We start from the raw sequence: 72,089 nt of genomic DNA, 5'->3' as shown, positions 1-72,089 counted from the left end.
CTTATTGTTGTTTTATTTGAATTATAATTCGTCCGATACCGAGTATTCATTTTGATTTTTTTTTTTTTTTTTAATAGTGAGTCTATAAAAAATGAAAATACTCTGCCGCACGATATGATATCTCATCAAATCGGTCTCTATTGGGGCTAAATATTTTATATGTTATACTCCATGTGTTTGAAAATTTTATTGCAAATATCCAAAGTATTTTATTTTTTAGAAATAAAATAAGATTGTTGTAGGAGATTCTTAGATTTACCTATTTCTTTCTGGTACGTTTGTTGCACAAATCTTATATTTGTAAAATCCTTATTTTATAATCTCTCTTGTACATATATTATTTACAATTTTTGAATGTACAATTTGTAATATATGAATTTTTAAAGCTTTGATGAATTAGAATTCAAATAAAATAATAATAAAGATATCCACTCTTTTATTTTGCCCTAAATCTAATAATAGTACGTTCAAATAAACAAAAGGAATTCGAATCAGTCATAATATTTCACGGATCTTTGGATTTGTATATAAATGAAAAGTTAGTTTATGATGTTTCAAGACTCACTAGAATCATTGCCTAATAATGTTCACAAACTCCCAACAGACTCAATTTATGTCTTTTAAGCTTGCACATTTTCTTCTTTGAATGTCTGATGGTTCCAAACAGGTGCTTTCTTTACGTTAAGTGCTGAGGTGTTGGGATCCTTGTGCTACACGGATCCCAATTCACACACACATATATTTAATCACACGTGCACGAATTAGGTTCGTCTAATTTCCATTCACGCATATACGTACGCACTGCAAGTATTGGAATCCATCCGATACAATGTGTTATACTATTAAAGATCAGTACTATGAATGAAAATCCCCTCCAACTAGTTTTGATATCACTTGTTGAGAATTAAATTCCCATCCATCCAATAACTAGAGAAGCATGTTATCATCAATCACACAATCATATGGAGATACATTCATATATCAATCAAGCACAGCACAATATTTACAGTAGCCAATCTCTTTACCCTCTTCCTTCACAATTATTTACCAAGTCTTCAGCACATTCCTCCTTAAACGAGGATTCTCATACTTTCCCTAACAAGAAGTTACCGCACCGTTCAAAATTTTAAAATAGATGCCTAATGATGTATAACTTTCCTTGCTCCACTAAGTCTTCAGCTCATAAGAAACAATATCTTCTAATTAGTGGGGGCGAATGCCCCACTGAACCCACAATATATTCGTGCCTACCTCTAATTAAGAAAATAAATCTCATAACTCATCAGGCAAGTATGACCGATCTAACTTAAGTCTGGTGCAACTCAACATCGGACAAAACCAAGTTGGATTGATAACCATTTTGTAATCTTCAAAAAGTTGAGACACAAACCCGACATCTACCTTTCAAAATGTTGCAACGTTGGTGATGTTGGAAACGGGGGCATTAAAAACATAAACTTTGGATAAGATTTGAAATAGATTCCGCTAATAATTTTTTACGGATATCTAGACAAGCGCGTTTCTCTCCGCAAGGAGATGAACGTGGTATATTTACTTTCCGTTTCCAGATGAATGAGAAATTAGCTCCAAAGTGTGGTGTTTTGATAAGCCTAAATGGGTATACAAAATGTGAGAAGTGTTTGTCCCATATAGAAAAAATGTTGAAATAAATTGAAATTTAAATAAGCTGAGTTTAGGATTTAGGCTTGGGCTTGGACTTAATTGTAAAGTTCAGATTATTCTTTTTTGGAATTTTGGATTAGGCCTAATTTTGGGCTGGGCTTATTTAAATGGGTTTCACAAATGAGTGGGTTTTTTGGGTGGTTGGTTTTTTGAATTAAAAAAAAAAACTACTTTTTAGTTTTTCTAAAAGGTTACACCTTTTAAATTAAAAAACCATATTTTAGTTTTTCTAAAGGGTTACACCTTTTAAATTAAAAAACCACTTTTTAGTTTTTTCACAGGGTTACACCTTTTTTCGAACCATCATAACCCATGGTTGCACCCACTCGAAAAGGCACATTGCAACCTATTGGAATGGATGTGTCTATTGGTGAACAGACACCATGTAAACCATTGCAACTTATTGGAATAGATGTGTCTAGTGGTGAATAGACACCATGTGAAGCATTGTAACCTATTGCAATGGTTGTGTCCAATAATGAAGAGATACACCCAATCTGAAAAGGCATTTCTGTTTCTATAAATACCCCCCTTTGGATCATTTGCAAGTGGTTCAATTTTCATTTTCTTCTTTCTCCCTCTCTAGACTTGAACCCAACCCAAGTGGATTCAAACCATATGTTAAGTGGTCCGAACCACTTAGACCCTAATCCAATTTTATCGAACCATATTAAGATTAGTCCGAATCATTTGGTTCGGATTGCACCAAATTCAGTATTTATATAGTATAGATGCATTTTTGAGTCAGAGAGAGTATTACACGGAGAAAGTTCGCCATATCCACGAGTTTGTAGTGCTACTACTGGTGGATGTAGACCGTTGTATCCTGGGAGATAGACGTCACTGAGTCCGTTAGCACCATAGCGGGGCGAATCTGTCTTAAGGACATAGTATCCAATACTAGCCTCAGTCCAAGTTCTTTATTTATTATTATTATTTTATTAATTTATCTTGTATATTTAATTAAATATAGAGTTGCATATTTAATTAATGATTTCTTAGCATATTGTTAATTATCTAATGACATATTAGTATAAGATTTGTTATATCTTAAATGTCACATGAAGCATATATTTTACCAACAGGTGATTCATTTATTTATTTTTCTTTATATATAAATATATATACACACTTTTATGATATGTTTGGTTGGAAAGAAAGAATGAGGAGGGATGGATGAGACGGGAGATTAAAAAAAAATAAAAAATGTATAAAAAATAAATATCGTGTTTGGTTAAAAGGAAGGTAAAAGAGGAAAGAAGCAAAGAATGATAGAGATAAAAGAGAAGAAGAATTAATTATCACAAATATGTAATTTTCATTTTAAACCTTAAATTTTTATAATTTTATATAATGAGAGTATATTGGTAAAAATAATATAAATACCTTCTTTCACTTCCTTCCAAAAAAAAAAAACCACCCATTCATTCTTCCTAACATTCATTTAAATCCAATCAAACAAAAGTGAGGGAGACACATTCACTTCTCTTTCCTTCCATAGGAGGTTTTAATTCATTCTTTCCCCTTTCCCTTTCATTCATTTTTTTTTTTTTTTTTCATCTGAGCCTCCAACCAAAAGAAGCATTAATTTTTTATTATATCATAACTTTTATTTTATTAAATGCACCAAGTCAAGACGAAGGATTGCTATTTTATGCCAACATGGTTGCAGGAAAATATGAAATAAAAATTTTGCTAGTTCCAACAAGAAGCAAGTGGGCTCTGCCCTGATAACTTTTCGTTGTAAATCCAGTAATTTTTGTTACATACATAAAAAAATTTATGTCATCATCATATATTATCGTCCTTCCTTTGCTTGATCTCAATTGAATAAGATCAGCCATATAAATTATCTCCTTTGATTATTTTTAATCGAAATTTGTGTCTGTTATTTTTTAAATTTATTAATTCAAATTATCACAATTACTTTATCATATTTAGCTTTGGTTTATCTTTTTCGTCTATTGCCTTCTATAAATATACATACACCTGTTCTTTATATTGTTTATATATATCACCAAACTTTCTTCTATCATTTTTCATTAATAGGGTGCGACATCTGATATCTTCAATAATTAATCCTATTTTCTTAATTAATTCTATAATTCATCTCAACATTTCAAGATTTTTCATTTTTTGTTTTTTTTTTTTTTGGCTAGTGATTTTAAGATATTTCAACCCTTCATGATAATTTATGTCAAAAAGAAATTATACATAATTTTTACTCAGAAAAACACTAAAAATACAACTCAATGTTAATAAGATGCACTGGATATTAGTTTTTAAATATTTTGATAATTTCGGGACATATTATGTATAGATGTGATACTTATGTAATACACTTATTTTCTAATAAAAAAAGACAAGATTATCAATAAAAAGTAGAAGGGAAGAACATTTTTCGAAACCATGGTATATTGTGCTGAATCAAAATTTCTTCATCTTTACACCGTTTATGTTGCAATTCACATCATTTATATAATAATTTTACCTCTTTTATACAACGTCATTTACATCATTATTTTATGATATTACACTTTATCACGAGCCTTTACAATGAAATTTTGTGCATTACACTAGCGCAGCACGAGGATTTGGATTCAGAGTGTGCCTACTTACAAAGAAAAATTGTATCATTTCCTTTTTAAGGAAATGAAATTGAAATGTATATCATTTCTAAGATTTTTTTTTTTTTTTTTTTTTTTCCTTTATAGTGTAAAAGTATTGATAAAAAAATCCATTATATGTACCAGCAAAGGCCTAAAAATTCATATTGACGCATTCAAGAAAACTAAAAGAAGTATTACTTACGGAAAATAATACTAATAATAATAATAATAAAAGAAAACTAAAACAATGAGCTAAAATGTGTTGGTTCTTGCTTGTGAATTTCATTTCTATCTTATTTTGCACTCTTTTAAGTTTAAAAAATAAATCTACACAAATTATGTCGAAAAATATGTCGGTGTTGAAAAATGAAGGCAATTATTATGTCTGGGACGACATTTTGTTTCTTGGGACACTTAAAAATCATTATTATTAGGTATGGAAGCTTGAGATTTTTCTCAGGCGGAGGTTTCTTTTGGGTCCCTTCTCGATTGTTTGTCTGTTGGTAAAAATTTAGAAATTTTAGTGCATCATGTTGGACCCAAACTGGTAATGAGTCATCACTGCCATGTAGGCTTCCATGTTTGAAATTTTTTTAGTATAAAATTGTATATATATATATATATACACACACAGAGACTATGTAACTAAAAACTTATTACTTGATCAATGGTAAAACTTCATAAGATTGATAAATGTTCTGATGAAATTCTGAGGTTTTTTTTTTTTTTTTTTTTTTTTTTTTAAATTAAAAGTTAAGGATTCAAGTCTCCAAAGACTCCAATGATACAAATGTGTTGCTTGTCAAAAATAAAAATAAAAAAGTCAAAAATAAAAAAAGCAATGAGTGTATAAAGAAAATTATATTTGACAAGTTAAAACTTAATAACATGGGTTAGGTGCAAAAAACATTTTAATTTGGTGCAAATAGGTCTCCCTGACAAATTTAAAGTTTAAATGTTGACTAAATTATTCTTGCTGAACTATTTTATAAAACATATAAAAATAAATAATTTTGTAAAATAACCGAAAAGGATATTATTGTAGGACGTCCCTCTCGTGCAAAAAACACCCCTAAAATTTTAATCTAGTACAAATAGGTCCCTCTGACAAATTTAAACTCTAAGTTGGCTAAATTACCCTTACTGAACTATTTTATAAAATATATAAAAATAAATAATTTTATAAAATGACCAAAAATGATATCATTGGGGGATATGGGCAATGGACAAGTAAAGATAAAAATATAAAATAAAAAGAAAAGTAAAGATAAAAATAGAAAATAAGAAACAAAAATAAAGTGCAAACTAAAAAAAACAAAATTTTTTCAAACTCCGAAAATCAATGCACCCTGATATTGAGATTTTTTTTTTTTTTTTTAACAGTGTTGGTACAAAAAATAAAATAAAATAAAGTGTAAAAAAAAAAATTAGTAGAAAAGAGTAAATAAAATCTCAAAAAATTCAAATCCTAATTCTACAAATTTTCAAAGTTTAAAAAAAAATGTTTAGAGATATATATAAAGAAAAAAGTTTTAAAAAAATTATATATATAAGGTAATGTGCACATAACACCCCTAAACTATGAGAGATATACCCCCTTGTGTATTTTAGAAAAAGTAAAAGAGCAAAACAAGTGTTTTTTGCACACTTTTTCAAATAGAGATAAAAGTGTTAGGCAAAGTATACTTTACAGGATCTCCCTGTAGGTTCAAATATAACCTTGAAAAGATAAACAAGTGATCCATGTTATTTAGACAATCTATAGGGATGTAAATGTAATTATTTTTAGAAAATAAAATAAAATAAGAAGAATAAAAAGAAAAAAGAAATGAAAAGGTATTAAAGGCGATTGTTTGAAGAGTGATGATAAGATAAGAGTGTGGGAGGGAGAAGATCTCTTCTGATTCAGAGCAGCTTGAAGCTTGACATGTTCTGATCTCAAGTTCACAAGTTTGATCAATTTCTATCAAGTGGTCCTAATACCAGCTGTTGTGGATCACAGACGACAGATTGGGACAAACAACTGCGGCTTATTGCACCACTGTAGCACCAGAAACTCTTAGCTATTTATTCTGTGTATGTGTGTGTGTGTGTGTATATATACAAGCCAAAGTATGTTAGCCAAATACCTCATACAAGACTCAAGAGCCAACCATTTATTAATTACATTTGTCACATACAAAAAAAAAAAAAGGTCAGGTAATGTGTTATAACTGAGTGCTCAAGGGTGAATGGACAGAAATACTCAGATGAAAAGAAAAAAAGTTCTCTGCAGAACCATTGTATTGTGAGTCTATTATAGTCATTTTATCCCATCTGATGACATTTAGGCATGTTTGGGTATGCGGAATTTGAATTCAAGTGCAGAACAGAGACGTTACTTTCGGGCAGATACTGGCCAGCAAGGAGATATATACAGTGATATACATATACATACATATATATATATATATATATAGAAAAAACGCACGCACACACAGAGTAGCTAGTGATAGAAAATAGAAGGATAGATGAATAAAAGTTACAAGTGGGAAGGCCTACAAGTAGGATTTTTCGGTTATGGTTTGCTCAAATTGACGAATAAAGACAGAAAGTGAGTCATTTTCCTGTGAATTCTGGTATCTTAGAAGTGGGTCTCACACAATCATGTAGGTGTACGAGTATTATTATTATTATACTTGTAATCAGAAAGGCAAGAAATAACTCAACCTATGCCTATCTTGTGTGAATGGATGTAACGTCCTTTCTATCAACAACCTTCTTCATATAGGTCAAGTGAGAGACACAGATTCGTTGTCTCAAATGAAAATTGATAACAGAAAAAAGGGGATTTAAAAAGTCAAGATTGTTCTTTTAACTATTGAATTATTTTGATTCTTAATTACTTATCTTTAGGGCCGCAACTTAAACGGATTAATATAAATTCAAAATGATATTTTTTTTTTTTAATGAATTTGGATAAGTGTTTCGTTTTTGATTTGTGGTTGGCTTCGATCTTTGATTAGGTATGTACTAAGCTTAAAATATTTGAAAAATCAAAATTTCACCTGAGGACTACTAGTGGTACCTTTGGGCATTTGAAGTTTGTTCAAATGCATGTGACGTGATTGTTCTTATGAGAATATAAATTTAAGGGAAAAAATACTCAATCACATTATAATTTAGTTTTAACAAATTTGTAACTTTTTATTTTTTTTGTATGAAAAATGATACATCTTTGAATTCGAACTATATTAACAAGGTAAGTATAAGTCCCATCACAGGACATAATGTGAAGGAATTCACATATTTTCTATTTAGTCAAATTCAAAGGATGAATCATATGTATCCATGTATACCTTTTTGAATCTATTCAATTACGCTCAGGAATCTAGAAAAAGTGTAAGTTATTTTTGCAAAATTTAGTGTTATAGTCACCTAATGAGCACTTATACTGTGACCTTAATACGATTGGGTGATAAAAAGATTCACAAATATATGAAGATTTCAAAAATAAATAGATAATTTACACAAACTTTCTATATGGTTTGTTATAATTACCGGCAGTACCCTTCTTGTTTCGAAAATTACTCAAACCTTCTTTACTTTTGAAAATATCCTACACGGACCTCCCTTCTGTTAGATTTAACGGCAGTCAATGACGGAAAATGATGACATCAACTACTATTTTTATGAAATGTCGAAAATAGCCTTGTATATATAATTAGATATTATATTTAAAAGATATATATAATATATACTTGATATTTTATATATATATATCAAGCCTTCATCTGGTTTAGTCAGTCGTGATGGCGGCGAGGATCTGCTCGGAATACTATCATGCCTATTTAGTGAAAAACAAAAGATCCCAAAAGATCACATGCCCTCTCTCTTCAGTTTTCCGGATTCAATTTCCCGCCAAAAATGAAAATCTCAGAGCTATAGTCGCCGGATTTCCGTCCGAGCATCCACGAACCCCAATCTCACGTACTCTCACAAATCGAGTCCTCGATCAGAGAACTCGAAAGCCACTCGCCGGGAGCTCCCTTGCCGGAGGCTCTCCTCCGACCTCCAACTCAGACTGACTAAGCTGAGTTCACTCTCTTCATTCCTGAACTCGATCAAGCTCTAGATATGGAAACTCAGCTACCGCCTCTGGAACTCTTGCGTCGACCTCAACAACGCCGCTAGCGTCCGATCCTCCAGTCAAAAGGTCAACGAAGAGCACGCCACTCTCCGTCAAGTATCCGCCTATTTGCTCTTCCTCACCGGTGACTTGACCGGAATCCCCTCACCAGCGTTCAAGTCGGCCTCGTTCTATTACAAAATCGGCCTGATCTAGCACGACCTTCGCAAATTCGATTTCGCCAGCAATTGCTTCGAGAAAGCCACTGATCTCACCTCAAACATCGAGATTAGCGCCATATCCGATCACGAAGAGCGAAAACTTCTCTTGGATCTGAATATAGCGAGATCGAGAACGGCTTGGGAGATATCGAACCGAAATTTAGCAATTAGAGCGAAAACTTCACTAAATAGGAATGATAGATTTTCATTCCTCTCTGCCTTCTGCTCGAAAACGCATTTCCCATGCACACAGCCAGTTAGAGCAAAAAAATCCATTCCTGTCTTTCTCTACCTCACTCTCACACATAAATCATAATAGTTGCCCTGGATTGAATTTCATGGATGAGAATTTGGTGCCAAATCAAGGTCTCTGTAACTATTTTTAGCCACCTGTAATACTCAGACTGGATCAAAAGCTTACCGGAGTTAGGGTTATATTCCATTAGAAACAATGGTTAGGGTACACAAGTAAATTCATCTCATTTATATATATATATATATATATATATATATATATATATGGGTATTTTAGTCATTTATCATAGAAAATTGAGGGTATTTCAGTAAATTTGGCGTGTCCGTTAGTGCATTTGATGATCAGTTACACATAAGGGAGGTCTGTGTAGGATATTTTTAAAAGTAGACGAGGTCCGCATAATTTTCAAAATAAAAAAGTACTGTCTGTAAATATAACAAATCATAAAAGAGGTATGTGTAAATTATCCAAATTATGCACCTTAATTAATATACTCCTTTGAAAGATTTTTTTTTAAAATAAAAAGTAGTATATAGCAACTGTCCTGAATTTCCATATCAGAATATGAAGTATTAAAGTCAAATCATAAAGAAGATCCATTAAATATTTGCAGGAAATTCGTACCAAGGTGGTGGAAATTTTGTTTTTATCCTTGTGCTGGACCCGTTGAAGCAGATTTTCCCAGAAAATTTCCCAAATTTTCCAAACAAACCAAAAAATGTTACAGTACCATAACATTCCAAAAACTTTCACAAGATTTATTTATTTATTTCGTTTATTCTTTCCCCATTCGCCAAGTATTCAACGCACATAACAAACAATCATGGCCGTACACGTACGTCCCATCATTTCTTTCCTGCAGTGGCACCTAGAACAGTCGTTGGTCCCCAAAACATCCCAAAAACCCAATCACTTCCCACCTCTCTCTAACTAAAATCCAGCCCAGCCACTCCTGTACACTACTGCTACTGCAAGAGCCTAACTTGCGCCGGGGTCGTCACGAACACACCTAAAAGTAATTCAAATTAGGCTCGTACTTTTAAGGAAAGGGGAAGTTGCACAACTATGTCCTTTCCTACTTTGTAAAGACAACTAGGACTAGGCCTCATTTCATATACCACTATTGTAAACCATCCATATATCATATCATTTCATATCATATCAGATGGTCCCATTTATCTGTATCCTTGGATGCTGCTGCGATATGCACCACCCCTTTTGGATGACAACCTAAATAATATGACAATTCAAATAATTATTTCATTGTTTAGGTCAATCATGTCATTATGCTGATCCTATATATACCACCAATTCAGAAATTAAATTGCAACCAAAATAATTCATCTTCCCCATCATTCTAGTCACAAGAATTCTCGTTTTTTTTTATTTATTTATTATACTTTATTATACAATGTGTCTTATTTTAAATTTAATTTTTTGAAATCATTTTCATTTTACTTAAACTTTTCTCGGCCTCCTTATTATTTATCTTTTAGTCCAATAGCACTACCTATGTATTAGCAAGTGCATCATCAGACTACGTTAAATATGGTCATACAACCTAAATCTTTTTCTTTCTTTTTTTTTTTCTCTTCAATTTTATCATTTATAGGTAATATATATACCAAATGTTCCTCTCACTCATTCATTATTTATCTTATCTCTTCTATTTACTCTTATCATACACCCAACATTGCGCTCCATATAATATTGTCGTCTATATAAAAAATAAATCTTTTAATTTATTTGGCATATATTCATTTGTCACTAAGAATACTACTCTCTTAACCAAAATAATTAAATCTTCTTTAATTATATTGACGGCAAAACAAATATATAGAATTATATCACTTGGATGCATGTCAAAGGTAGTTCTGGGGATCTCATGGACTGAGTATGTAATCCATGAACTACTTGGTATTTTCCTTCCAATATTGAGGATGTCACGTGAAATATGTATGGGATACATGGGCACTTAGTATGTTTCCTTTTATCCTTGTTTGGTTTCCCATTTGGGGTCATCAAGTCCACATCCCATGGTGCATTTATATTAATAACATATTAATTTTTATAATACGAGTATATATATATATTATGTGGACATGTATATGTATACATGTAATCATGTGTATACATATATATTTGTATGAACAGCAGCATAGACATGTAAGTGACGGGTGGAGCAGTGCTAGGCAAGTAGGACCCTAGTGGTCACTCTCACCTACCGACAGGAGAGTGATGGGGGAGGAATGTGAGAGATCTCTTGGGGGGTGATATCTCTGAATGGTCTATTTGCATGCATGTTTTATAAATGCTGGTCATGATATATATCATGGATGGTGTTGGAAGTATTAAATGTGCTCACACCCTCCTTGCTCTTCTTTATTAATTAATTCTGAAATTTATTGCACGGAAATGTACTCATGTCTCTTCTATTTTATGTTTCTTGCAATCTTTTCTTTTCTTTTCTTTTTTTTTTTTTTTTTCTTGTTTTTTCAATTATCACATTTGATATTTTGCATGCATGTACGTATGTGCTTAGGTTGGGTTGGTGATAATTAAATTCTGTGAATGAACTTGTTACTTGTGAGGTAACATCAATTAAGGCAAAGTTTGACTTTCTTGTCCATTTAAAATAATATCTATATATATATATATTAAGCATATTGTGTGTGTCATTTGAAGGATTTACCAGTGACGTTCAAAAGCTACTTTGATTTTTAAACAAGCAAAATTTTAATATGTTAGTTAGCTCACTTATATTACAATCATTTTGCTGACCTCCCACTTGTGTTATTACACAACACATAGCATGACAGTTGTCGAATGATTTAAAGAAAAATTACAGGCCTGACACTTACACGGGCCTGTGAGTAGTCAGTTGTCCAGACTTTCGTAACTAATATAAACTCTCTTTACAAAAAGAAACATACAAAAGAAAAAGTTGTTTTATAACAAGAAAACAAATTTTTACATGCTATAAATCACATACATTTGCATTACGCTGTATAAGTTTTGACATTACAAGTAGCTCACAGTGGAAAGTTGGGGTTGAATTTATTTATTTTTGTATCATTTTGAATAAAGTGCTGCTCCGTGACTCATACTTTGTTCCTAACAAAGTAACAGCATGAGCTTTTACCATATATATTTCTATAGAAAATGACTAAACTCTTTAATTTATTTTCATCTCTTTTTCATTTTTGGTTAAGATTATGACGGGTAGTAGTAATTAGGGGTGACAATTCGTATTTGCGGATCGTAACCATGTCGTGTTGATCTTAGGGTATATTACTAAACAGCTCAACCTGAACATGACCCGTTTAATAATCATGTCAGGAATCCTCAACATTAATCCGACCTGTTTATTAAATTTAAACGCGTTACATGTGTGACCCGTTTAATGATAAGTTTAATAAAATTAAATATTTTATTATTTAAATTAATAATAAAACTCGATCAAACATTAAATACTAGAAAAATGTAAGTTTCAGTCCAACCATATTACTAAATAATCTTTAATTTACAAAAAAATAAATTATAAGATACAAGTTTAGATAGTTATTTTGGAACTTTAATAAAAATTTGTTTATGACACGTATAGCTAAACGGGTTACACGGGTTGAACTCTTCAACCAAACACGACACGATTAACTAAACGGGTTAATCATGTCGACTTATTTACGACCTAAACTCATTTAAGGTCAATTCAAATTTGTTTAACTCGTGTCGTGTTCGAGTTGTGTTGGCAGGACATATTTGAGGTTGGGCCAATGAGCAGGTACAACATTTGTTTCATGGATGGGCTTTGATTGGGCATTCTAGCACAATGCCCTAAACCAACAATGGGCCCAAAGTGTATTGTAGACTTGTAGTTGGAAATTTTACTCAAGTGGCCCATTGGACAACCCAAGTTTAGTTGGACATATTTTGGCCCCTTCAATCACAAGCCCAAAATATGGTTTCGGTTTGATATGGTAAAGCCTGCAATATTAATATATTAGTATAAACTTTTATTGTGAACCCAATCGAATATTAAATATAACGATAATTTTGCAATTTGCATAGTTTCCACAGTACTCTGAATCCATCACAAATTCTGATCACCAGTTTTATTTCATTTAGATGTACGATTAGGTAGAGCCGTGACACCAAACACCTAACATCCCACACTAGGTCATGACTGATCGAGATTGCGGAGAAGTCTATTTTTTCTTTACTTTTCTTTAAGCCCTCCTTTGTTTTGATGTAAAATATGTTGAAAAATATTTTTCTTAAAGTAAAATATTTTTTTTTTTGGGTACTTGGCAAAGATTTAGATCCAAGTCGAAGTCGAGATCGAGGTCAAGGTCAGGTCTATCCACGGGTGTAAAATAATTTATTGAAAATTGATGAATAAATTATTTTTTTATTAAATTTTAATATATTTTTTAAATAAATCATTTACCATAATCAAACACCAAAAAATAAAAATAATATATTTTTTAAAAATATTTACATCCAAACAAACTTAGCCTAATTAATTGATTAAAAACAAAGTATAAGAGTCAAATAAATGTGGGGGGTACGAGTTCTTGTACACCAATTACATGTTTTTATACAAAAAGGTTAATACAAACTCTGCAACGGAACAAAAGTATTTTGTAAGTAAGAACTTCCTAAATAATCAATCCCACCTCTCTCTAACTTTCTCTCCTCTGCCCCAAGCTCGTCTTCTTCCCTCTAGTTCCTTCCTTTCATGGGAGGGGAGAGGTGATAGCTGTCATCCACAGTTATAATAAGCTCGATATGTTTTAATAAGTGTGTTCCGTGGGTATTTTTTTACGTTGCTCATATTTAGTTCGTTTTTGGCTCACATGGACGGATCTGTTATTTTTCTCCTGTTAGATCTCCGATCTAAGTTAGTTTTGGTTTCGTCCCGCCTAGATTTGATCTTTTTTTCCTTGATTTAATCTTCTGCGGGGTTTTGGGTGTCGGAGTGCCTTGTGGCTGTAATTTTGGAGTTGTTGCCTCAATGATGGCCAGACCTTTGGGTCACTCCTGTTTATTGCGTTTTTCCTATGGTGGTTCCATTGCAAAGTTTTGGCACTTTTTTCTTCACAAATTTGGAGCCCATGTTCTTCATTTTATTATTTTGCTTCAAGATTAATTTGTATGCCTTTTCTAGTTTGACTTTTTGCCTCTGTACCCTCCAAGGACATGATTTTATTTCAGAGGGGGCACAATGCACTTGCTAAAATTTTTTTTAAAATAAATATGACAATATAATTTTTTTTAAATCAAAAAGCAAATAAGAAAAAAACAGTTGTAAAATAATATGCTAAATAAATATCGTAAAATAAATATAGTTACAAATATAAGAATCAAAATATTAATTAATAATATTTTAATTAAATACAATCACATATGTCATCGATAAAAAGAAATAAATTTTAAAAAATAGAAAAATACATAATTATACATAAGTGAAAAAAGAAATTTTTTGAAAAAGGAAAGAAAAATTAGAAAAAGAAAAATATATTGTATACTTGAAGAAGGGATATATTAGAAAAAAAAAAAATTCAAAAAGAAATTAAAAGAATTTGAAAATTTAAGGGGATACTATTTAAAATTATCATGTAAGTATATATATATATACCAAAAATATGTACCTATGTATAGTAGGTTGGAGCAAAATAAGGGGGGGCACATGCTCCATCTGGGCCTTAATTGGCTCCGCCCCTGGTACCACCATTATGCGTTAGCCTTTGTGCCTTTGGGGAAAAAATATGATAATAATAAGATCTTCCTATATATAATAGGGAATTTATAAGTCCATTCCGTCCTACTTTTGAGTAAATATAAATTATTTCTTTCTTTTACTTGAACTATTATGTTACATCTGATCCCGCAAGTAAAAATTGGATGAAAATTGAATATAATATAATGGTCATTTTTATTCTATTATTTGGTTACAAATATAAAATGACGTTAGAATAAAATAATCACCATTATAATATTTAGTTGAACCAACTTAAAATAAATTTCAAATTGAATTCTCTAAAATGCACCTGTCATTGACAAATAAATTAAACTAACAAATAATGTTCTTTTATGATTTTTTTTTTTTTTTAAAGAAACCATGGTGAAAGGCAGCGGTGAGAGGCAGCAGTGGGAGCGGTGTGACAGGGGATGTGGTAGCGGTGAAAAGCGATAATAGTGATGGCGACAATGGTGATTTTTGGACTCGAACTTGAAAATGTTTTGAGAACGTAACTTAAAAAAATAATAATAATAAATAAAAATTACCTAAGGGGCAAAATGATCTGTCCATAAGTTGAGATGCGAAATGAATTTTTTATTTTTTATTTTTTTTATGAAAATGACATTTTATATATTTTTTAATTTCAAACAATATATAATGGATATTTAACTATATTCCATTCCTACATGCATAATTAACACCTAATTACTTGAAACACTCATGTGTAAAGAAAATATTTATTGGACATCTATGAAGTCCCATAAAATTTAATGTACTACAATCTGATTAGAATATCTACTTTATGTATTGTATCTTTATTCCAAGACGTAACAATACTAAAGTTGAAGATAAAAAAAAATTGCATTCTCAATTTTATAATATTGTAATGTTGTGTATTCTTGTAATATATTGCATTATTATTACATAATCAATTTAAAGGGTTTTTTTTTTTTTTTTTTTCTGAATTTATCAATTTAAAGGGATCATAATTTTTTTTTAGTCAATTACCATTAAATCAGTGGGCGGCACGGAGACTTCCAGCCGCCGTCTAGCAAAGGAGAGGCTCAAAGACACAAGATTTTCCATAGAGCCAAACAGTCCACACCGAAATTTCCAATTTCAGTGCTCCATTTTGCACCGCCTTGTTCCTATTTCTACATATAGCGACCGTAAACCCCTAACCCTAACCCTAAATTGTATTACTTCTATCACTGAACGAAGACATGGACGATGCAGGACCCTCTCAGCCCGTATGCGCACAAGAGGCGCTTCAACTGCTCAACTGTGTCACAGAGTCCCCTTTCGATCAAGACAAATGCCTCCGTCTCTTGCAATCATTGCGTCATTGCGTCCAAACCAAGGTGCGTTTTTATGTATGTACGTGTGTGTATATGGGTTTACATGTGTGTGTGATTTATGTAACAGTTCAATCTTCTATTAGTGTAGTTCATATCTTTTTCCTGTATTAATCATTCGTGGATTTACATTGTGTTGAATTTTTAGGGTTTGAAATTGCAATTAAAGTCAGATTCTGCTAGACCTGATCACGGTTTTTCTGTTTCTTTATTTAATTTGCATTACTAAAATTGTGTCTGTTGCGTATGCTGGGAACATTGTTAGAAGTGTTTGATCAGAGCATTAATAGAACTGTGTCTGTATGTGTGTATATAAGTTTACATGTGCGTGTGATTAGAACTTAGAGAGAAGCTCTAGAATGAGTTTTGTTTAATAAAACTGAGCATAGGAATCAAATTTCAACAAAACTTCAAATATACTAAGTAGAAATACACCGAAGATTGAGAATCAAGAGGTATAAAGAGTGAATAATTTTGCTATCTACACTTGATTATTAATAGTCAGAGATTGGAGATGATGTTGCTCATAAAATTAGAGGAGGATGGGTTTGATGGAGGAGTATTTTTGCTATATTATGTGTTTAATATATACTTGGATTAGAACTTTCGTATGTATCCAAATGAATGAGACCAAATGTTGGACAGGTAAGAAGCAACAAGTTTACAAATAGAGTGTGATCGAAATGCAAAAGTTGATATAGATGCATTGTAAGATATTAATAAACAAAAGAAAAAAATAAAAATAAAATAAAGAAGATAAAACTAAAAAAGGTTACATCCACAAGATGGTTGAAGTAGCACCTATTGAAGATAAACAAAAGAGAAATGATGAAAATGGTTTGGCCATGTGCAGTGAAAACCTAGACTAGTGAGAAGAGTGGTGTGGTCCATATTGAGATAGGAAAGGCATAATTATAGTCAATATGGATAGAGATAATAAGTTATGATAGTTTATTTCTTAGAAGCTTGGTTATAGAAGTAGAATGCTAAAATAGGATTAATCTAGCTGACTCCAAATAATTGGGACAATATTTTGTTGAGTTATCTTTTGGCAGTAAATACACATCATGTTTTCATGGATCAACTTTGCTTTACCTTCTTGCCTTTGCTTCTCTCTAATATCAGCCATCCCTCTACCATAACAATGAACTGCTCATCATTTTGCCTTGTTTTAAAAGTTCAATTTTGTGATCGTTTTATCTAGCCACTGGTATAGTATTATTGAATGCTAAAATGATAGTAGAAATATTATTATATATAACATTGAATGAAAGCTATTGGGTTGTACCTTAGTGATTACTAATATTAGAATATAACAATAAATACAAATGATTTTTCATAATGAGAGTACAAAAAAGGTCTCCCCAAGGCTCACACTTATTTTTCATATATACAATTTATAGATATGTGTGTGTATATATATATATATATATATAAAAGAACCGAACCAAACTGACAGTTCAGTACAATATGGTTCAGTTCGTACCGGTTTACTGGTTGCAACAGTTTTTCTCAAATTCCCTAAGAAAAGCCACACGCATGATGCCTTGACTGTCACACCCCCCATGAATCTTAGCCCTTGATCCTCCAACTAAACGTAGTTTGAATATCTCCACCATTGCCGATTAAAGCCCTAATTAGTTATTTTACCACAATCACAGTGAAGCTCAGCTCAGCTCATATCCTTTTGATTTCTTCTCTTATCTTTCTTTCTTTTTTTTTTCTTCAAATTCTCAATTTTGTCCAGTCCCATTATTGTTGTCCTATTTTTAAAAAAAATGTTATGAACTATGAAATTACAAAACCATCAAATCATAATAATGCGAGTTAGGTCTAAAACTTAAAGCACACACTATTTTTTATTTTTTATTATATATATATATTTTGAAGTGCTCCCACTAAAATTATTTAAAAAATCCCAATATATAAATATATTTGGATATGACCTAATTGACTCTCTCAAATTTTTATTTGCTTTTCGTACATATTTAAAAAAAATTAAAACTTGCCCAAAATTTTTAAGAAAACAGAGGATGACGATGGAGATATAGAGTGTTCAATGATCATCGAAAGAGATTAAATTTGAGACTAAAAACTAGAAGTGTGGGACAATTTTAGAATTTATATAATTCTATATGTACAAAATAAAAATATAAAAATTTTGTAGAGTGAAAGTTTTAAAATTTTAAATTATATGTACAAAACTCAAATATAAAATGAGAGAGTCAATTAGGTCATATCCAAATAGATTTATATATTGAGAATTTTTTCATAATTTTAGTGGGACCAATTTCAAAATTTATAGATATATAATACAATTTTTTTTTTAAAAAAAAAAAAAAAAAAATCATTGGGGGCAGCTCCATGCCTGAATACATACAAGTTTTAGACCCAACTCATATTGAGCACTATTATGGTTTTGATGTTTATGTAATTTCATACTGCGTAACATTTTTTTAAAAGATATGAAAACAATAATGGGACTGGGAAAAATTGAGAATCTGAAAAAATAAAAATTAAACAATAGCAGATAAGAGAAGAAATCAACATGATATGATCCGAGCTTCATTGTGACTGAGGTGAAAGAACTAATTAGGGTTTTAATTGACAATGGTGGAGATTCGCAAACGAAGTTCAGTTGTTGGACAATCAAGGGCTATGCTTCGTGGGGGGTGTGACAGTCATGGCATCATGTGTGTGGCTTTTCTTAGAGGAGTTAAAAAATGCCGTTGCAACCCGTAAACAAGTACAAACCATACTGTCAGTTTGGTTCGGTGGTTCTACCATTCGGTTCCGGTTCAAAAAATAAGGAACTGTTAGTTTATGGTTTGGTTTTGGTTCTAGTAGGTCCACGAGGACCGAATCGAACTATATATATATATATATATATATATATATATATATATTCATATCTATAAATTGTATATATGGAAAATAATTGTGAGCCTTGGGGAGACCTTTTTTTGTACTCAATTGTGAAAAATTATATGGATTCATTGTTATATGCTAATATTAGCGGTCCATAAGATACAATCCAATAGCTTTCATTCAATGTTATGTATTCTAATTTCATTTTTGCATTCGATATTATATTCTAATATTAGCACCAAGTTTCCTGAAAAAGGTTGAGTGGTTTTCCTTGGCACTCGATAAGGTGCCTTGCATCTGGCCACTTGCATTGTCCACCGGACCATAGATTTTCTACACATCATCCTCGTCAATCAAAACTCTTCAATAAGTTTCCTGGAAAAGGTCGAGTGTTTTTGCTTGGCACTCGATAAGGTGCCTTACATCTGGCCACTTGTTATGTCCACCGGACCATAGATTTTCTATACATCATCCTCGTCAATCAAAACTCTTCAATAAGTTTCCTGGAAAAGGTCGAGTGTTTTTGCTTGGCACTCGATAAGGTGCCTTACATCTGGCCACTTGTTATGTCCACCGGACCATAGATTTTCTATACATCATCCTCGTCAATCAAAACTCTTCAATGCACCACCCACATGTGAACTTGTCTGTGGAGGTGATCCACGAAAAAGCATTCTTGTTGAGACATTGGAATTAGGATTGCTGCAACATAATCATTGTGCAAGGTACTCTGATACTTTACACTTGCCTCAAGTAGAAGAAGTGCACGGGGAGCCCTTAGGGCTCACTGCTTGTCAGCAAGATGGCTCTGTTCCGTGCTGCAGTTCTAGAATGCTCGGGTATAATGGGTATTAGTCGTGATGGCTAGAGTAGGGGGGCAAGCTGAAGTGACTTGGAGGTGGCTGCATACATGGAAAGCAAACACTCTCCAGGCATGTGGCTTGCAGCATGCCTCTCACTGTAAAAGCTGTTTTCCTTTGATGGTCCTTGACTGCAGCCTATTGACATAGGTACTGCAGGCTAGTTGCACTAGCTGTGTTGTGATTGGCCCTCATGCTGTAAGCCCAGTTGAACTCCACATCGTGAGAGCATTACTTAAGGGCAAATAGACCATTCTTTGAACGGTTGAGAATCTTTGGGCTGAATCTCACTCTGTTGGTGCGTGTGTGTGTGGATTGCCTTGCTCCAACTTGAGCATGGTCCTCCATGTCTACTGTTACAAAATATATCACATTCCAGGTTGAAGAAACCAACCTACAAACAAGCATCATGTGAGATTGTGTGGCCTTGGGAATGTTCATTCAAAAGAGCAACTGCATGAATATCAACACAACAATCAAACAAATGTTCTGTTTTGTCGACTTTGGATGAAGTTACCTTGAAGTTTTTGTATATATTTTGGCTGTGAGAATAGAAGAATGCAGGTGTGACACCATCATGATGCTAGATATGATTTTTTAGAGTATGGAAGTAGAAGATGCAGATGCTACAACAACCCTTAAGTTTGCTGACTTCTACATGTCACAAGCTGAACCTTTAAATTAATGTGAGCAATGCTTGAATGGAGTTGCCTTGTTAAATTTAATAAGGTGATCCTCGTTATGAGGATTTGTGTCTTCAAAACTGTATGATAAAGTGGACCTGAAGATTATGCATTCAATTGGGTGTGAGACGATAAAATTGGGGAGGAAAAATAATAATAGTACAAACAAGAGCTTTGACTTGAATTTAATACAAATAAAGAGCTTTGGCTTGAATTTCTCTAGCAATTGCCAAATTCTATGGTGTGTTTTGGTTTATCAGTCCTCTTACTCTTTGTGTGCAGAAAGTGAAGAAGTTCTCTCTGGCAGAACAAAACCAAGGGAAGGCTGATCCGATCAAGAAGCATGATTAAACTACGTTGGTTGGTGACTTCTGATACGATGAGGAATTTGTTTCTTTCATTTCCTGTTAATTTTGATGGGCAACTATGGTTGAGATTGTATTTCTGAAATACTTGCATTGGTACTCAACCTAAGGATACATGTAGAATTTTGAGTATAAAAGGGTTTCCTGTCTTATAATTTCTGACAGAATTTGCAACCAAGTGAAATTGAAATGATAAGGGATCCCTCTGGTAGGTTCGTGGAGATGTGAAATGTTTGTGGTTTACAGTTATGGTAGTGCTGCCAATTGCAATTTTGTTTGCCGCTGTTTTTGATACATGATTTGAATTTGTACTTAATATCTGCTTATTTGAAAATATTTAGTTTCTAAAACTCAGTGGTTCAGTATTGTCGGGTTCCCCCTATTGTAGAGGGCGTGACCCTGGTTTGAATCTGCTTTTATTATCCAAATTTACAGGGTAGCATGCTTGCAAACCCCCTTCAATTTTGATACAAATTCATTTACTGGTAAAGGAGAGGTAGATGAGGGGACATAATGGAAGAATTTAAACCCTAATCCTATTCGGCCCTTTTAGGAAGTAGAGAAAAAAAGGTTCTAATCATTAAAACCAAGCATGAGCCATGGCAAGCTCTTTTGCCGTACTCTTGTATTTATGATCACTCGGTTTTTAGGCCCTGCGACGGCAGGAGCTAGGCAATGCCTGCTTAATGTGAAACAGATGATTCAAAATCAAATGATTTTGAAGGCATCAAATTAAAATACAGGTACAAAACATGTTTCTCGGGAAGGGAAGGGAAAAAAAATTAGAGATATGAAGGTGAGTCAAACCAACAAAAATATGATCCACACATAAACAATAACCACAAAATTCCAACAATATGTCAAGTTAGAACACTACTGTCCATTACATGGCCGAGGCACACCACCCGTCTAGTCTGCTCAAAACAAAACTTATCCGAGAGACACCTTCCCAATCCCATCCTTGTATATAATAATAATATCTCTTTCGTCAATCAACGCCTCGGAAGTTAAAATGGAGCATCCAAGGTATGAATGAGGTATGTGAGGACCAGAGCCAGCAACATCAGCACATATGCAATCCCCTGGTCAATCGCTGTCCCTGATACACACACAATATACTCCCATCATTTACACTCAAATGCAGCTACAATTACCATTCAAACAAGCACCAGTTCAAAAGAAAGATCTGAAGATTTACTGCATAATCAGATTTTGTCATTTTGTGTGTGTGACAGTGAGTGAGTGAGAGAGAGATAGAGGGAGCGGGAGCGGGGGAGAGAATGGCGATGTATAATATAGCTGGTACATTTCATAACATAAATTGTGTGTGTGTGTGTGGGTGTGATTTACTGCATAATCAGAATTCATATAGTAGTATTATATATACATTTCATCAATTTTTAAAAATTGATGAAAGCACTTGTTGCAGATCCATTAATTGAAACAGAAATACGGCCGTTTCATAGCTGATAGAATGCAGAAAAGTAGCTCTATATATATATATATAGCAACTTGATTTCTTAATTTTGGAAAAAGAAATTAAAAAAAAAAGTGCAATGTCATAAGCTATTGCACTTTTTTTTCTTCTATACTTTCTCAGCAAACAAATGAATAAGAAAGCGACAACTCACCGTCACTGGTTGGCGCCGGCGCCGGCGCCGGAGAAGGAGATTGAGCTCGAACGCCGGGCAAAACAATAGCGAAAATGAGTGTTAAGCTGGCAATGACACCAACACAAACCCTAGAAACTGCCATTTCTTTTTCGATAGTTAATTTCTCTCTTTGTTAGCGACCTAACAAAATGCTCGATCTCTCTCTGCGATGTCTCTTAGACAACTCCGAGAATTGTCTGCAGTGGCTCAAGAGAGCCGCGCAGAGAGAGAGATTGTTTTAGAGAGAGAAAAGGCCGAACGATTCGAAACAGTGCCCCTGAGACGTTGATGGACGCCAATGGAATTGGCCTCGTGACGCTTATATATATACATATATATTTAAATACTTACAGTATATTTTACCGAATTCCCTTTTTATTTTAGCATTTGTGTTTTGACGAAGAGGAGTGGATGTTGGAGAGAAAAAACCGGTAAAGCCGGTAATCAGGTGAAAGGTAGGTGGGGGCCCACCCGCGTGTATCGGCACCTGCCATTCTCATGTGCGTGTGACCTTCCGGCGGGAATCAACACCAGTCTGTCTGCCCCACCTGAGCTGGCGCCATATGCTACGGTTCAGATCCTTCCACGTGGCCACATGTTTCTGCAAAAAGTTTGTTTGATTCAACTTCTTCTCTAAAATGTCCCTACTGTTTGTTTTATCTGCTAATCTGCCCTCTCGTCCCACTTGGTTTGTTTGGGTCCATGGAAATTCATTTTCCAAGTCATTCAATCCAATGCAGGGATGATAACATAACCCATAGGATGGAATCATTGGTCAAAAACCCCTCTACGAATGAGATGCTGAATTCTATTCATCTGAGACCAGCCACACAAGGATTTTTTCTTAAATTAAAATTGGAGTAAATTACTTTCGTTCAAGCGGAATAAAAGTCAGAACAAAATTTACGAAGTAATTAAAAATAATTTTTAAAAAATAAACATGGTGTATAATAAGAAATAAGACGATGAAAAAAAGAAAATTTATACAAGATTACACTGATACGAAATTCACAACGGATTTTTCTTGTATAAACCAAATTAAACAAAACATGATACATTGAAAGACATCATCGTTTATAGTTCTCTTTTAGTTCTCTTTTTTCTTATTTCTCTTTTGAGTTCTCCGCCCTCCTATGACGGAGGCAGCCACCACTGAAGCTACCGGCACAAGACTACCCCACCGATCTTTCGTTTCTATCTTGAGGTTCTGCTTTGTCTAAAGGTGATTGAAAGCTGGAAAATAAGTACTGTGATGTGCACTGACGAAAAGAAAACCGAAAACATATAATACAATACCGTTCAGTTAATTTATGACTTTCATGGAGAATGATGAAACAAGATTCTTAGCTCAAGAGGGCTTTACAAGCAAAAATTTTATACATTCACAATGGAAAAAATAAAAAATACAATAGCTGATCCTAGTTTAGAATGATAATATAGGCACTTTTATGCTTCATAATTTGTCTGTAAAGGGGCTTTCTATGAATATATCTAGGTGTTCAAAGCCTGCAAGTTGTCTCATTTACACAAACACCTTGAACGTTAATGTTGCTATTTAAACAAACTACTCAGTAACAAATGCAGTTCCTTCATTTAAAACTTGCAACCTTGTCCAAATGACTTGGGAGGAACTTTGCCGAAACCAGATCCACGGACCCACCAAAATACAATGATCTCGAGTTTCAATCGAAGAGTTGCTTCTTACTGCTCAACAATTCAAGTTTTATCCCTGCCATACCGGACCAAGAATGACGATGGTGATGCCTGCCTTGATGTTCATATTGATCTGGATTGCATCCTTCCAAACTCCAAGCAGGCAGCTATTGAGGCATCTTTTAACTAAAGCAATTTGATCTTGCACTTTTCAAGCAAGTAATTTCCTGTGACAGTGTCGTGTTATCAAGTCTATGATCTAGAGTTACTTCTCACAGGTACTGCTGGCTTCATTTCGGATGTAGATCTGGAATGAGTCTCACAGCTACTGCTGGCTTCCGTCAGACCCAAACCCACTATTCAGCGCCAAAAAGCTGCACCATATGAAATCCAGGAGCTTGAGCCCTTTCATCATCTCTCACATTGGTTAAAACTTGAGATCTCCTCAAAATTTGAGAGTTCTTTTTGTTTCTTTTTTCTTTTGGATAGAAACTTACAGCCCTGATTGAAGAATGCGGCCTGAAGAAAAACTCTCTGGGACCGTCAAGCTGGAGAAGTCATCACACAAGACAGCAACACCGGATTGATCTCACAGGATTACCTTTATCTTAAACCATTCGCAACACTTTTATACACCCACTGGAATTGGCAGCAACAGCCATTCTTGACTTCTGCCTCCAGCAGACACTTGAAACAAACTGCCCATTGTCATTATCAGTCTCCCTACCAGACATAGGATCGATGGAGCCAAATTTGTAGGAAGTTATTGGCATAGGCAGAGATTTATAATAAGCATACACCTGAAGTGAAACAGACCAATGCAAAAAAGTAAGTTTCAAAAAAGAAAAGAAAGAAAAAATACAATATAGTAAAAAATGTGGACGAATTGTAATTCCCAGAAATCAAGAATTAATCCAACTCTGCAATGCAGAATATCCACATTACACACCCATATTTATTCATTGAGAAAGTATTGTTCTTCTTTCTTCCCTGTTCAGTTATGATCTATGTTATTCATGGTTATGAGATTCATTTCACACCAGTGAAAAGTTTGTCCATTTTAAAAGTAAATAGAAATTTTTTGCATTTTAAATATAGTATGTATGATATGGCAGCAAGTTGCATTCTTCAATTTCAAACCAAAATCAAACTTAAACCTTGGCCTATTCAAGCATATATCCATCTTCAGCCTGAATCTCTTACCTTATCGATAGTAAACCCTATAATTTAAAGCCCTAGCCCAACTTTAATTGAAGGAATGGTATAGGTACAGGGTCCATCTATGTCAAATGTGTCATAGGCCTGACATGTCACCTGTGAGGTCTTCAATCTCCCAAGAGGGAAGTGTTGATTATTGGGCGAAAACACGGATATTGGCCAAGGAAGGCGTCACATGAGGCCCGGTAAGGGAAGAAACCCCCCTTCTTCGGTTCTCCCGCCCCTAGAAAAAGTTCTTGGCTCCAACACAAGTATTGGCCCATTTTCTCCACATCTGCAAGCTTCCAATACTGGCCAGTACGTATTTATATACTCGAGGAGAGTATAAAAAGGGAATAGTGGAAAATCACTTTCTGGAGTGACAACACATTGGACATATCCCATCTCATTGATTGTCTTTTACATGTGCATGTGTCTCGCATGTATGACTTAGTAACAAATATCATTTCCACTCTCAAAATAAGGAGGTCCACTTTATCTAGGGAAAAGCCCACTCAAAGGCTTTAGATGGCCGCACATACCTTCTCCCCTATCTTTCCTCCACCATCACAGACTCCTTGGGACCTTTCCAGCATGACGTACGGTTGAACCCATCATAGGGCAACCTTAATTCCCTTCCTCAAGGCTCTATTCTACTTCAAAGATTGAAAACTTCTCACAGTTTGACATCTCCGTTATATTCCAGCTTTATATTCTTTCAATGAGGTGGCGGTTATTTAGCTATGCAGATTGTGCGTATAATAGATAATGTGATATCAGAAATAAACCCGTACCTCATTCGTCTCTGAACCACATGCTATGTATCCATCAGCTACAGATAAACCAACGAAGTTCTGAGGGAAAAAGAGCACAAAGTTAAAGCAATAAGAACAGTGAAGACCAGGTAATACTGCATTCAGTAGAAAAATAAATTCTTTCCATTCATAATTAAAATATGATGCAGATTCTAACATGGAAGAGGAGAAACCAACCTTTTCATTGGTATGCCCTCTAAGGGTTGAGATGCAAGCAGATGTTGATAAACCGCTGGAGCTGGTTTTATTGAGGTCCCAAATTTTTAGCGTGTTGTCAGTGGATGCAGAAACAAGAGTTTCAGAGTCCAAAAATTTCACAAAGCTAACAGCTTTTTCATGGCCAGCCAATATACACCAAGGGGTGGAAACATTCCGCAGATCATAGCAATAGGTTTTGTAATCCGCAGATCCAAAGGCTAGCAAATGGCTGGAGTGAGCCGAGAACTGAACACAGCAGACATTTGCAATGTTCCTGATAGTGCATAAACTGTTCTTCTGCATAAAAAGAATAATAAAATAATAAATAAATGGACTTTTTAAATGTCAACATGTAAAACCTCACTGGACTCTAAGCAGTGGCCAGAGACAGAATGAAAAGAGCACTGACATAAAGGCTGAGATGGAGAAAACCTAGGACGCACCGACACCAACACTGGACATGGGTATGACACGATATGGACACGGCAATACCACAAATCTCAAAAAAATAGGACACGGATACAGCAAGGATATGTCAAAAAAATACATAAATAAAAATATATTATTATACATAAAAATTAACTTGTTCCGATTTCTTAATAATTTCATACCCATTCTAGGGGATGTCTCAACTTTTTATTCTATTCTTCTATTTCTCCTCCTTTTCTTCTTCTCACTTTCTCTCTCAATGATTTGGTTTACATTTTGACATGAGAAGTGGGAACAAAGTTTCAAGAAAAGAACAAACAAAATAAATGAATGCGCTTGTTTTGTTGTTGGGATTTTAAGCCTAATTTTTATTTTTTTTTTACATTTTTTCCCCATTATATTTTAAAATTGAAGTTCAGTCCAATGGTGTATGCGGGCTGTGTCCTTGTCGTGTCCGTCTCAAAAGAATAATCATTTAAAAATGTGAACGCTACTAGCCGTGTCGGATACATAACCAGCCATGTCCCAGGCGTTGCGTCAGACGTGTGTCCGACACCGCACAGCACATCAAATAATGTTAGTTGCCACCTATGTGAAAGATTTACAATAAAGTTTTTTAAAAAATAAAAATAAAAGAGAGTAGGAGAGCAAACCACATTTTTACCAAAGTATCAAAATTCTAGTAACGAGTGATGAAGCTGATATAATTTATCTTTTGGGTAAGTGATGAAGTTGATATTTGTGATAACTAACTTATCAAAAAAAGATCTTTACGAAAGAATAAACTAAATAATTAAAGTTCAATTGCAACTCTGGTCTTATAGAAAATCACTTTTTTGAGCCACCAAATTTAAAATATGAAGAGAATGCGAGCATACCTCATTGATGTTCCAGATTTTCACAGAACAATCATCACTTCCACTGGCAAATTTTCTGGGATCCACGTGAGAGAAGTCAACAGACCAAGCCCTTTTCTGATGCTCAATGTATTGAGAAAAACCTTGACCAGTTCCCGCATCCCATAACTGGAAAAACTCAAGAAAATTATATAATGATCACTGAGGGGAAAATTAGTATATATTAATAGCAATAGTTGCTATGTCAAGCACATGACTTATTTGTTGTTGCGTGGGTGGGATTGGAAAGGGGAAGGGGCATCTAGCACAAGTATAATAACTAAGTTACGAACTACATAAAATATATAGGGTAAAGTGCAATAAACCCCCTTCAACTATACCCTAAGTGCAACTAACCCCCCTCAACTACAAATAACCTCCCTCAACTATGGTCTTGGTGTAGTCTTAGGACAGGGAGTGTTCTTCAGGTCATTTCTAGCTACCGGAAATTTGAAAAGTCTAATTTACCCCTCCATAAAACAGTGCCACATCACAGTGAGGAAAATAGAATACATGGAGGACACGTGTCAGCAGCCTATTGGCTGATGACTTTATTATTATTTTTCCTTTTCTTTTCTTTATCCTTAACTAGGTCACTTCTTAATACCCTCTCTCTCTCTAACTGGTCCCTGTCCAAGCCGCCAAATTGAAACGCGATGAACCCCCAAATTGAAAAGGCGACGACGAAACCGGCAATTGACAGAACGGCGGGCAAGGCGGTGACGAGCTTGGCTGTGGCGGCTTGATGGAGACAAGCTGGCTATGATGGCGAGGTGGAGATGGGCTGGCTGTGACAGTGAGGTGGAGACGGCCTGGCTATGACGGCGAGGCAAGTGAAGGGCTCAGCTGACTCAGCCATGAACGACTCGCGGTGGCGACGAGCAAGGAGGCTTTGGACGGTGGAGAGGATGAAGACAGCCTCGGCGGTTTCGGCTTTAGATGATGTCGGCTGTGTGGATGGCGGGTGGTGCAGCGGCGGTGATGGACCGGCGAGGGCTCAGCCTTGAGGAAGAAATGCGGCGGTGGTTGGGTTTTACAAATCAGTTCTTTGCGATTGGGTTTGCTTGTGATTGGGGTTAAAATTTGCGATTGGGTTTGCTTGGGATTGGGGTTGAGAATCAGTTCTGTTATTGTTGAAATCGAATTTCTCATCTTCCAGATGAAAACTTGCCATGAATATGGACGGGCATGCGCACACGACCTATATATATATATATATATATATATATATATATAGAGAGAGAGAGAGAGAAAGAGGTTCCATTAAACAAAATTAAATGATGTAAACTTATATAGACAGCTACAGAGGAACTCATCTCTGTAAAACATACAATATATATATATATAGATGTATACATATATAGGTAGATAGAGATATACTCCACAGATCGATGAGGAAGGAGGACAAAATGTTAGGGCTTGATTGGATACTAGTTGGGTCCAAATGTATTTAAAGGGTATTATGGTCTTTTACATTCCATAAGGGCTCTATGGTCATTTAGATAAATATGGGCTATCATGTGCCAGCCATATGTTAGAAATCCATCAACCGGTTGCTGGATTGGGTAAAGTGCAACCAAACAACATACTTCAAGGGGGTTTTATGCTACTTTAGAAATTTAGGGGGGTTTTTTGCTCATTAGGGTATAGTTAAGGGGGGTTTATTGCACTTTACCCAAATATATATGTATTTTTGGATGTATATAGATGCATCATCCAAATTTGAATATACAAAACCTTAAACTATTCATGTTCAAATTTCTAAGCTATGGACCAATATCTTTAAAAATTTCTGTCAAAAACAAGACTTCTAAAAGGTGAGATGTTCCCTATAATATAACTCTTGATTGTAGTGATTCAATCAGGTATATTCTAACAAATGCTAAGTTGCTTCCATTAACACAACTATGCAAAAAGTTTAAAGGAATAAGGAAACCTCAACTATTCTCTTTGTTTCTAATAAAAATTATAAAGATATCATGACACGTAGGCCAATATCTTTAAAAGTTTCAGTGAAAAAAGAAAGAGCAAATTACACTTGCCTCCCCTGAGTTTTGTCAATATTACAGGGACCTCCCTTCTTGGTTTCAAAATAACACTGACTTCTCCTGTCAGTGATGTCCATGAACTAGACACATCAAAGAAGCTTTTGTAAAAAGACAAATATGCCCTAAATCTATTCCATGCACGAGAAACACATGAACAACTATGACATTATTCTAGTGGCTCACTGATCAGATTTTAAGTTGAAATCTCGCAACAGTCATTGCCGGAGAAGCTGAAACCTCTCGCGTGTCTGTCATCCTCTAACAATGACTATTTTTAATTTTTTAAAAGATTGAAAAAAGAAAGAAAAAATCAAAATTGGAAGGAATTGAAGGCTCAGTTTAATTTGCCCCAATGAAGTCTCTGATGTGTCTGTCTGGCAATAAAATAAAAATACAATAATCCAAATACTGTTGCCACCTCCAAACAAAAATAATTAGACACTGAAACAATTAATCCTATGTGCCTTAAAATCTAATGCAGATGTGTGTTATCCATTCGATTTGTAATAGTTGTGCAAGAATATTTGCATGTATGCCACACAAAGAATGAAGTTGCCCAACCCATCTAGGGGTTGGTCCACTAAATTTCAGGCAATTTTTTTTTTCTTGTTTCCTTTTATGGTAGAATAATTCTATAATGTGCAAAGAATACACACCTTGACCACACCATCATAGTCAGTTGAAGCCAGATAGTTTGCAATATAATTATTCCAGCAAATGCAGCTAAGCTTTGATTTGTTGGGCATCTCAATTACCGGATAATGAATATCAACTGAGTCATTAAGAAGTGCATTGAACTCATATATCTTTATTTTCTTTGATACCCCAGCAGTAGCAAAATAGTCCTCATCCCGGTCAAAACTCAAAGAACAGATTACATTTGTCGAACTATTAAAATCTCCATTCCTCAATATTCCATTCACTTCAAACTTACTATAACGAGCATACTTGCAAAAGCCATTGAAGATGTCTCCTAGGCGATCAGAGGATTTGTGTTTCTCTTCATCCTCCTGTGCCCGAAACCGATTTTGCCGATACGTCAATATATCCTTATTTGTGCAAGATGCCACAGCATTATCAGAAGACTGAATATTGGATCTCATGGAGAAGTAAGCACTTTCAAGCTGACTGATATTCCTCATCAAGCTCAATTCATTGTATGGTACAGGGAATAATTTAGAGTGCACCTCAGAACTTGAATATTCTTTTCCAAAGAATCTGTTTCCCCTTGCACTGAGAGACTCCTTAGATGAGCAAGAAAAAACCAAAGATTTTTTTGTCTGCCGTCTCTCAACCTCTTCAATATCTGCTTCTAAGCATTTAATTTCTTCCACTAACTTTGAGGCATCCTTCTGCTTTTGCTCTTCCAGTGATGTAAGGAAATGCAATAATAATTCTGATTCAGCATCATCTTGGTGAATAGATGATGACAACTCCTCTCCACATGATTCCTTTGCTCCACTTATAACATCAGATAGCAGGATGTCCCTGTTATGGACCAATGATCACAAACCAAGAATATTACATTGCAGTGTAAGTTGATATAGAGGTCTAATATGTAAAAGACCAATGTTCTATTCACAATAAAGAAAAAAAAATTTGATGAATATTTTGATATTAAGATTGAATGGTAGCATGGTATCTTGATATTAATATTGAATGGCGGTACGACAAGATTACAAAACTACCTTTTTATATTACTAACGCGACCCAAGTTGTTTTTTAAAATAAAAAATAAAATAAAAAAATTAATTTGAAAAAAAAAAAAAAAAAAAAGATTTAGAAGAGGATGAAGAGCTTTTTAGTAGAAAACATATTATTTCATTTGCTTAGTGTGTAGTAATAAAAAGATATATCAAGTGAAATCATCTGACGGTCATGAGTTACAAAGCAATAGTTCCAAAATTGGCTAAAAGAGAGTGCACTTAAGTGGTGCCTAAGCAAGGTGCTAGGAGGGAAACACTAGAGACAGATGAGACTCAAACCTGCATCCATACTCTGATGAGCTCAAGCTTTTACCAATGCACTGAGCAATAATCTTTATATTCAAAAGTTAGCTCCATTTGATTAGATTGATTTAGATCAAATATTGGTTCCAATATGTGTAAATATACAAGGCTATCAATAAGCTGGACCTGTTTAATGGTGAGTCCCAAATCTCAAGCTCACATGAAAAAATTACCGAAAACATGATACACTATATGGGGCGCATTACAAGAAGAGGGACTTGAACGTTCATTGGTTTTATTCGACAGTTCAATTATTCCATAAAACAGCCCAATCAGATTATGTTTTTCTTTTAATTCTGGTCTTATTCAATGGTAGACTAGCTTTCTTGAGAATCAAAATCAAGTGTTAAAATAAAAATAAGAAAATGTGTTATAATTTGCAATTATCTCCACTGCCAGTCTGCCACCATAGATACCTTTGTTTTTTTCCTTCATATTTTTCTCTCTCTTTGTTCGTATATGAGAAAAGGAATTTCACAATCCTGAAAATAAAGATCTAGAGTCCTCCCCTCAATGATCTTGAAGAGCTCTACAGGTAATGCTACTACAAGAGAATGTAGATTAAGCTAAGGTATAAAGTAGCGGTGACAAGAAAATCAATTGCCCTACCAGGATAAATACACACCAGAAGAGAAGGTAACATTCGAAAGCACAATAATACAAAGAAGAAGAAAGAACTTTGATGACCACAATGATTGACCTCGATCTCCAGGAATAGCTTTCCCTAAGAAGAATTTAATCAATGGTAAAACCAGAGGTAGGACAGATTGCGGAAATTACCTTGCTGTTGGGCGTGATGACGGTGCAGGATGAAGAAGCCAAAGACAGAATCCAGCTTCCTTGGGATTCTCTGACAAGAAGTTTGGAGGAAGAATCCTGTGATGCAGATCTAACATGGCAGCATCATGCTTCCTTCCATAGTCAAAAGAACCAAATAACTGAAGGAAACAACCACATAAGTCCAAAGAGGCAACCACTGTCAACTCAAAAACTATTGAAGAACCAAAAACTGGAAATAAATAAATAATAATGATAGTAATTCTTTCACAGGTTACAGAAAGTGCAATTAACATTTATCAACAAAATCAAGATAGCTATTTTTTTCTAGCTGTACAGAAATAGGGAATATGAAGGGTGCTTGCATGCATCAAAATTAATCTTAGACAAAAGGTCGATCATAACAAAGCTATTCAAAAGGAAAAAGAAAGCAAGAGAAACATGAATAGAAAGAGAGTGAGATCACAATGACCACGAAATTCCGTTCTTTATCGAAGAGGGATCCTAATAGCTGCTGATAAAAATTTCTTCCCCTTTATTTATTTATTTAATTATTTATCTTGGCAAGAAACTCACACCCCCACTTTGCCTCTATGGGGACTTTAACACTCACCCTTCCACTTTGCCTCCAATGCTTGGTATACAATGATCGTGAATATATATATATATATATATATATATATATATATATATATATATATACCTTGGCAAGAAGTACACTCACCCCCACTTCCCCCTTTATAGTGGAGCAATTTTTACCTATATAGACTTCTGAAATTAAAAAATATATACCTATTTCCCTATATAGGCTGCACAAACCTACATAAACAACCATTCAAAGATTGTCTAGCCCTTGAGCCTAAAAGCTTCAAGGTGCCAGCTGAAGACAGCCTTATCGAAGGAGGAAAAAACCAAAAAGATTCAAAAAGGACCCATGATACTCCAGACTAAAAGGCTAAAAGCAAATGTCGGACCAAATTTCAAAGCCAAACTCAAAATAGATGAACATGTAATCTATTAACAAACTAAATAACAATATAATAAAAACCTGTTGATCATTATTAAAACACCTCCTCCTTTAAGTAGATCAATGGTAAGAATCCATTTCAGAACAGCAGAATAGATGAAGGTAGAAATTTTAGATGGGACAGAAAGGTACCAAATCGCATTTCACGGAAAGGAGCCATCAACAATGCAATGTAAGATTGGGACACATTTAAATATATGTAAATAGATAAATGTATGAGTTTGAGTGTGATTTGACTAACAAACCAACGTATGGTCAGTCAGCCACCTCCTTTTAATCCTATTATTTGTTCAAGTCAATTCATGTTTACCAAGGAGAGATCTCTCAAATGTTTAGGATCCTTCCAAACCAAATTAACCAGGAACCAAAGTAAACAACCACCAAACCATCTCTATCGAGTTCAGCACAAGGAAAAGAAACAAGAGTCCGACAGAGATCAACGGTAGCAGCAGCCTTTAAAGGTGTATAGAAGGCATGCAAAGGAGAGTTCTAAGGTTCAAGCCTTAATTTGGCATATGCTAGATGATGTGGGGTCCACTTGTAGTTTAAGATGCATAGAAGGCATGGAAAGGAGGATCCTAAGGCTCGAGCCTTAATTTGGAATGTGCTAGATGATGTGGGGTCCATTTGGAGTCTTAAATAATTGGGAGTTTTGGTCAAGTTGCATCGTTTATGAGCTTGGTGGGCATATGGATATGATGCAATTAAGCTGGTTATTATTTGCTTTTATTTATGTTATTAAGTTGAGAGTTAAGAATTCGAAAAGTTATGAGTCTTATTTATTAACTCAATTATAAGGTTAGTCTAAAAGTCAAGTTAACCTCCATGTAAGTCTAAGAGGCATGAGTAGAGATCCTATAAAGGGATGGAGTGTAATCTTAGTCGAAAAAGAGAATGAATAAATAATCAAATGTCTTAAGAAATTTCCTTGTGACTTTGTGAGTGATTCAGAAATTACGGGGCTCTAAGACCTTCTTCTTTACCTGTGATCGCTAGGCTCATTGGAGTGACTCCAATAGTTTATTACTATTTAAAAACTTTTCTCCTTGATATTAAATTCTTCATCTCTACTACCAAAACTCAAACTTCAGCCCTGATTATTTGAATTTTCAGTAACTGAACTCTTTAATTTTCAGCATTTGAGGTTCCTCATGCTGATTTGATGGCTGGATAGCAGGGTAAATATCCTGTGTATTCATTGCATGATGGTTCTCTCTTTAAGGGAACTCGACTATGTTTACCTAGCACATCTCTTCATGAACATGTAATGTGGGAATTGCATGCTGGTGTGGAAGCAGGTCATTTTGGAAGGGATAAGACTATTGCAATGGTGGAATATCGCTTTTATTGGCCAAGTTTGAAACAGGATGCGGCCAAAATGTTGCTCCATGCTACGCTTGTCAAATATCTAAGGGAAGAAAGAAAAACACAGGTTTATATACACCGTTTCCTATCCCTCATGAACCATGACAAAACCTAAGCATGGACTTTATTCATGGGTTGTCTAGAACTAGTCGAGCACATAATGTTATATTCATTGTTGTGGGTGGTCGTTTTTCAAAAAATGGTTCATCCCTTGTTCTGAGACTTCTGATGATGTCCACATTGCCACACTTTTTTTAAAAGAGGTTGTCCAGCTTTATTGATTGCCTAACACCAGTTTTTCTTGCATTGTCAGGTTATTAAAAAAATAACATAAATAAACACCAATTTTTCCTGATTTAGATGCGATCATGTGAAGTTTATGAGTTACTTTTGGCACACATTATGAAAGTTGCGAAATACAAGACTTTAATTTTCTTCTTCTTTTCACCCACAAATAGATGGCCAAACGGAAGTTATTAATTGCAGATTGAGCGACTTGCTCTGTTGCCTTGTTGGTACCCTATTATTAGTTGGGACCAGATTCTTTCAATGGCTGAAGTTACATAGAATAGCTCCATAAACAGGACAACTAGAAGTAAACTCTTTGAAATTGTGATAAGTTTACTTCCTAGGAAGCCAATTGATATGGTTCTTTTATCAATTGAGGTATGCCCAGTGCTGAAGCCGATGCTTTTAGTAAGCATATTTGAGATCTTCATGTTGAAGTATGGAGGAAGATTGCAATTACCAATGAAAGTTACAAAACACGAGCTGATTTTCGGAGGAAGTTTGCTGAATTAAATGAAGAAGACATGGTTATGGTGCAAATAAAACCTGGGCGCTATCCTAAAGGTGCTTATGGAGATCTTCAGCCAAGTAGTGTTGGCCCATACAAAGTTCTTAAGAAAATTAACTTCAATGCTTATGTACTTGACCTAGCACAACACATGGGTATAAGTAAAGTCTTCAATGTTGAAGATATCACCTTCCATTTGAAAAATGTCAATGATCCTATCCACCAGCCCCACATTTAAATGAGGAAATACAATATATTGTTGATCACCAACTTGTTTCAACAAGAGGAGTTGGTTATCAACAGTCCCTTATTAAATGCATTTGGACATCCATTTTTCGATTGTACTTGAATTACCAATAGTGAGTTCCAACATTTAGCTCCTTCCTGCCCTTTATGAGCAGTTTCATGCCTTTCCTCATCGAGGTCGAGTGTTTCCAAACCGGGGAGGATTGATGAAGATTGATGGAAGCAACCTTTAAGTGTGTATAAAAGGCATGGAAAGGAGGGTTTTAGGACTCAAGGCTTAATTTGACATATGCAAGATGAAGTGGGGTCCGCTTGGAGTTTTGAATAATTGGGAGCTTTGGTCAAGTTGCAACATTTATGAGCTTGGTGGTTTTTATTTACTTTTATTTATATTACTAAGTCGTGAATTAAAAACTGGAAGAGTTGTGAGTCTAATAATTACCTCAATTACAAGGTAGGTCCAAAAGACATGAGTTGAGCTCCTTGTAAGTCTAAGAGGCATGAGTAGAAATCCTCTAAAGGAATGGAGTGTAATCTCGGTTGAATCAATGAATGAATGAATAAGCAAATGTCTAATGAAATTTCCTTGCAAGTGATACACAAATTATGGATGTGTGAGACCTTTAGGTCTGATGCCAAGGCTTATTGGTGTTACTCCAATAGGTTGCTAGTATCTCAGATCCGTTCTCCTTGATTTTGAATTCTACTATCAAACCTCAAACTCCAGCCCTGGTTATTTGAATTTTCAGCCACTGAACTCTTTAATTTTCAGCCATTTAAGGCTGCTCTTGAAGTCCTAATTCAAAGTTCCTCTAGAAGCCTCCTCACCTTCTTCTTTTTTTCTCCCCCCTTCCTGGAATAAGTACTCTAAAAGCTTCTTCTTGCAGCTGCAGCCAGACTAAATTCTATCATCCCAACCTTTCTACCTCAAAATGATTACTGCTTAAGTCCACTGAAAGCGATAGATATATATATATATATATATATATATATATATATATATATATATATATATAAATAAAATATACCTCAAAATAAGGAGAATTTACCTGAGTTATGAGCCAACCATGAAATAAATGCTGACCATACTTGGCATATAAACCCTCGAAACCGCTTTATATTATTCTATCAAAAAAATGCCAATTTCATTTCCCCAAAAAGGAGTTGACAGAAAGGATTATTGGTCAAGTACCAGTTCAACCACTCATCATCCATCAAGAACAAGCAAACAATGGTCCAGTTTACGTGGGGTGGGGGTGGTTCAATAAAAGTTTCTTATTTCACTTAAACAAACAATAATAATAATAAATAAAAAGTTAGTTTCAGTTAAGACCATGGTAAAATTGATGGCCATGCATTTTAATCTCATGATGCTTCATTAAACAATAATTCTACTGGAACGCCTCATACAAATTATGGTGTGGGCAAAATCATATTTACATTTTTTATCTTATACTAGGGTTTCCATGTTTGAGACCTGTATCCATTTAGTATAAGAAAAAATATAGTAGCCCGCTAAGAAAGTTCTTGTGAAAAAAAAAAAAAAAAAAAAATGAAAAAAAAAAGAAGTTCAAAACAGAATTAGAAAAACATTTTTGTACCTCAAACATAAGAACACCCAGACAGTAGATATTTGAAGAAAAAGTGCAGCTCCTCTCATTGAGCTCCTCCGGACTAGTATACCATTTCTCTTCCAATGGATTACCTACAGAAGTCAAAAGCCGTTGGGATGTATTATATCCATAAGGGCTGCTGGAGTGGCCAAGAACCTTATATTCCGTTTTCAGGTTACAGTCTTCTTTGAATTCATTAGTGGAATCTTGTGGACAAGCAATATTGACATCAGCATCGTTAGCAGTAGCTAATTTGAAGTCAGATCTTGCAGAAAACTGAGGCCACCGTCTTATGTTCTCCCCAAATTTATGCTTCTTTGCATGTTGACTACCAGTGTGGTACATAGCCTGTTCTAAAGGCCTTTTCTCGTTTCCCGGGTGCAAAATCTCTAGATCCCTAACATTTTCCACCATTTCTTTTCCAACGGATGATCCAAGGTATATGACCTGAGTTGATGGCAACAACTTGAAGCGGGATGGACGCAAGTCTTGCAAGGCAACTCCTTGAGAGTGAGAGAAATTCACCAGATCCACAATCTGCCTAAATATATACAAACTCTCAACTTTATTTACTTTGTGGCGAGCTTTTAGCCATTCTCTCAAATTTACCCCATCATGAAAATCATTGAAAAGAAGACCACGTCCAGGCCCAGGAACACCATAGGAAGGAGTCATAACAGTTCTTGCACTTGAACTCAACAGTGCATCAGAAGCTACGACTGCAGAACCAGCAGGCTTTGAATCAGTCTGTCCCCTGAACTCGACAGCAGACCCTTCACGAGCTAGACCTCTGCATATGACCCCCTTACCCTTCAGCGTATTTTTAACAAAATAATTGCAAAACCCAGATTTAGATAGAATTTTAGTCCGGATAATCCCAGGAGACAATAAAGTATTGCTCGCGACAGCTTTGCCTGTGTTATTTGGTGAATCTGTGACTTCATTGAAATCATCTGGTGATTTTTGACCCCAAAAATCAGTAAAATTTGTTTGTCCCGCATTCTCCCAGGCAGTTGACATGGCATGACCATTTTCTTTGTTGGCAGCATCTCCATATGAGCTCCCACTTCCTGATCGACCTGCTATCTGATATAGATGCTGCCACTGGTTCTGCCGAGTCTGCGCCATATCTTTATTATTTGAGGTGCCCACTATAGCTAAGCTGCCATCATCACAATTTCTTAATGTCAACTCTTCAACCATATTACCAGTATCATCCATGTGGCGAGTCCTGGTATGAGGATATTCAAAAGCACCACTTTGGTCAATGTTCTTGCTCTCCAAAATAATTCCAAATACATGGGGTGAGCTCTCTCGACATTCACCCTCACCAGGAGTAATCATCTCATGTGATCCCAACACATTGGCACGGTCTGCTTTCAGTGAGTACTCGCCCCCTTTGATTTCACTGTGTGTGCCATCAATGGCATTGATTGTATTCACTTCGTCATTCATTCCTTCATCCATACCATCTAATCAAACTTCACTCATATGATTAATTTGCACTGCAAATGAATTCAGTCAATTATAAAAAACAAGGACAACAAATAATGAGTAAGAAATTCCAAATCAAATCAACCAAAGGCAGAACATTATGGTCACAATTGTAAGAAGTAACTGTTGTTTGCCAAAATCTATACATCAACTAAAGTTCACAGCTTTAAATCAAAACTACGGAGCCAAGAACAAGCAGGTTGGAAAATATACTTGCCTTAGAAAGATTAACAACAAAAGAGAATCAATAAATAATGATATATAGGGATATACATGTGCATATGTGTGTAAAAAGAATAAAGATTTCAACAAATAGAACAAATTACAAACTACCAGACCCTGAAACATACTTATAAAACAGACCTAGAATCTGAAAATCTCATGAAGTCAATTACCCCTATCGATAACAAATTTCAGCATATAAACACCTAAAAATAGCTCAATCTCGCTGTGAAATTCGATAGTAGTGAGGAAAAGGGGGGAAACGCATTACACACACACACAAAGTCGTGCGGAAAATTTAAACTGTGCTCCTATTTCTACAAGTTTCTGTTTTCTCATGACCGAAAAGACATAAAACCCACGATTCAGACTTTCATTTTCTTTTTCATTCCGACCTTTTCCCAGTAAACAAACAAAGCGAATTAACACTTCAAGTTACCTTATATCGTAGTAACTAATCTGAGTTCGGAACAAAGAAAACCACCACGACAGTATTGATGAAGTCCTTCTGAAATGCAAAGCAAATAGAACCAACTACAAAATTTGGGAAAATTTGGGAAGCATATAAAAACCCTAGACGTAGAGGAGGCAACTGAAAGGGAGGGATAACATTAATGTGTAATAGGAGGAAAAAAATATCGGTGCCAATCTTTTGCAACCTTGGAAAGTAATGTGTTATCAACGAATTGATTTGTTTCTTATTAATGTAGTAATATTTATTATTATTAAATAAAATAAGCTTGATCGAGTGTTTCAAATTGTTGCTGGCTGCCCAATAGCCACAAAATTTTGGGCTGCTCGACTCTCACAAGACACTAGTCCTGTACCGCTTGCATCTATCATTATCCCTTTCGTTCCAAAATGAGGAGGTGGGACCAAATTTTCTTTTTTTTTTTTTTTTTTCTTTCGAGTCTTTTTAAATATTTAATTGGGTTAAGTACAAAAAACTCTTCTGAACTGTGGGCAAACTTCCAACTAACCCCCTGAACTTCAAAAAATGCAAGAAACCCCTTGAATTATGCAAAAAAGTTGCAAATTACCCCATCCGGCCAAGTTCCGGTGAATGTTGACCGTTAAAAATGGTTGACTTATTTTAAAATACCATACTACCCTTGGACGCATGTACTAAAATGCCCTTAATTCCCCATCGCAGCTGAGTCATACGCCCATATACGTAGAGTGTGTGTGTGTGCGTGTGTATACACACAGATCATTGTTCACCATCTGCAAAAAGTCCAATTCTTCTTCGATCATGACTGTAACGAGCACCATACACCCGCGGCGGCACCAGAGGAGGAGAGTTGTCAGATTTCAGCGGAAGTGAGGGTGGTGATGGTGGATTTTTGGGGGTTTCAAGGTGTATGATTTTAGTAGGAGTCGTTTAATTTTTAAAGACCATGGAGAGATGGCCGGATCGTGGTTGGTGAGATAAGTGATGGTGGTGGCGGGAGTGGGGGTGGGGGTGGGGGTGGGGGTGGTGGCAGTGGGTTTCTATACTACATTCTAGATTGATGAACGCCCCCAATTTATACTACACACCGACCCGCTGTCATATTCGGGTTCTCCCCGTACAATCTGATGAACATCATCGACACACTCTGGTTCTCCCCTTGGAACGAAGGTGGCGTAAAACTGCTACTCGGTGGCGTCGGATTCCGATCTGATAGCAGAGCACCAAATATGGGCGGCGGCAGATCCGTACGCGAGCAACGAAGCTTTCAATTGTAGAAATGACGATCTGTTCAAGTGGAAGCCACCGCCGAACCAGCCCGCCGAGCTCACCGACGACGATGATGGGCAAAATTTTAGAGAGATAAACCTAGCAATCATAGATGTAGTACAATATTATTGCTCAAAACCATATTGATTAAAACACCAGATGATTGTGTTTCATGGTCGTCGCCGCTGTGGTTGTGGAACTAGGTTTAAGGAGCGTCATGCCCGCCATTCGTGACCGGAATCATTGTTGTCTCAGGCCTTTCGTGTCCGTTGTTCACTGTGGGTAGGATCAAGACCCGGCTCCATGGTCGTGTCCTCGGGCTTTGCGCCACCGGTCATTGAGTTTGGTGAGGATTAAGAGGTTGGGTGAGTGAGTTTCATATTGGCAACACAATAGCCAGGTTCCCAAGAGACTGAACCTGTAGAATCAGATTGGCGCCCCTTTTGGTCATGAACACTCTTGGTCGACCTTTCTCATCCTCTCTATCTCTGCATGTGATCCCTTTTTTCATCCCTCTCTCTACACATCTTCAGTTTTGTAACGACCCTAGTTGATACCAAAATTTAAAAAAAAAATCGACATAACCTCCCCTAAAAATGGGCCTTCAACAACCTGTCCCAATACACAAAACACATAAAATCATCTAGCATCCCATTCATCCGTTCATTATACCTTAACATAGTTCCGTTCATGGTGGAACATCCACACACCAAATAATCTAAATTATCATAATTACAGTCCCAAAATACAAGATTAATATTTAAAGTCCCTGTCTTACAACGCTACATGATACAATTTCATGGAAACATATACCATAATTCCACTAGTTTCATTTACATCAAACAAAAGATAAGTTCGTTCTTAAGTTACAAGGCCATGAATACTAACTTAGTTACATTTCCACAACTACAAATATACATAGAACGGTCAAAATACAAAATAGCAAACAACCTTCTAACAACTTTCAAGCTTGAGGTGGATTGTCGTCCACTAGTTCATTTCCAAGACCTGAAAAAAATAATATAAATAGTAAGGTGAGCATAAAGCTCAGCAGGTGACACTTAAGACACGCATCTTGTGTCCCCGTGAATCCAAACATAGAATAGGTCAATGGGAATGGGGATCATACAATATCGGGATAATACAACATTCCAATCAAACTCAAGTACAAACAATGCAACGCCATGAAATGCGAATGCATGCCGATGTCGCTCCCCGTTTTCACATTTAAAATCCATCACTTTCAAACTGTTAATATAACCCGCCCTTTGGTGACCCCGCAACGACACGAGAGGAGGATTGGCTAGTGTCCCTGACACTTGGTAACCCCGCGGCGTCATTATGGGGCCCAGCTAGCTCAACCACGCTAGGGCGACTCCCTAGTCCCCTCTAGGCTATATTAACACTCCGGCCCTTTGATACCCCCGCGGCGACCGGGTATTCCAAAAACACTTTCATCAAAATACTTTTCCCCAAAACTCCCTATTTTCATTTCAAAAACAATCTTCCCAATCATGTTTCATGGTATGCATGTACATCATGTTCTTAATGCCATGGAAGTGAAGGCTTTCACATTATACAATTGTGCATACATTACAAGTACTCTAGGAAAATTACACATGCCATCCCATATCATTCTAACAAGTTTTACAACAATATAAGCATGGTAAATCAATTTATCAGACAAGGAAATTAGTCAAATAAACATGTTCTCATACAACTCAAGTAACACATTTAATCATAACCTCACATATAACACTTACATCATTTTTAATACAATTAATTCAAAATATAAGCATGCTTTTCAACAATTTATGAGGTATAATTCACAAAAGAGCAAGAACATCATGAGTTAAGGGCCCCTACCTCAAGATTGCACAAAACCCTTAAAATGGGTCCTTAAATTCGAGCTGCCAAAGAGGACCAAAAGCTGGAATTTCTGGTACTAGCACGTAGAGCTCGTCGTGCTCGTCGTTTTGCCTCAAACGGCACCTAAATCCGCCAAGAATTGAGAGAGAAATCAAGGATTGGAGTTGAAAAAGAAAAAAGAAAAGAAAAAAAACAGAAGCAGCGAGAGAGAGAGATTTAAGCTGTTCGAGAGAGAAAGCAAATTGGAATTAAATGGGTCTGTAATGACCCTTATATCTCAGGTGGGCCCCACAGTTGAAAAGTCATTATACTAATTATATATATAGATAAGTCAAAAACTTTACAAGTTTGCTTTCTCTATCTATATATTCCCCAAGCGTAGCAACTGATCTTCCCCAAGCGACTGTACTGATGGATCCAGCGGGGACAGGCTAGTGGTGAGTTCATATGGATGCCTTGTGAAGAAGATGAACAGTGCATATATATGTGTGTGTGTTTTTACAGAGCTTGTTATCTCTTGTGTTTGCCACCTCAATAAGTCAATAATTCAATTTAGGAAGGGCAGCATCGTCTTTTTACTTTTCAGGTGGCCTGAGTGGGCAAATTGCAACAAATTGAAAGTTCAGGGGGGTTTCTTGTACTTCCGAGGGGTTAGTTGCAAAACCCCTATAGTTCGGGGGGGTTTTTTGCACTCAACCCTATTTAATATTTTAAAATCATTTGAACATAAAGTAACTAGACAATAGTTTTAGCTTCAATAAAATGTGAAACTTCATTAAACAACCTTTTTTTTTTTTTTCTTTTTTCTTTTTTTAATTCCAACAACTAAACCAAGATCAAACCGAATTTAAATTGTTTTATTTTCGCGATCATAATGAATCTAAAATTGAAGCCCAGTCCATTTTTCATTTGTAATTTCTTAGTTATGACAATAAAAGTATCAAAAGTTGAGTAAAAAAAAAATAGCTTTTTTAAATCTTAAATTGATGAATGATATTATAAAAATATAATCATCAAAGACTAATTTAGTGATAATTTTTTACCTTTCAAAATGAAACGAGGGATGTTTAATTCTTCGTAGGAGTTCTGGAAAACAAATAAATAAATTCCTCATGAAAAGGTTTGTGAGTTTATTATCAAAATAAAAAATAATAATAATAATAAGAAAGAAGAATAAAAATAACATGGTAAATGCGAAATGAAAGTTATATCCATTGGGTTGTCAGTAACCATGTTCACAATGTAATTAATGTAACATATCATATTAAGAACAAAAATGGGTAAAATAATCTATTAGGGTCGACTTGGTAATTTAATGTTGTGTTTACTTCATTAAATGATAACTATATTCACTGAGTTACATACCCAACAGGGACAGATCAAGACATTGTGAATGATACCGTTGGTTCCCTTTGGTTGCTGGACTGTAATGTTGTTTGATTTTATATTATTTGCTTGTTTGCCGAATAAAAAATAAAATAAAATAGTAAGTATGGAAGCAATCTGCAAACGATGATAGAAAATGGGTGAATTTGTATTCAATCAAATTTATTCCTTTTGTGGCAATTATGACGTTCGAACACATAGATGACATATATGTTTAATTCAATGGCCACCACAAAACAGAGCCCATTACACACACATCTATCACTATCTTGTCAAGTTTATATGCTTTCATGCACGTGAAACTTTAATAGTTAAACAGTGATACAGAGCTAATATCTGCTTTTTTGTGTACCATGCACATCTTAAAGGCATGTTCGATAAACGTTTTATTTTTCGTATTTTGTTTTAATACCAAACAAAATAAATATTTTATTATAGAGTATTTTGAATAGTAATTGAAAACATACTTGGTAATCTTTATTTTTTTCAAAAATATTTAAAACGAAAATATGAAAACATATTTTGTATAAAGGTAATACAAGTTTAAAAAATATATTAGTTAGTTTAAAAATGTCATTTAAGAGTTTTTTAAAAAATAAAATTTCCTGTTACTCATTACAATACCAAACGCTACAATGCAAAAATATATAAAAATATCAAATTAGTGTTTCGATTTTTTACCACTATCACAAAACATTTTGGCAATGTGCAAAATAAAACAGTTTTTACCAAACGCGTTTTTTCACCATTCACTGCTACAGTGACCAACAAAACAAAAATATCAAAAACAAAACGCATACCAAACAGGCCATAATTCATCACAATGTTTTATAAGCAAAGCTCAATTTTATTCAAAAAGTTGTTTTTCTACAACTTTTGAATAACAATAAGTTATAAGCGTGCTAAAAAAATCAAAAGTTCTCAAGAACCACGTATAGACCCACCCAAAAAAATATATAATTAAAAATAAAAAATACGGAATATATATATTTATATATATAGACACTAGTAAAAGACACATGCAATTCACGCAGTCGAAAGTTATTTTATACAAAAAATTTAAAATAAATTATATTTTACAAATAATTAATTTGCAACTTACTTGAGTAATTGAAATTTCAAATATTTATAAAGCCAAATGTGTTGTCCTCTTATACATTTATTATCAACCAATAGGATTCTAAGAATAAAGATTAAAGACTAAAGGTAATAATTTATATTTTTGGATAATTAAAACTATTAAAAAATTTCATTTAAATAATTTTCACCTATGATATAAATAGTAATTTTAGATGAATATTAAAATTCATATTTTAAACCATTAATAAACATACTTATAGATCATAATGGGTCAACAACATAAAATACTAAAAGATATAAAGTAAAACCTACTAAGTATTGGGTTCACATATGAAAAAAATATATAATAATAATAATAATAATAATAATAATAATAATAATAATAATATATTAATAATAATAATAATAATAATAATAATATATTATTATTATTATTATTGGTAGGTTTAAGTTATCTCCACTGATATCAGTTTATCTTTAGTTTATATTGTGGTAAAAAAGTCTACTAAAGTTACCTAGACCAAGAAAAAGAAAAAAAAAAAAAACATGGAAAGAAGAAAGAAAAAGAAAAAGAAAATAGTATATTAAAGTTTCACAGAAAAGGTAGTTAGAACTATTTTTCACATTTAGTTAGAATAATTTATAAGAAATTAATAATAAAAACAATAATAATAATAATACTTCTTTCCATGTTTTTTTTTTTTTCTTTTTCTTGGTCTAGGTAACTTTAGTAGACTTTTTTACCACAATATAATAATTTAAAGATAAACTGATATCAGTGGAAATAACTTAAACCTACCCATCTGTCAATGTTGAGTGCTTAGGTGTGTTTGGATGGGATGATTTGGATGGAGGGGGAGAGAAGAAAAGAAATGAAAGGGTATGAGTGTGTTTTGGTGGGTTAAATGGAGAAAAAAAGAGGATAGGGAGAGAAAGCATAGCGATTTTTGTGATATTTAAATAATACAAAAATTAGCCTCCACAAATCAATACACATATTTGTTATTCCATTCAAATCCCTGTTATATGCATCTTTGGAATTTTATATCATACTTCTCCATTGTTGTATACTGTAAAAGAAAATAGAGGTTATCCCAGTTTACCATCTATATATATTTGAGTCCCTGCTATATATGTATATTTAAAATTTTATATGCATCTTTGGAAGTCCCTGTTGTATATATATTTAAAATTTTATTTGGAACGTGTTTGATATCCTTTCCAGTAACGTATACATATACTATATATGTACAATATATTAAGCATATCCCCACATTTTACATTGTATAATTTACAATATATTCTTGATACTTTGTGAATCTAAATCGAATCTAAATTAAATATAAATATGGTATCTGATCTTGCAAAAAAAATAAAAAAATAAAAAATAAAGGTACCAATGGCCGTATACTAAAAAAGTTATCTAAGTTCATAATTGGAAAGAGGAAAAGAAACAGTAAGCTGCACAAAATCTGCTTTATGCTCTTGCTTTGTGGAAAATGATAGGACGGTAATTTGATTATTATCTTTTATTTTATTTTCTTTCCTCTTTGTTATTCAAATAAGAAAAATTATTCTTTCTTTTTTTTCTTTTCTTTTTTTTCCATATCTATCCAAATATGAATATAAATTATTACTATTATTTCTTTTATTTTCTTTCCTACCTATCCAAACGCAGTGAATAGTTAGAAAAATACAGTATGAGATACATATTGTGAATTTTTTTCTAAAATAATTGAGTTTGTGACTTGTGTAATTTGAGCCCTGGTTAATGAAGAGAAACGGAAGAGAGCATATATGGGAACTGTTGATTAAAATCTTCACATGAACTATAAATATTGCAACAAATTCGAAAAATGATGCCAACAAATTTGAAGAATATTGAAACTAAAGTAGATTAATGATGTAGGACAGTTTGACCGTATTTAATTATTCTTATTAATTAGGTTTTTTATTTTATATTTTTTTAGGGAGAATTTTATTTTATGTAGTTTTTTTTTATATTTTTAGTTTACTTAAATCAATTAGTTTATTTTTTGTTATTAGTTTCCTTTAAAGTTTTGGGATTTTATTTATTATAAATATAATATACTGCAGAATATTCAATCAACCTTTTATCAATAATTTTTGAGAATTTGTGAATTTTCTTATAGTTTGCGGATTCAAACTACCTGTGAATGTAAAAAACTCAATAATTTGAGAAGTGTGCAAATAACACTTTTTATATTTAAATCCCACATCTGTATAAAAATTAAGTAAATAAGGGTTTTATGTCTCCAAAAAGTGACATGTGCCGTCATATGACCAAAAAATGCTTTTTTAATACTAATACTATTCTTTTGGACTTCCCAAACTGTATCTCATTAATTTCTCCCTTATTTCTATGTATATATTATATAATACTCCAATTTCATTATTTCTCTCTCTATAACTAATCTATATATATATATATATATATATATATATATATATGTATTTTCTATAATTTTTGTTTGTATATATATTTTCTTCTCATTTTCTGTATATTTCTAACTATCCTCTCCTGTATATAAATTCTATTTCTTTAATAGTAATAATAATAAATTAATTAAATTTATCTTTATTCAAAAAAAATTAATTATATCACCGTGCATATCAGAGATTCTCTGCATGACCATGTGTTCGATGTTGTGTCAGTGTGCATATAATATACAATAATATTTTATAAAACATAAAAGTGATTTACATATTATGTTATATAATAGTTTATTTTCCCATATTCACATGATCAAATAATTAAATATTAATTTACCAAAAAAAAAAAAAAATTAAATATCAATAAGATGAATATACACACACTTAAATGTCTATACCTATTATATACATTTTTAATAATAAAATATTTGGTCAAGCATTAAGAGTTTGTCGTCTGTACAAAATAAAATAGTTTATTCCGTACAAAAAATATTTAGTATTTTTATATTTATTTATATTACTATTCAATAATTATTCATAGGAATATAATCTGGCACTTGAATTTATATAATATATATATTTTTCATTATATTTCATTTGATTTTTTAGATAGAGATAATAATAAAAATTATTTATTTGATTTAAAGATATATATTTTAAATGACATATATATTTTTTATTTATTAATTTTTTTACATTATTTTTCATTTGATTTTACTCTCTAATTTTGTACAAGTCCTTTTAAGTAATTTCAATTTATACTTATCTCTTTTTATTTTTTTTGTAAAGAGAATCTTGAGGGACATTTTTGTATTTTTCTTTGTCTCGCTTTATTTAACTGAGTATACTTTTTGGATTAAATTAAATAATATCATATAAATAAAATAAAATTGTGTCATAGTATAAAATTACTTGCATGGTAACTTTTTTAATTATGTTTTTTTTTTGGTATTTTTGGCTCAAGAATAAATTACTTGCATTTGTTTAATTAAGCTACATAATTTTTTATGCATTTGGATTCATAGAATAAAAACTACTCTAATATATTTAAGAGGGAGGGAGTAGGCTCGGCCCTTGGCAAGGCGACCAAGGGGGTCGCTTATGTTGGGAAACATGCTAGTTTTAAAAACTTTTTGAGGGATTTTCATTCACATATCTTGATTCATCACATAGAGACAAGTTTTATGCAAAAATAAAATATGATGTATCATTCAATTAACATATTGAATACTTACATCAAAGGTCTGAGTAAACCTTTAAATTATTCCTCTAAAGTGAATGTTCTCACTTATTGTAGATCCCTTAGCAAGATGTCTTCTCCTTGGATCTCCATCTTCTTGATACTTGTTTTGCCTTTAGGAATCACTCATAAACCTCCATGAATGACTTTGAAAAACTAGGCTTACGGGAGCCTCCATTAGATGATAACACTAACCCTAATTTTCTAGAGAGAAAAAATATATTCCTTTTTCCTTTTGCTAAAAATCACCCCTTAAAATATATATAGACCATGTATATATATAGACAACATAAAGATAAGGAAAAGGAAATAATAAATCATTCTCAATCTCTAATTCATACGTCTCAAATCTAATAGGATTCCAATATCAAATTGGGCTATGAGTGAGAATCATTTGGGCTTATTATTTTATTGGCTACAATGAATTAATAATTGGCCCGGTCCATGGACTCAATTAAAATAATTCATTAATTAATTTATACTCTACTAAAAGAAATTAATTGAACTACAATTAAATAATAAATAACCTCTAAGTCAATGTTGCACTTTGACCCCTCTATGCATAATTAGTTATCAAATAAATAAAGCCATCAATCCGACTACTTAATTAATATATTTATTTTGGTACATTTGATTATTTTTGACTCAATCGCAATAAAACATTTGTTTGACAAAAATAATAATTTAAATAAATAAATATATAATAAATCATTTTGTTTAAAAACATACGAAGGCCTTCGAATTTACTTTGTGATCAATCATAATCAATACAAAATAAATACAAGTAGCAATGATGCAAATATTGAAAATATAACCCTCTAACTATTAATTATATAATTACCCAAAGTGTCTGATGAGCACTGAAAAGTGCGTATTTAAACCCCTTAAGCTTAGGCATTCTAGTACCTTTATCTATCTTACTTTACCGTTTTAAATTGATTTCGTATTATTTTCATTTTCAGGCACTTATCCCGAAAATAAGCTAACTCAGCCAAATAAGAGCTTAATTGAAGTTATTCTGAGATTGAACGAAGAAATGAACAAAGTGGAGAAAGAAAGAAGCAAATGAAGTCAAAGGTGGAAAGCAGCAAAGTTCAATCGATTCAAGTTTAAGGTTCGATCGATCGAACATTGATCGATCTCAGCACTTCAAGATAGATCCAAGCTTTGACCTAAAGCACTTAAGTTCAAAAGTTCGATTGATCCAACATCATTCTTCGATCGATCGAACACCTTTGTCCTTATCCAAATGATTGATCCTATCCACAGCTGTACCACCCACTAATCACTTTTGTCATTTTCCCATAAATATCTCCCACAAATATCTCGGATTTGTCTTTTTCCAAAAAGCTCAGCCAGTTGGATTGATCCAGCCTAAATTCGATCGATCTCACTTACTTTCAATCGATCTCACTTCCTACAGTACGAAAAAGTTAAAATTCCATCTCATTGAAAGTTGTCCTTTATCCAATCATTAGAGAATATTGTGTGCACGACCCTAGCTCATTTTGGGTGTCATTTTGACCTACCTATATAAGGATAAGGATTGTTTTTTCAAAGAGAATGAACATTACGTTCATATCATCTCTTGGAGAGGAAGTTTAGAGGAGGAGGAGGCTAGAGATACCATTGGAGATCTTCATCAACAAGGAGCAAACCTCTTCCATGGAGTTAGCCCTTGAAGGTTGGAGCATCATCACCATAAGTGGCTAAACATCCTCTTGGGGCTAGAGTTAGCCCCAAACATGCTTTCTATATCTTAATCTTGTGTATTATTGAGGGATTAGTGTTGTAATTGATGTTTTGACACTTTGATATATATAGATATTGTTTATTCAATGATTTATGTGGGTTAATGCTTCCAATTGGTCATTTTATTCTATCCATATGTCTATGTATGCTATAATAGATGTTCATGTGTTTATCTCTAGATTTTGTGTTATTAATGCATGTCTATGTGTATTGATGCTATAGATTTAGAGATTGTCAAAACATTGTGCTTAAAAGAATACTTTTGTGATTCTCTTGATGGTTCATGCTTACCTCTTGATGGATTGTGCCTCTCCCCTAGTTTATTTTCATGCTAGTAGTGTACATGTAGTGTAGTTGTAGTGTAGTGTTAAATGGGAGGACAATCTATGCTTGTTGTTTGATGATCCAAGCTTGTGAATGCAATTAGCATATGTCTCTATCCTTGTGTTGTATTTGGATTATGAGCTTAATGAAAAGATTAATAACTTGTTTTGATTTACTGTGCCTTTCACATGTTGTTTAGACAATATATGCTTCATAGCTTAGATATATTGTGCCTTTCACATGATGTTTAGACAATACATACTTAACTAGTCATCCTTGTTTATTGAATCAACCAAAAACATACACACCACTATTGCAACTCACTATTTGCCCTCATTAATCACTTGTCAATGATATAGAAATGCATTGCTTGATGATCTCTAAACCTCAAGATCTCTCTCTCCCTTACTTACTCTCTTTAGCATTACATTCTTACTTAATTTAATTTAGTTGCTCTCTAGTTTAAACAACCAACCAATCAATTGTTTGATCATTCGACTTACTAACCCTAGTTGCAATTTCACATTTAAGTACGACTCCAATCCCTTGGGACAATCCCTACTCGCCCTAGCTATATTTATAGTGAAAGGTAGTAGTGGCTTTTATAAATGTAAACTTTGGCCCTCGCCTTAATGCACACTCTTAAGCTTATGGTATGACGACAACCATAGTTTTTGGCGTCGTTGCCTGGGATTAGGCAACGTCGTATTTATGGAATTCATTAGGAATTAGTACTCTTTTGATCGTGTCTTTTCTTTACTTTGATTTCACTTTTCTTTTTGGTTACTTATTGTGTTTGTTTTCACTTGACTAGGTGTATTGTTGGAAGGAAGCCAAGCAAAGGAGTATCCAAGCTAAGGAGCAAAGCAAAATAAGGGAAAAAGCTAAAAATTCTAAAAAATTGCTAAGCTAAGCTAAATTTGGAGTTGAAGTGCTATAGGACCTTTGTGAGACTTTCTTGACTCAATCTCCTTAATTAAATCGTGAGCCCGCGTGGAGGCATTTTTCTTGTCAATGCATTATTATTGTTTCAAACATGGGAATTGTGTTTGTGGAGGAAGTTTAATTGTATTGTTGTGAAGGCAAAGTGTTTATTCATTTGTCGTGCTTGCTTATTTGTTATTGTGCATGTATGGTCGTCGTTCATTGAGACCAACTCTTGTCCCTTTTGATTTGCATCTCGAATCCATCGTTAGAAATCCTAGGGGAAGGGGAAGTTCAAATAGAACCCGCCTATCAATGGATGACCATAATGATGATCATGTTGAGGACCTTGGTCACATAGACCAACAAGGTATCCTTCATCCAAATGTGCACAATGAGAACATTCAAGTACCATTAGGCATGCCTAGGCCATACATTCACCCACCACCACAACAACAAGGCCAAGTTCCATTCGGAATGCCAAGGCCAATGTATGTTCCACAACCTCCCATTGTCAATCGAGGAATTCAAAGTCAAGGTGTTCATGTTGCACCTCAAGCTGCTAACCCACCACTTGCTTTGAGAGACCATTATGTGCCAAATGAATATAATGCACCCACATGCATTCAATTGCCACAATTTCGAGCACACCATTATGAAATTAAAGCACAAACCATTCAAATGCTTCCTAACTTTCATGGACTTCCAAGTGACGAACCTTACAAGCATTTGGATGAGTTTCTTGAAGTATGTTCCACCGAAAATATACGGACATGCCGGAATAAGTCTTAAGGCTTAAACTTTTTCCATTCACCCTTAAAGATAAGGCAAAATATTGGTTTAACAATCTGAGGCCTTTTTCAATCACTTATTAGGTAGAAATGCAACAAGAGTTTTTGAAGAAATACTATTCGGTTTCTAAGACTAATGCCATGAGGACCTCAATTCGAGAATTTACACATGGGGATGGAGAAACATTTCATGAGGCATGGGAACGCTTCAATGAATTGCTAAGGAAGTGTCCATACCATGACATGCCCAAATGGCAATTAGTCCAATATTTCTTTGAAAGTTTATCGGATAACTATAAAGGTATGGTTGATGCTTCAATGGGTGGCTCTTACATCGATAGGCATGAGGATGACGTATGGTGTCTCTATGAAAGCATGAGTGAGAATTAATTACATAGAACATTGTCATCAAAGAATGGTAGAAATACACAAGGTAGGAAGAGTGTTGGCTTACTTCAAGTGGACAATTCTAATGAGATAGCCGCCGAAATGAAGTCTTTGTCTCAAAGGTTTGATCAATTTTTTATTAACCAAAACTCAGCAAACCAAGTAACTTCCTTCCCTAACCATTCTCATCGTGCATCAAATGAATCATGTATGACTTGTGCTAGTGTTCTTCATTCTACTTCTCATTGTCCTCATGGACAAGTGCAAAGTGAACTTAATGAACAAGTTAATGCGGCTTTTGTGAACCAAGGGAACAATCCTTATGGTACTCATTACAATCCAAGTTGGAGAAATCATCCGAACTTCTCATGGAAAAACCAAAGGGAAGGCTCAAACCCTCCCCAAGGCGGTTTTCAAGGGAAGCATATTCCACATTCAATGCAAAACCAAGGATCCCAAGGTTATAGGCCGTACTAATCACAAGGGAATCAATTATCTAATTCTCATTTTCCCAACCAATCATATTCCCAAGGTAATTCTAGAAGTCCCGCCTTTGAAGAGAAAGTTTTAAATGCTTTGGGTACTTTAGAGGCTAACACATAATTGCTTCATTCTTACTCTCAATCTATTGCAAAGCTAGAAACCCAAGTAGGGCAAATAGCTAGCACTCTTAATGTTAGAGAGAAGGGAAAGATGCATATTAATGCCCCGCCTAAGCAACAATGTGTTGTGGAAACCCAATCTTCATCGGAGGGGTGTACCATAGAACATGTTAAGGCGGTGACCACCTTGCGGAGTGGTAGGGTTATAGATAATCAAGTAGAAATGACCAATGAAGAGAGTGAACCAGTGTAACCACAAGTTGTCACCCGTCCCGTTTCACATTTTATTCCTCATTCATTGCATATGCATGATCTTATAAATGAGAAAGCTGAAAAATGTGATTTGAAAAACGATCTTGAAAATGATCCATTGAAGAAAGTTTTGAAAAATGATGTTGAGAAAATTTTGTTGAAAAGTGAATTGAAACCTAATTTCAAAACTTCTTGTGTTGAAGAGGCTTTAAAAAAAAAATTCTCAAAATGTTTTCGAGCCAAGAGCTCCATTTCCGGACACCTTGAAAGGGTCCATTTCGAAAGAAAAGCAAAAAGTTAAGACCAATGAGATTTTGGAAATGTTTAGGCAAGTAAAAGTTAATCTCCAACTTTTGGATGCAATCAAGTAAATTCCGGCTTATGCCAAGTTTTTAAAAGATCTTTGCACCCAAAAGCGAAAGAACAAAAGCCAAGCACAAAAAAAAGTGGTTTTGACCAAGCAAGTAAACTCAATTTTGCAACATAACACTCTTCCAAAGTTTAAGGACCCCGGTTTACCCACTACATCATGCATTATTGGGGAATATATCATTAATCGGGCGCTTCTTGACTTAGGAGCAAGTGTTAACCTTCTTCCTTACTCGGTTTATGTCAAACTAGGCTTAGGTGAATTGAAACCGATGTCGGTAGTTTTGCAACTTGCCAACCGATCCATTAAAAATCCTAGAGGTGTCATTGAAGATGTTTTGATTAAGATTGATAAATTCTTCTTTCCCGTTGATTTCGATATCATAGACACGGAACCGGTTCCCAATCCTAAGAGCCAAATTCCCGTTATCCTTGGCCGTCCTTTCTTGGCAATCGCTAATGCCAATTATAGGACGGGGATAATGAAGATCTCATTTGGCCACATGAAGGTGAAATTGAACATATTCAATCCAATACCCAATTCATTTGACAAGTACGAAGGAGAGGTCAATGTTGTGGAAAAATGTCATGAATTCAATAGTGAAGGAAATGAGTTTTTATGTGACTCAAGGGTTTCTAAAGCTTCATCTTCAACCTTGCATTCTAAAAGTCTTGTTCTGAAAGGGCGTGGAAGCCCAAAGGTTGTAATTGCATAGACAAAGGATCAAAACTTCTTTTGAGTTTGATCCAACAAGTTCTTCCAAGAATAATTTGTTGGGTGGGGCTCAAGATATTCATCACCCCAACAAGGAGGGGATGCATTATAAGATCTTTGATCCTGGCTAAAAGAGCCCAATGTCTTGCTAGAGACGTTAATGACTATCAAAAACATTCGTAGGGTGTCAAAACCTTATTTCTCTATCATTTCTATCTTACATTTCATTTCTTGCGAAGTCTAGATACTTGTTTTTGGTTCATATGCATTTCAAGGAACTTTGGTGAGGATTGCATAAGCTTGCATGTCAATTTTGAGCATTCTGCATAAGTTCAATCGATCTCATACCCGAGTTCGATCGATCGAACTTCCATCTGAATCCAACACTTAGAAAATTTTCGAACCTGCATCCAAATTACCTCTCTGTCCCATCGATCCAAGAAAAATCTGCGATCTTAGTTCTCAGTTGGATCGATCATAGTAACCTCGATCGATCCAACTATCCTGTTCGATCGATCTTGAGTGTTGACACTTAAAATATTTTTGAGCCTGCAGAACCTGCATCCAAATAACCTCTCTGTCCCATCGTTCGAACTAATTCTCAGATCGATCAAGAGACATTCGATCGATCCAACTTCTAAGTTCGATCGATCTCATGTTCCAACACTTAGCCAAATTTTTGAACCAAAAACCTGCATATTTCAGCTTTCTGTCTGATCGATCGAACCCTTCTTCTGATCGATCACAAATCTTCATTTCATTGTTTTAACTTTAGTTTGACTTTTCAACTTTTCAAAAATCCAAAAATATTTTCATTTTATTCTATTTTCCCTCTCATTTTATTTTGTTTTAGTTTTCAACAAGTTTTCAAAAATTCAAAAATATTTTAATTTATTTAGTTTTTAATTAATTAAATTTAAATTCAAAAAAAAAAAACTTTGGGAAAGAAAATTCGATCAATCTCAGCTGAGTTCGATCGATCGAACTAATCGGGGAAATGTTTTTAAAAATCGAGGGTTCTCATGATCGATCATTTAGATTGATCTAACTCACCCTCAACCTCAAAACACCCATTTTTCTCTCTCGTCGCCGCCGCTGCACCTACTCATATCTTCTATCTCCGGCGAGATCTCCGGCGAGAACCAAGCTTCTCTCTCTCTCTCTCATCTCGGTTTCATCCCTCCCTCTTTGCATCCATATCTCCCATCGATTTGGGTAAGATCCGAGACCTCACTAGTCGATTTCAAGCTTCAATCTCATGCATACATAGTTTATATGTTTGATTCATGCTTTATATGTGATTAAACCTCCATTGTTGATGCTTGAAATATGTATAAATATATATATGTATATCGTTGTATATATTTTTGATATTTTTGTTTGATTTGGGAGTATGGGCCATGTTTGGGTGATGGGAGTTGTTGATTTGATGTGTTGTAGGGCCCACGAACACGTTCGTGTGGGCCCCGTTCTTCAAAAGTCACAGATATGTGGCCTTTCAGTTTTCATCGTTGCACAGTTCGATCGATCGAACTTGTATCTCAGATTGATCTTAAGAGATCGATCGAACTCTTGTCTCAGATCGATCGAAGTTGTAAGATCGATCTCACTTACTTTCGATCGATCCAACTTTTGTGATCGATCACACTTCTTTTCATGATCGATCAAACTTCACAGATCTCACACACACACTTTATTCATCATATCTCATTTTCATGCTATCTCATTTATGCCCAATGCCTGTGATATTCCACATTAGATGCATGTCATACTTATATTGCTTAGCATGATTAATATCCAGTCACCTGCATAGATTCATGTCATATCTATTTTGTCTATCTTATTTGACATGCATGATTCTATATTATGTTTAACAATTCTTTATTCTGGCATTAACTTCCATTGCAAGTTTTTCTTTGCAGATCATGGTTAAGCGCAAGACTGTTGCCAATAGGCAACACGGGTCACAGAGACCTTATAGACAGCAGAGGCATGTTAGGCCTAGGACAGAGGAGCCAGCCAAGCCCTCTCATACTCAAGAGCTAGTACAGCCTACACCACCTCAGTCACCTGCTCCTGAGGCTGAGGATGATCATATCCCATCTTCTTCCCAGGCTCATCCTGCTTTTATACCTTCGCCATCTCCACCGCATGCTAGCGCTGAGCGTACACCAGTACCACTTCCATTACACCAGCCAGCTCACCAGGCATGTAATAGGCCCACGCCTCGATACGAGAGTATGCCAGTCGACCATAAGTCTGTCTTTGACACAGATTTCTTCTCCTGATCGGTGCTGACCCGATCAGCTTACCGTGATATTATTCAGAGGGGCCTGGACGCTATTCTTGCCCCTGTCACAAAGCCGGTCTACCCGCGACTGGTACGGTTGTTCTACCAGAACCTCCGACCATCCCCGCGTACCACAGCTGAGCTAGTCACTTCTGTAGATGGTCATATGATCACCATCATTGTGGACACACTTTCCAGATCATGCCACTGCTCACACCGCTATACTCCAGAGCTTCAGGAGACCTATCCGAGGCTACACAGGCCTTCTTATGCCGTCATGGCAGTTTACTTGACAGGTCACCATGCTGCTGGCGAGACTTTCGCCACCCGCACATATCTTCCAGATGACCTTTGGTTCATCGATTCCGTGCTTTTTCGGAACATATACATGGTCGGACACAAGATCCAAAGGAGGAGCGATTATCTGACAGCTCTCTATGCCTTTTACACCGGGCATTGGGTGTCCATTCCCGCGCTCATCTGGAGCGTGATGAGGAAGCTCTATGACAAGTACATCAGTAAAAAGACACCCGGACGGGCTAAGTCTCTTCTATTCGGCCACCTCATCCCCTAGATTCTCATTGACCAGCGTTATCCCATCCACTCGCAGGAGGACCCTGAGACCGGTACCTGTCACTTTCTCAAGAAGGGCTGGGACAAGAGCTACCGCTCTATTATTACCAGACTCCAGGACCACGCAGCACTGGCTACAGAGGAGTTAGAGCTGGAGCAGGCACAAGCACAGGCACCGGCAGAGGCAGAGGCAGCAACAGTAGATCCCGCAGCAAACGACGTAGAGCAGCACTCTCCAGCCGGGTCGCCCATTCACGAGCAGGATCACATTCAGGACCTCTCTTCTGATTCATCTATGCCTGAGACTCCTGATATGACCCCCAGTTTTGGAGTACGGCTGCAGACGCTTGAGGATGTTATTGCTGCTATCCGAGCTGATCTTATTGCCCATAGAGCTGATCTTATTGCCCATCGAGTTGATTTTGCCACCTTCCGCACGGATGTCACGACCATGTTTCGAGATTTATCCAGAGACATCCGTGGCGCCAGACCTGCCCGTCCTACCTCATCTTCATGAGCTCCCAGTTCTTTCCATCTCATTATCTTTCTCCCATAGATACTTTATTTTTATCACTGTAGAGTGCTATTATTTTTACAGTCGGTCTATTGGCTCTGATATTTTTGTTGTACCGGCACTTTATTTATTTTATATATCTGTTTTTGCTATGGATGTCATATAATTATATTCTCATATCTGTATATTTGACTCAATCAGGTGCATCACAGTGACTTCAGTGAGAGAGTGTTACCCAATTTTCAGGACCACCCTTATACCTCTCTCATTTATTTATCTATTTATCCCATTTACACTTGCATGTCCACTGTGCACTGATTATCCCATTTTGTTATCTGATGAGTCTATCCAAGTGCCAATTTTCAGGACCACAGTTAATCCCAAGTTTGGGGGGGCAATGCCACCCACTTCGGATACTTCAGTCCCGATCATTCTTACTTAGTTGCACTGGTATACTCTTTCCTTTGTTCTCTTTGCACATTGAGGACATTGTGCAATTTAAGTTTGGGGGGAATGGTGCTTTGCAGTGTTAGTTTTAAATTGCATATCTTTTGAACATGACTTGTGTATTTGAGGGATATTTCTATGATTGGTCCATATCTAGTCATGATTTTGATCTTTTGAGGATTATATTACTTAAAATTTAAAAATTGCTTGACTTGAGAGTTCAATACTCCTTATATGCCTTTTGGAAGTCATTTAGGAGTAAATTTTTCGAAAGATTGATATCTTGCTTGCATTTGTGGTCCACATCATCTTGATTTTGTGATTGTTTTGAGATTCACTCTAGTCTTCTACACTAGCACCGGCACACACTAGCATTCATTTATGGGGTACATGCTTTGTTGATAATTGAATTAGTTATATCCCAATTGAGCTAGTAGTGCATTGAAAGCTTTCATTCTTGATAAAGGTGGATAACAACCCCTTTTCACTAAGTAGCCGGGATTCTAGCCTCATTAAGTACTGAACTTCTTGCGCCGAAAGGTGGAGGGCCCAAACTCTAGGTTAATAATTGAACATTCAAAAAAAAAAAGTGAGGATTTCTCCCAAATGGTGAGAAGTGGGAAATGATTAGATGGTTATTGTCTTGATTTGTAGCCTAGTTGATTTGGGCTTATAAGTCCGTAGGGGTGTCTTAACGCCTAATGCCCTAAAGCCGTCTGGTTTGGGAGTCATTGACCTAACGCTCGACCTCATGAATCGCTAGAAAGCTTAATAGATCAACACATTGCACTATGCTTCCATCTTTGATCCTCTAAAAAAAATTTTAAAAAAAATAAGTGAAAAGAATAAGCGCACATAGATGAAAAAAGCTGTAATAAAAGGTCCACTTTTTGTTTTGATGATCGGTACTAGATTTGTGTGCTAGTTTGAGGGTAAGGATGTGATTAATTATTTAGTTGGCTTAGATAGCAACACATTTGATGCCGGTCCACTTAAAAAGGATTCTAGAGTTGTTTTGATTTGCACGATCATTTTCTCGATGTGTGGAGGACCATACTTGCTTGCTTGATGTTGAGATTTTGGGAGATTGGTTAGAAATGTTTGAAAAATTGCATACTTGAGGTAGTTTTCTCCCAATGCTTGTTTGCAATATTAGTACATCTTTTGAAAAAATGAGCTTAATGTTTGTGGGTACCATTTCTGGAAACCCTCACGAGACTTCACTTGTCCACTAGGGGTAATCTAAGGGTTTAAAAGGCTTGTTGCATATGCTAAATGCAATCGTGTTCCCTACGAAAGTGGCGTTATCCATTTATTTTTTTTTTAGTTTATAGTTGTATAGTTGTTCCTTTCATTCCTTTACTTTCTAGTTCATTGTTAGGGACTAGCAATATTTAAGTTTGGGGGTGTGATGAACACTGAAAAGTGCGTATTTAAACCCCTTAACCTTAGGCATTCTGGTACCTTTATCTATCTTACTTTACCATTTTAGATTGATTTCGTATTATTTCCATTTTCAGGCACTTATCCCGAAAATAAGCTAACTCAGCCAAATAAGAGCTTAATTGAAGCTATTCTGAGATTGAACGAAGAAAGGAGCAAAGTGGAGAAAGAAATAAACAAATGAAGTCAAAGGTGGAAAACAGCAAAGTTCAATCGATCCAAGTTCAAGGTTCGATCGATCGAACATTGATCGATCTCAGCACTTCAAGATAGATCCAAGCCTTAACCCAAAGCACTTAAGTCCAAAAGTTCGATCGATCTAACATCATTCTTCGATCGATCGAACACCTTTGTCCTTATCCAAATGATTGATCCTATCCACAGCTGTACCACCCAATAACCACTTTTGTCCTTTTCCCATAAATATCTCGGATTTGTCTTTTTCCAAAAAGCTCAGCCAGTTGGATCGATCTACCCTAAGTTCGATCGATCTCACTTCCTGCAGTACGAAAAAGTTAAAATTCCATCTCATTGAAAGTTGTCCTTTATCCAATCATTAGGGAATATTGTGTGCACGACCCCAGCTCATTTTGGGTGTCATTTTGACCTACCTATATAAGGATAAGGATTGTTTTTTCAAAGGGAATGAACATTACTTTCATATCATCTCTTGGAGAGGAAGTTTAGAGGAGGAGGAGGCTAGAGATACCATTGGAGATCTTCATCAACAAGAAGCAAACCTCTTCCATGGAGTTAGCCCTTGAGAGTTGGAGCATCATCACCATGAGTGGCTAGACATCCTCTTGGGGCTAGAGTTAGCCCCGAGCATGCTTTTTATATATTAATCTTGTGTATTATTGAGGGATTAGTGTTGTAATTGATGTTTTGACACTTTGATATATATAGATTTTGTTTATTCAATAATTTATGTGGTTTAATGCTTCCAATTGGTCATTTCATTATATCCATATGTCTATGTATGCTATAATAGATGTTCATGTGTTTATCTCTAGATTTTGTGTTATTGATGCATGTCTATGTGTATTGATGCTATAGATTTAGAGATTGTCAAAACATTGTGCTTAAAAGAATGCTTTTGTGATTCTCTTGATGGTTCATGCTTACCTCTTGATGGATTTTGCCTCTCCCCTAGTTTATTTTTATGCTAGTAGTGTACATGTAGTATAGTTGTAGTGTAGTGTTAAATAGGAGGGCAATCTATACTTGTTGTTTGATGATCCAAGCTTGTGAATGCAATTAGCATATGTCTCTATTCTTGTGTTGTATTTGGATTGTGAGCTTAATGAAAGGATTAATAACTTGTTTTGATTTATTGTGCCTTTCACATGTTGTTTAGACAATATATACTTCATAACTTAGATATATTGTGCCTTTCACATGATGTTTAGACAATAGATGCTTAACTAGTCATCCTTACTTATTAAATCAACCAAATACATACACACCACTATTGCAACCCACTATTTACCCTCATTAATCACTTGTCAATGATATAGAAATGCATTACTTGGTGATCTCTAAACCTCAAGATCTTTTTCTCCCTTACTTACTCTCTTTAGCATTGCATTCTTACTTAATTTAATTTAGTTGTTTTCTAATTTAAACAACCAACCAATCAATTATTTGATCATTCGACTTACTAACCTAGTTGCAATTTCACATTCAAATATGACTCCAATCCCTTAAGACGATCCCTACTCGCCCTAGCTATATTTATAGTGAAAGGCAGTAGTGGCTTTTATAAATGTTAAACTTGGCCCTCACCTTAATGCACACTCTTAAGCTTATGGTAGGACGATGACCAGTGCCAGTCTAAGGATTCCGAAGATTCTGTCGAACAAATCAAAGTAATTACTAATTAATAAAAGAGTCTATACTTCTCTCATACTTAAGAGTCAAATGCCATGACGGTGATAGAGAGCAATTGCATACGACGGCTCTCGCAATATATCTCAACTTAACGCGGATCCAGTTCAAGTCTTAATTAATTATGAGTCCATCCATAATTACCGACTATGAACAATTTATGATTACTATTTATATTCATGTATTGATTGCCATCACATACATATATAAATATCTCTTGTAATCAAGTGGACACTATCAATTCTATAATGAATCGAAATATAATACATTGAATTCACCAATTGTATCAAGCATAAATATTTCAAAAACGTCAGGAACATATGTCACTGTAATCCAAATAGGAATTTGTTACGCCAGGGCATATAAATCCCAACAGCTTATGGCCTCCAATTTGGAACGGCCTCAAATTTAGGATTATGGTATAAATATAATAGTATATGTTTAGCATTTAGGCCATAATTAAAAGAAAAATACTTACTTATATATCATGTAAATTTATTACAATAAATAACTTAAAAAATATACTATATATTGTAGTAATAAACACACGTACTTATAATATCAATTTATATAGAACAGTGCTGCACATATCGAATTAAAATTCCAGATTGTATGTTGAATCTGACGTGACGATAACTAAAAAGACATGAATACCCTCTATTTTAATACATATTTCATTTTATTTCTTTACACATTTGTATTTCCTATTTTAACAAACTAGACAAATTGACAATTGAAGCAAAAGGTAAGAACGAACAATTACAAATTACATGGGTTTCTTCCATTAAACCCGGAATAAAATAGTTATATTGGTATTTTTGGGTTACTAGCCCTCAGGGTACCGCTTAGTGCGTGCTATATGATATAGAAGGAACTCTCATTCCCCGTATTAGAGCTATGCCCTAGTCGTAACAATTTTCAATGTCCATACAAGCTTTCCAAGAAAATATCAAGTTGTACAACAAGCATATCACATATATACAATGCACAAAAATCAATTACCACGCACAACCAAATAATAGAATACACACAAGTCATGCCCTAAGCATTGAAGTTACAATGGCAAATTAAATGTCACATAAGTAAAATGTGAATACTTACAAGTTAAATCATAACTTCAACTCATGAAATACTATCATTTAATCATATAACAAGTTCTAAACTCCGAATTAAGCAAGTATACAACATCAATGCTATGATATCCCTCGATTCTAGAGCCACGGGTGATCAAGTCCGAGCACAGATTCGAGGGATATCAGACAATTAATATGTAAACAAGCAGGAATAAAATTTGAATTAAGAATAAAATAACAAAACACTGAAAGAATTCTAAAATAAAAATCCTCAACTTAAAATAATAAATTAATAACATTTAAATCCTTCAAATCTGTACAACTCGGGAATCCATCTAGTGGACCCCTAATAATTCCAACTGGTAAAACATTTACAGAATTAAAATCCAAAACCAAAATAAGAAAGAAAATCCTATGTAGTCGGAAGAGTGAGTGACTGTATCTGCATCACCACGATCAAACCCTAAGCCTGGTACTCACGAACACCTGAAAAATAAAGGTGGGTCAGGCCCACATGCAAGTTCCATCCTACTACAATCCGTACATAAACCCGATACGCAGATACATCCTAGATAGCTCGGCAATATCTATAACAGTCCATAGATATATAAATACACACTATAGGATGCTCACTAGCCTATAACATAGTTCAGCCTGGGTAGAAGGTGACATATAAAACACGCTTTCCAGCGGCCAAGTACCTAGACCTACCAGGAAACATTAGCTATATCCAGCTACTCAACCTTTGCGATATACGCACCCTAACCGTGATCAGGAGACTCAAGCTCGTATCACGGTACCATAAATATATATATAAATTCCTTCCTAGTGTAGAAAGATAAAACAAATATCCATTATGTCGTTCAACTGTTTTAGTTGACCGGACATGCATCTATGTAGGATTTAACTATTTTAGTTAATCCATTCCTTATGTATGAAGGGGTAGGACTTAGCATTTTGATCTAATCCATCCCTGATATGTCACCGTCCCATACCGGTACATATAATGCATATGATTCATGTACAATGCAGAATCACTCAAACATCCAATCCATCCAAAACCAAACATAATAGAAATCAATTATAGATAAGATCCTATTATGCATCCAGTATATGACTATATTTATAATGAAAACTCCTTTTGAAATTGTTAAAACAATAAACAATTTAATCCATCCATCTCCATATAATTGACAGAACAAGAATTTATAACAGTTCAGCAATTACCATTCATAGCATGATATAATGATTATCAGAATTATAAACTGAGCAACATTATACTAGAAATTCCAACCAATCCTTCCATACTAGTTCACTTGAATTAATACAACAAGACTAGCAATTAAATCCTCCTAAATCCCTGACAGCATGCCAATTCGTGTATAGATTTCATGCTGCCCATAACCACAACCTAACCAACATTCTTGAGACTTAAGTATGTCTTAGATATCATTGATATAAAATCCTAAAAATCCCTTTTATATCAATTCATTTAATTTGCTAAAACAAATAGCAACTCAATCCTCCTTCTTCTCGGACAGCATGCGCATTATATGATTAGGTTTCATGACGCCCCTTAGGATTAGCACCCTAGCATAAACCAATTATTTTAGGGTTTTATCAAGTTAATTTTAAATATTTAAAACCCCACAACAATTTTCAAAAATTTCATTTAAGCCCCTTAACTCAGAAACTTACCCGAAAACACCCCGTAGGGGTTTTATTCAAGGGAGCCGGCTCTAACACTTCCAGAGCGGGCTCTCCCCCATGGAAAGCCAGCTCTCTCTTCATGGGAGCCGGCTCCCACACTTAGGGAGCCGGTTTTCCCCCTGAGAGCCCCCTCTGCTTCGTCCGGTGATCTCTGTGCTCCGGCGAAGTTCAACATCCCTATCCAAAATATTTTTAACATACCTAGGGTTCAATTTAAGTTCTTATTGTCCTAGAAACTCCTCTCCTTCCAGTATGAATTAATCAATAAAAATCTAAACCAAAACCAAAAACAGTTTATGTTACCTCTGTTCGTCTTCCTTGATTCCGATAAAGTTCTAACCTCTGTTCCAAAGTTTCCTTAAAGTTATTAAGGTTCAAGATAAGTCCCAACAGTCCTAGAACACCTCAATTTTAATTTTTAATTGATTTACAGAAGTTTAAAACAAACACAGGCCAGTTTAAGCAAGAAACCGTTTTCAGTTTAAATAAATATAACACAAGTTATAGTCCGGTGAAACATGCATCAACCATCCATTTTAAGAGTTGAATTAAACCCTGGAGTCTATAAAGAATGCACAGAACACAAGTTTATAGGAAAGAGATAGACTGAAACTTGCCTTTAAGGTTTCGGCTTGAAACCTTTCACATCGTCTCTAAATTCTGGCGAATCCTAAGATCGTTCCTTCCTCCTCTGTTCACTGTTCTTCTCCCTCTGTTGCTTCTTGACTCAACCCACGAGCAACACCCTTAACCAAACTCTCCAGCCTCTCTCTGTTTTTTCTCCTCTCAAGACACAAGTACGTGAATAGGGTTTTTCCCAACCCTAGCAACGTATGAGAATATATATAGGCTTCCCAATCTTAAGTCTGATTGTAACCATACATTTATAAGCTTTAATTAAACCCAATGTAAATCGGCTACTCCAACCTCATTAATCAAAATCCTAAACCTAAACTATACGGCACACATAATAATTTAAAACAATCAAGTCCACCTAAGTACACAAAACTTAATACAAATAATCCATACAAGCTGTAAAATAAAACATGTCATTTAAATCACCAATTAATCAAATAATTAAACCAAATAACAATCTAACAATTTATTTAAAATAAATTCACTAAATACCAATTAAACAATTAATTTTAAAATAAATAAACAAATACAACTTAAATAAATACTCACTTAATCAATTAAGAAATCAAGCACACAATTCAGATAATTAAATAAAAATACAATAAAATCCTCAATCAAAATTCCCAAATTAGCCTTTTGAAAACTAATTAAATAAAAATACAATAAAATCCTCAATCAAAATTCCCAAATTAGCCTTTTGAAAACTAGGGGTATTACATTCTTCCCCCCTAACAAAAGGAATTCCGTCCTCGAAATTCACAAAAATCTGAATTAATGTCTTTGCAAAATTCATTTCCGTTTTCGTGTGGCACAGCCCCTTTAGATGAGCGCGACCCAAATTCCAACACATCCAACCATATACAAGATTCCTATGTTTAAGAAATAGCATAAATGTGCAACTCCTAGATTGTATCTAGCAACGATCCAATCTTACCCAATATTTAATGAAGGGTAACCATCCCTCGTCCTTCCAATTCCATAGAACTAACACATAAAAGTCCTATGCATCCAGCGCTTAACAAGTTGGTAACGCTAAACAATAGGCTACTACCGAAACCAATAACCAAAACCCGTGAAGAGTCAGTGCGATATATAAAACTGACTTTCCTCCAAAACACATTGCTTCCAATACGGAAAATCGCTTAAACAACCCTTCCCTGATAAAAAACTCCTATGTACAAGTTCAACTAGCTACAAAATCCGACTGTCGCCTCCAAACCGTGAGCACTCATTACCAAAAGAGAGCATGGTTCTCCAATGTATCCTTACATAAAGTCAAGGTCTTATTAGAGAACCTCGCTTCCATGTCAGACCAACCAATAAGAGATCGACACAACCCGACTATCTAAAATCCCAAACATTGTCGCACGAACCTTCTTGTGCCAACAATAGCACAAATAATATCTAAAACGGTAAGTAACGCTTTCAATTACCCATGCCAACCTAGGATATGTATCCTAAGCATAAATGCCATGATTAAATAGAATATCACGATCCCATTTCCCGTCTAGAGATGCGAAGCATAGTTGTTGCTCCAACACCTTCAGAAAGCTCCTTTGATATAGCACCGGTTATCTTCCATATTGAATAACCACATGCTATAACTCCGTTATCAGCGCAATGTACAACTGATAAGAAATGCCAAAGTAAACTCCACTAAAGTGTAGTCCATAAGTGAACTTGCTCTATCCACTACTCTTAAACCATATGGAATTAAAATTCCAACAAATGTCAGTAATTTCTACCAACCAGCCCCTCCTGATTAGTCCTACTCCCATTTCGATATAAGAAAGGACTAAAACCTCCAGTGATATCCAAGTATCAATTTTTCACCTTACTAACAGATGATACTCTTGGAGACAGTTATGTACATGTCCCTATCCGTACCGCACCAAAACTAACATTGTATGTCGAGATGCAAACCATAACCAGTTGACTGCACTGTAAAATTTATGAATTTTACAGCTCAGTCACTCCGACCTTCCTAGAAGCAGAAAGATAACTACCAATCTTCCTTCAGTTCCTTAAACTCATCTGAGTAAGGTACTACCTTGTGATACCTCCTAATTTTGGAACACGGATTGATCAAGTCCGCGCACAAAATCAAGGGATATCAAAACAATTTAAGTATTTAACAAGCACAGAATACAAAGATGAATAATAAAGAATAAATAAACCGCTGAAGAAAACTAATAAATAAATATTACTTAATGATTCTCCAACAATTACAATTCGGAAATCCCATAACTCAAGGACCCCTTAAAACATTATCCAATAATCCAATACTATTTAAAAGTACACAAGATGAATAGACGAATGACAGTCTCCCAGCTGCGGATCCTCAACCTCGAGACTGGAACCTCTAATAACCTGAAAACCAATAAGCAGATCATCTCTGATCAAAACCAAACCTAATAAAGTTTTAACTTTAATAAAGCACGATATACATGTCTATATATAATTATATATACTATACTAATCACATCCATTAATAAGTTTATTAAATTTCCATACCTATTAAATAATTATTAAAATAATATTCATACCTAAACCAATCTACCATTTCATTTTATAAAAACTCCTTTGACCTTAATCCAATCCTAGTCAGTTGTCTAATCATTTAAACAACAAATTATAATAAAAGAAATACTCTATTTAATCCCAACCCGATAATGATTTTAATTGTTTAAATCACATATCCAAAATCCAAGTTTTGACAAATCATCCACGTCTTCCCCAATATTATTTTATTAATGGAAAATAATACACTAACCAGTAAGTACTAAACTATTCTCATTTAAGAATATCTAACCCTAATCCAATCCATACATACAACAACCATAGATGATATTTTAATCATCTAACACATAACAACGTAATTATGCTTTGACAAATCAACCATGCCATTGTAAATATTTTTATTTATATATTGGCAATTCAACCATGCCTCCATAAGTATATTTATTTATACATTGGCAATTCAACCATGCCTCCGTGTATGTATATTTATACATTGGCAATTCAACCATGCCTCCACAGGTATATTTATTCATACATTTAATTAGCAATTCATCCATGCTTTCCATATATGTATTCTATTCATACAAATATTTAGGTAATATATTTAATCATTTGACAATTCATCCATGCCCACACTTTAACCATGAATTAACTTTAAAATTAACAATACGCTAAATCATACATAGCCATCACATGCATATTATACGCATATCATTAATTTAACAACCAGCCTATTAAGATATGCCAAATAAGAATGATAATATTAATCATCTTAAATGATTTATATATATATATACCTACACATATGTTATTTAATGTATATATGTGTTTAACACCTTCTTTAATAATCCTTGATTATTTAAAATCAATATACATACATACATACATATATATATATTCATCCTTCCATACAACTCATAGACAAATTAAACTATATATACACATATATAAATAATTATATATATATATATATATATATATATATATATATATACACTTCCTTCCATAACAAATTATTAATTTATTATATTTACACAAATTAGTGCAACTAAATATGTCAGAAATAGTTTCCTTTAAATACTCCATATTGGTTTAAATAGTTTTCCGACACTTTCTCACTAAAACATAAATATCTCCTAGTAGGATGGGAATCTGATAATGAAATTGGTACCATTAGAAAGAAGACGAAAAATCCTTGAATTTGAGCTCAAGAATGACCCAATTTCGATTTAAAATGACTAAGTTATGACCGTTTTAATTTCTAGTGTCGAATTAGGCCAACATAGTTTCCCACGCGCGCCCACGTGCTTACTATGCACTTGCACGCGCTGGATTCAAGCCTCCTTGTGTGCTGGTATTGGCTAAGCTCTTTCAGCTACCGTGAGCTCACCACACTGAATCCATCACTTCCTTTATGCCGCATCCAATGGTCATAAATGAGTGCGCAAATGAACACGCTCACACTAGATTATTTTCTATTAACTATAATAGATCTAAGGTCCAGATCAGCGAGTGCACCATCTTCTCATGGTCTGCAATACACCAAATAATCCCATAGTTGACCAGACCACTTCTATGGTCCAGATACACATGCGCACCAAAGTTTTATGCGCCGCGATGCACCATATCAATTCACATAAGTTTAATTAATTAAATGGCCCTAATTGGCGTATACACCCTATTATCCTACACCGCGCCGCACTGGATCAATTCTTTATTGTGCCGCCGCTCCACATGCGCCAGTTACCTAGTATATATATATATATATATATATATATATATATATCCTAACAAATAATAGGAAAATAAATCCTAATAAATTCCTAAAAATATCAGAAAAATTCCAGAAAATTACAGAACAATTCTAGAAAATAAAGAAACCATAATTAACTCTCTTGGGTCACAAATCCACCTATAGATTGATTTTAAAATATACATAACACCTATATATATCAATTAAAATCCAATAATCTAAAAATCAAATATAATAGTTTATACTTTTTTAATTATTCCGATCTAACCATAATTTTTAAACAAATAAATTTAATTAAAGTCTTGATACTCAAGGTGAAATCCTTATGAGTTCTAAGAGGAAAGTTAGAGAAAACTCGCCTGAAGGTTTCGAAACGAAACCGACGCTTTAAGCTTTAATTATCTCTTCCAATTCCGACGTTCCTCCTTTTCAGATCCGACCTCCTCCTTGTCAGCCCTTCTTCTTCCTCTCTCGCTGTCTGTTTTATTTTTCTAACGTGTAAAACCTTTAACCCTAAAGTTTTATGTGTATTTTTATACACCTTAAATTCCAAATCCTATTCCAACTAGTATTATGAATTAAAATAATAACCTTTAAATAATTTATATCTATAAACATATATTATATATAAATATATATTCCTTCCATAATTAACTCATTAGTTAATTAAATCATATATACTTATAAATATCAATAAATATATATCTATATATATATCTTTCCATAACAATTATTAACTAATTATATATATATATATATATATATAAATATAATTGATACAAAAGTGATCATTTAAATAATTAAATAACCACGGACCTTCATTAATTAACTCAATAAGGTTTCATACAAGCCCAAGACCACATCTTTTGGTCCAACTTTCCTTAAGCCCAATCCAATTAATTTAAATAAATAAGATAATTAATTAAATACAGAAATTAAAATAACTAATTACATGAAGCACATAAACAAATAAGAATCTACAACTAAGTCATATAATACCAATAAAATCAACACACCAATAATTCAATCAATAATCAACCACACAAACAATCAATCATCATACATAATCACGAAATATAACTTAATTAAAATAAGATAATTAATCTAGCACTCAATAAAATAAAATAAATCATTGAAAAATAAAATAAAATAATTAATCCTAATTAATAAATCTTTTAAAATTATCGGGGTATTACATACCTCCTATGGGGTCAGCTCAAATATTCTAAGTTAACCACTTCCATTTCCCTGGTAACAGCAGGTGTTATAATTTCCATATGTTAAACCACAACGGATTGTGCAATATCCACCGAAGGTTCAATTACCATACCGGTTGATAAGATCATCCTCTTCCCTATTACTTCCACCAGACGAAGCTTAACGCAAAGTGTAAATCACCACATCTATCCATCTAAGCCGTCTCGTGATCTGCGCTATTCGTAGGAACTGATATCTTACTAGTTCCCAAAATAGACAAAATGAAACTGATTTAATTTTATCAGTCAACGATCTCCCAACCAGAATCCTGACCCTTGTGTAGAATCAGTAATCTCTCATCTAAATTCGTGGAAACTACTCTGTCAGTCCTGCTCTAGCATGAGAAGTGGCCGCAAGGATCTAATGACCTCTGATGGTCCATCTAGATTATTTACCAAATATCAGACTTTGAGATAGATATTAGATGTTCGATCTCATCTTCAAGTCTTTGACATCTTACTTTTCTAACACAAGTAAGTGTCTATTAGACATCTCGTTTAACTGCAACCGCATATGGAAATCTTTTCATCCTCCAAATAGTCAAAAAATTTCGAGCAACAACTACTTGTTGCGAATGGTAACCTAAAAAAAATTTCCATATTATTTGTGCAAATGAGTGACTCTGCCTCCTCCTTGATATGCATCGCCAGCACCTCCTCCTAATGACACCCCCTGATGAGAATAAAATTCTTGATTAAGAATTGATTGATGACTAGTAAATTCGTCTACTATCCTCAGTCGGTGTCATTCCAACAAGTACTTAAACCAGTACCAAAATCCTCTTACTGACTTAGGAACACCTGTTTAAAATTTTCTTAGAAGATATTCAGCCAAGCCAGTTCCTTCGATAAACCAGCATGACGTTACAGCTTATCCAATGAATCTATATCATTTGACTCAAAACTGCTGGTTTTTCTTATCCCATCCTGAACA

At 34.6% G+C, this 72,089-nt stretch overlaps 2 protein-coding genes across 3 annotated transcripts; both read right to left on the bottom strand.

The window, feature by feature from the left end:
• Nucleotides 1-21,548: 21,548 nt before the first annotated feature.
• LOC132308237 (arabinogalactan protein 41-like) lies at nucleotides 21,549-22,738 on the bottom strand. The gene is made up of 2 exons (XM_059806257.1): nucleotides 22,383-22,738; nucleotides 21,549-21,850 (listed from the first exon to the last, which is right to left on the bottom strand). The coding sequence occupies exons 1-2, from the start codon at nucleotides 22,504-22,506 to the stop codon at nucleotides 21,759-21,761; spliced, it is 216 nt and encodes a 71-aa protein (XP_059662240.1). The 5' UTR covers nucleotides 22,507-22,738; the 3' UTR covers nucleotides 21,549-21,758.
• Nucleotides 22,739-23,686: 948 nt separating this feature from the next.
• LOC132308236 (protein SPA1-RELATED 2) lies at nucleotides 23,687-39,885 on the bottom strand. Of its 2 annotated transcripts, XM_059806256.1 has the most exons (8): nucleotides 39,628-39,883; nucleotides 37,461-38,977; nucleotides 32,429-32,586; nucleotides 30,296-31,127; nucleotides 27,574-27,720; nucleotides 26,246-26,563; nucleotides 26,048-26,107; nucleotides 23,687-24,856 (listed from the first exon to the last, which is right to left on the bottom strand). In XM_059806256.1, exons 2-8 carry the CDS (start codon nucleotides 38,937-38,939, stop codon nucleotides 24,665-24,667), a joined length of 3,186 nt encoding a protein of 1,061 aa, XP_059662239.1. In that variant the 5' UTR covers nucleotides 38,940-38,977; nucleotides 39,628-39,883; the 3' UTR covers nucleotides 23,687-24,664. The 2 variants fall into 2 exon arrangements, with proteins under 2 accessions (XP_059662239.1, XP_059662238.1); XM_059806255.1 differs by having other exon boundaries at nucleotides 26,048-26,563; nucleotides 39,628-39,885.
• Nucleotides 39,886-72,089: the final 32,204 nt, after the last annotated feature.

This window comes from Cornus florida, unplaced genomic scaffold (assembly GCF_030987335.1).
Source record: "Cornus florida cultivar Cherokee Brave unplaced genomic scaffold, ASM3098733v1 CherokeeBrave_3.0.0_Hap2_Chr05, whole genome shotgun sequence".
Classification (NCBI taxonomy): domain Eukaryota; kingdom Viridiplantae; phylum Streptophyta; class Magnoliopsida; order Cornales; family Cornaceae; genus Cornus; species Cornus florida.
Note: the sequence above shows the minus strand (reverse complement) of the source record. Positions and strands in the feature narration are given on the sequence as shown.

Excerpts from the sequence above, each read along its gene's own strand:
- LOC132308236 (XM_059806255.1), bottom strand. The coding sequence starts at position 38,939 with ATGGATGAAGGAATGAATGACGAAGTGAATACAATCAATGCCATTGAT. Across the intron at positions 31,128-32,428 it reads TCATCACGCCCAACAGCAAG|GGACATCCTGCTATCTGATG; the intron begins GTAATTTCCGCA and ends GGTCCATAACAG. Across the intron at positions 24,857-26,047 it reads GTGGTTCAGAGACGAATGAG|GTGTATGCTTATTATAAATC; the intron begins GTACGGGTTTAT and ends GTTTCACTTCAG.
- LOC132308237 (XM_059806257.1), bottom strand. The coding sequence starts at position 22,506 with ATGGCAGTTTCTAGGGTTTGTGTTGGTGTCATTGCCAGCTTAACACTC. Across the intron at positions 21,851-22,382 it reads GCCGGCGCCAACCAGTGACG|GGACAGCGATTGACCAGGGG; the intron begins GTGAGTTGTCGC and ends TGTGTGTATCAG.